Here is a 72089-nt window from a genome sequence, read left to right on the forward strand (position 1 = left end):
AGAAAATCAAATAACCCCATTAAAAAATGGGGCTCAGAGCTAAAAAAAGAATTCTGACCTGAGGAATACCGAATGGCCGAGAAGCACCTGAAAAAGTGTTCAGCATCCTTAATCATCAGAGAAATGCAAATCAAAACAACCCTGAGATTCCATCTCACACCAGTCAGAATGGCTAAGATCATAAATTCAGGTGACAGCAGATGCTGGCAAGGATGTGGAGAAAGAGGAACACTCATCCATTGTTGGTGGGATTGCAAGCTTTTACAACCACTCTGGAAATCAGTCTGGTGGTTCCACATAAAATTGCACATAATACTACCGGAGAATCCTGCAATACCTCTTCTGGGCATATATCCAGAAAATGTTCCAACTGGTGAGAAGGACACATGCTCCCCTATGTTCATAGCAGGATTATTTATAATAGCCAGAAGCTGGAAAGAACCCAGATGTCCCTTAACAGAGGAATGGATACAAAAAATTTGGTACATTTACTTAATGGTGTACTACTAAGCTATTAAAAGGAATGAATTTATGAAATTGCTAGGCAAATGTTTGGACCTGGAGGGCATTATCCTGAGTGAGGTAACACAATCACAAAAGAACTCACATGATATGTACTCACTGATAAGTGGATATTAGCCCAGAAACTTAGTATACCCGAGATGTGAGATACAATTTGCAAAACACATGAAACTGTAGAAGAATGAAGACCAAAGTGTGGACACTTTGCCCCTTCTTAGCATTGAGAATAAACGCCCATGAAAGGAGTTACAGAGACAAAGTTTGGAGCAGAGACGAAAGGATGGACCATCTAGAGACTGCCATATCCAGGGATTCACCCCATAATCAGCCTCCAAACGATGACACCAATGCATACACTAGCAAGCGTTTGCTGAAAGGAACTTGATATAGCTGTCTCTTGTGAGACTAGGCTGCGGCCTAGAAAACACAGAAGTGGATGCTGACAGTCAGCTATTGGATGGATCACAGGGCCCCCAATGGAGGAGCTAGAGAAAGTATTCAAGGTGCTATAGAGATCTGCAACTCTGTAGATGCAACAACATTATGAACTAAGTAGTTCCCTGTAGCTCTTGACTCTAGCTGCATATGTATCAAAAGATGGCCTAGTCGGCCATCACTGGAAAGAAAGTCCCATTGGATATGCAAACTTTATATTCCCTAGTACAGGGGAACGCCAGGGCCAAAAACTGGGAATGGGTGAGTAGGGGAGTGGGGGGAGGGTATGGAGAACTTTTGGGATAGCATTGGAAATGTAATTGAGGAAAATACTTAATAAAAAAATGAAAAAAAAAAGAAAGATACTGGTGAAAAAGGATGATAAACCTTATCCACGTTTCTTCAGACACTTTGGTTTACTGATCTTAACATGGGTCCCAGTGGCAGCAGGGATCACTGACAACAATGTTGCCAAAAGAAGTATGGACTATGGGCAATATATACCATGGTGTCTATTGACAGGTATATACATGTGACATCAGCATAAATTTGGTGAAAACAAATTTATGGGCATAAACTTCTTCTCCAGTGGCAGGATTGGTAGTAGACATCACTACTAATTCTAGGGGCAGTGGCGATTTTATATACTACATGATCAACAGGAGGAAGTACATGCATGCATCAGGAACATCAATTGAATTTCCTGTTAAAGATAGGATGTGACATCAATCTGATCTCCATTGCCAGCTAAGAACACTTACCTCAGTATGCCTTCAGCATTAATTAGTAGGGACCTTGGAATTTTTCAGATTCTCAAGTAGCAACACAGATCATAGTCATCACCAGGATCTCCCTCACCAATAGGAATAATGGACTTCTGCACAGTTGTTGTCCAGAGAATGCACCACTGACATCAGCAAGGCTTCTTGTTACACGTATAATCATAGGCATCAAAATAAATTATATGTTTGACTTTGGTGACTATATGCATGGATAAGGAACATCAACAGAATTCCCTTTGACACTTTGGATCTCCAGTGCCAATTCTTAATACTTACCTCAATATGACCTCTTGTGTCAGTACAGACCTTGGAATTCAGCATGTTATCCAAAATCAAGATAAATCATAGCCTTTACCAGGGTCTCCATCACTAATAAGAACAGTGACTCCATCATGATTGCTGATCACAGCTCCAGCACTTACATAAGAATAGCTTCATGTTTTAGGTAGGGTCACAGGCATCAAATTCCTCTCCAGTAGCAGCACATAGCACTTACATCATTGTGATTTAGGCAGCACTACTGATCATGAATTACAGAAAAGACTCCTCTGGTTCAAAGATCTCACATATCAAGGAGCTCTTCCAGGACAACACTGACTTTGGTTCTTTACATGGGGACCAGTGGCCTCACTGATGAGTGACACCAATATATTTCCCTTAGCAGTTGGGATGTGGTCCAAAGTGGCAGTAAGGTCCAAAGTGGCAGTAAGGGTAACTCATGACCTTGGTGCCTATGGCAGCATTTATCTGGGTATACCATCTTATCTTTGCCAGGAAATATCATGCACATTCAGACATTTTCAGATACCTAGTAGGACCTTGTAGAGAAACCTCTTCTCTAGTGGTAGGATGCATCATGACATCAAAATGGTTAGGCTGGGTGTACTCTTCATCTAAAATTGACAGGAACATGGATAACTGATGTAAGTAAATTTCCATTGATATTCAGAGACACTCATATTATTATGGTTCCACATGGGAGCAGGGATAACTGACATCATACCTGCTGGAAACCCTAAGTCTAATGGATATACAATGGTGATAGTTGCCACTATATATGTTACTCAAAATAACATCTCAGACCCCAAAAAAAAAATATTCTGAGAAAACTGTATTGTTAAATTCTCTGTGGACGTTGCTGGCCTCAGGGATCCTTGACATTAACAATCTCCCCAGAATCATCATGTACTATGGGTTTAAACGGGGTTTCTGGATGATGATTGACATCAACATAGTTTCTGTAGGCACTTTGGATTACTGTTATTAAAATGGCTCTCAGTAGCACAGTGATCACTGACAAAGTGGTTGCCAATGACATCGTGTCATGGTATCTGTTGCCAGGTATACAACACTATGTTTAATATCGATTAAGAGTGCAGAAGATATTATGGCCATGCACATCCAGTGGCAGGATAGTTTTTTTTTTTGTTTGTTTTTTGTTTTTTGTTTTGTTTTGTTTTGTTTTGTTTTGTTTTTGTTTTTATTTTGTTTTGTTTTATTTCTTTTTTGACATCTCTGTCTCTTTTGGTAGTAGTATAGATCTTATAAATTACATGGTTAACTATGGGCCAACATGAATGTAGTAGAGTCTTCAACAGAATTTCCTGTGGAATGCTTGATCTCAAACATCAATTGGATTGCAAGTGCTAGCTCAGAGTTACTTACCTCAATATCAACTTGAGAATCAGGATGGACTGTCAAATTCACCAGATCGCACCAACACAGATCACCACCATAAATTAGGTCTCCATCATCAATAGGAATAGATTCCATCATTATTGCCATTCCTATCATGCCACTCTGACATTAATATAGCTTCATGTTTCAGGTAGTAACATAGACATCACAGTACATTTCATTTTTAACATCTGGGGCTATATCCATTCATCAGTAAACATAAAGAGAATTTCCTGTATCAGGTATTATCTCAGACATCAGTCTGATCTTCAGTGCCATCTAGGAAAATTTACCTCAATATGAATTCAAGCATCAGTAAGGACTTTGGAATTTATCAGATTCTCAAGCAGCAACACAGATCATAGCCATCATCAGCATCTCCATCAGCAATAGATATAATGGACTCCTGCCCAATTTCTGTTCACAAAATGCATCACTGACATCAGTATAGCTGCTTCTCACAGGTAGGACCACAACATCAAAATACATTGTTTGCTTGAAATTTAGGGTGAAATTGATAAATCAAGAACATCAACAGGATTCCTTATGATATGTAGAATCTCAGCCACTGATCTGTTATCCAGTGCCAGCTCAGAATACTTACCTCATAATGATCTTGTGTATCAGTATGGACCATGGAATTCAGCAGTTTCTCCAGAAGCAGTACAGATCATAGTCATCACCATGATCTCCATCAGAAATATTAAAAAATAGACTCTATCTTGTTACTGGTGACAGCATCCAGCTGGTATGACCATGACTGAAACCTCTTATCTAGTGACAGAATGAAAATGGACATAAAAAAGTTTATAAATGGCAGAACACTTATCATGAATGTGGCAGAATTATACATAATTGACATCAGTAATTATTCTAATTCAGTACAAGACTGTCATATTAATTTGGTCCAATAATGCTGCAGGGATCACTGACATGATTGCTGCTAAAGGCCTAAAGTATCATGGCCATACATTGTCTCTTGCCAGTATATATGTGACCTCAACAAAACATATCTCAGAACATTTAACTCAACATGACCTGAGGGAACAGTACTGACTGTGAAGTTCACTGTAAATTCTGATGGTTTCTGGGATCCTTGACATTAACAATATCTTCAGAAGCAACATGAAATGTGGGTTTCAATATGCTACTGATGGCAGCATGGATAATTGTGATTGTCATAATTTCTGGAGACACTTTGGAGAGTCAGGTTCTAATGAGAAAGATTAATGTAGAAGGAATAGGGAAGAAGGTAAGATAAACTAAGAATATCTGCAAAAGTCATAAAAATCTCACTACTAACTTCATAAAATCCTATACCTCACATAAGCTATAAGTAAATGAGCATGCACAGTTTAATTAGAACTTTACAGTTTCAATTTACTTATTAAACCAATGTATGCAATTGTTTATGTATCTTTTATTTCAAATTATATAACATTTTCTATTTATATATGTTTTGCTTCAAATAATAAAATTAGGTTCATATTACTGCTAAATATTACCCAAATATGCACGATGCTTTTGATGTGGGGATTTATTGATACTGTATACATATAGCTAAAAATAATAACAGTAGGTTCTCCCCTATGTCCTATCACACCCTGAGCTATTGCTTTTTGGTCAATTTTGCATTAATGAGCATGGTTCCTCTCCTGTGTAGTGAGTCTTGAATCTAATAAGAAGCTTAATATCTATTGACTAAAGTTACTTAATTTTCTTATTCTGAGGTCAAGGGTGTTTAGGTTCCACTCCCTGTTTTATCCTTACTATTCCTTCCATATCCCTGTAGGAGTAAATGTCTCCTTCATATTTCATGTGTTCTTTCTGTTAAACCCAATATTAGTTCCTTTCCAGCTGCTATGATAAAATAACATGACCAAGGCACCTTACAGAAGGAATAGTTTTTGACCATAAACTTTCAGATAGAAAAGACTTCATGATGGTAGGATTGTATGTCAGCAAGTGTCAGGAATAGAATGAGGAGGAAACACTGAGCCCTCTTCTTTAACAAGCACAAAGAAGGGTACTAAATTGGAAATCCAGCAGTGTTAAGTATTCTCAATGCCTGCCTCCAGTTACACACTTCTTCAGCTTCTTCAGGCATCACCATAAATAACTGCACATCCGCAAATACCAGAAACAAAGTAGGATGAAGTATTCAAATGCCTAAGCCTATAGGAGACATTTCTCATTTAACCCACCATATTGAGGTTCTGCTGTCATTAGGTGCATGCTTCATATCCTGAAAAAAAAAAAAAAGCTAACTTCCATCTCCCAATAGTGACCAGAAAAATAAAAAGTGGTTAAAATTCCTTAGCTAGCAGTGGGATGTTCTAAAGATCTCACCCCTAAATGCTGGGCTTTGTCTGGCTTGATATTGAATTTGTCTTCTACATATAATTATAGTCACTATCATTTCACATGTACAAATGCCTTATTGTTTCTGGAAAACAGACTTTCTTTGTAGTCATTCACTACCTTTGGTTCTTGCAATCTTTCAACTATCTTCTCCATGGTGACCTCTGAACCTTGAGAGAAGAAGGTAGTGTTGTGATTTAAGTAAGAAATATTTCCCATAATCTTTAGAATTTATACAATTGGTCCCAAATGGTTAATGTTGCTTGCAGGTTTAGAATAGGGGTTTGGAAGGAGTATATTATTGCAGGCTGAATATCAGGGCAATTATCATCTCACTACCACGAATTAATTCTCTCTGCTTTCTGCTTTCAGTTCATGATGTGAGCTCTCACTATCCTGATATAACGTGTATAAGCAAATGAACCTAAGAAGCAACTTGGTTTATCCATTCTAATATCAAAGAGAGAGAGAGAGAGAGAGAGAGAGAGAGAGAGAGAGAGAGAGAGAGATATTTCAAACCAAAATAAAATAATGCAAACACAAAAAGATACTTCATATTCATCAAAAAAAAGTTTCACCAAGGTAATCTTTTAATTTTTAGCATCTGTGCCATAAATTCAAGGGTACTGGCATTTGTAAACAAAATGAACAGCATTAAAGCTTAAATTATACAAATTCTTATCAGACTGCTAAAGGACTGATAATGCCAATACTACTGGAATCCATTCACAAAATATAAACAGACAGAATATTTCCAAGTTCATTTTATGAGGCAACATTTATCCTGACACCTAAACCACACAAATATTTAACAAAGAAAGTATATCACAGAACAATTTCCCTCCTGAACATTAATGCAAAAATACTCATAATAAAATACTCACAAAACAAAAAGACATTATGTCACGCATCATGATAAGGTACATCTCCTCCCAAAGATGCAGAGGTGATTCAACATACAACAATCAGAAATGTAATCCATCATATAAAATACTGAAACTGTCATGGTTCCCTGTGAAGCAGAAAAGATTCTGTAAGGCAGAGAAAAACACCGAGTGGCAAAACAGTAACCCACAGAATGGGAAAATATTTTCATCAAGCCCAAATCTGACTGAGAGCTAATGTATAAGAAACTCAAGGAACCAGATATTAAGAAACCTATTAATACAATTAAAAATGGGTTACCTTACCTAAAATGAGAATTCTCAAGAGGATATCAAGTGGCCAAGAAACACTTAAAAATTCTCAATGTCTATAGCCGTCAGGAAAATGCAATTTAGAACTACTTTGTGATTCCATCTTACACCTATCAGAATGCCTAAGTTCAAACCACAAGGAATAGCAGATGGTGGCAATCAGTTGGAACAAGGGGAATATGTCTCTATTGCTGATGGAAGAGCAAACTAGCACAGTCACTATGAAAATCAACATAATGGTTCTTCAGACTGTTGGAAATTGTTTTGTCTCAAGATCCAGATATACCTATCTTGAGCATACACCCATAATACTCTCCATATTACCACAAGGACACTTCCTTAATCATCTTCATTGCAGCTATACTCATAGTGGCCAGAAATTGTAAACAACCTAGATGTCCCTCAACTGAATAGTAAATAAAGAAAAAGTGGTGAATATACACAATGGAACACTATTCTGTGAGGAAAAAAAAAAAAGATACCATCCTTAAATTTGAAAACAAATGGATGGAACTAGAAAAAAATTATACTGAATGAGGTAACCCAGACACAGGAAAACACACATGGAATGTACTCATTTATATTTGAACATTCGTTTTTCTTTAAAGGAAAATAATACTACAATCCTCAGATACAGCGAGCCTAAGCAAAACATTAAGAGCTCAAGGAGGGAGAACTTATTGATCTCCTTAGGAAGGGAAACAAATTTTGTAGGTAGATTTGAGTCAGGTGCGGATGAAAACAGGAGGAATGAGTGAGTGCATGAGAAAGATGGAGGAACAGAGTACCAGGAGAGAAACTGATAAAAATACAAGAAAAATGAACACCATTGAAATCATTTGACAGTAATGAAAAATGAAATGTCATTAAGGTACTTTGAAAACCAAAGGATACTTAATACTACTCTTACACTAATAAGCACTGATGGGAAAACAATTGAAGTAATATTTATCTAAATTTAATTTTTTAATAAAGATTTGTATCTTAAGGTAGCAGGTTCCACGAATAAATAATAAAGCTTATATTGATAAAACCAAACCAACATTGCATATATTATTATATTCAACATGTACATTAAAACCACGAAAAGAACTTCATTGGTAAATAAAATATAAAAGTTTATATAATAAAGGAGTGGGGGTAGGGGAAGAATTGGCACAGTTACACAAAAATGGGCAATTTAAACATCAGAGAGTAACTATAAAGGGAGGGTGTTTATCTTGGTGGGCAGGACATCTGGCTAAGCTCAAACCATATCAGCAGGTGGTCCACTACTCATCTTGAGCTTGTCTGGGGGATTATCCTTGCATGCCTTTCTTACCTCAAAGGCTTGTTGGTTCCTGGGATGACTTTACATCCTTTGTTCTTTGCTCTAAGCCCAAAAAGCCCTCCTAACTAGCAAGCTGCATGAGACATGGACCTTGAATAAACTTTCTGGGTAGGGCTTTAAAGTCTTGAATTTAGTTTTCTTTGTTTCAATAGGAACCAAATTTGAGATATTAACATAGTCTTTCCTTTTATGGTTACATTATAATTGGCTATAAAGGAGTCTCCATTCTTCTGCACAAACTTGATAAAACATTTTACCATGAACAAATGTAACAATTTTTTTTTTAAATTACAATTATAAAAGAAGCAAGAAATATATATATATATATATATATATATATATATATATATGTTTGTTTGGGGTGACCACAACATAAGGAACAGTATTAAAGGATTGCCAGCATTTGGAAGGTTGAGGACAACTGCTATAAATGGTACAAATAAGCTACCAGATGCAAGGTAATAACAAGTGAGTTTATAGTAATAGTCCTCTGAAAATACTACAGGCCTTTATACAATGGTCAAAATATGATTACATATTTCCTAATAAACAGACTAGTTTTATCTAGTTGAAGTAAGACTACACACACTAACATTTTCTGTACCTTGCTTTTTGTCTTGTTGACAGTGTCCTTTGCCTTACAGAAGTTTTGCAGTTCCATGAGGTCCCATTTATGGATTGTTGGTCTTAGAGTCTCAGCTATTGGTGTGTTATATTCAGGAAATGTCTCACTATGCCATTATATTCGAGTTTATTTTCCACTTTCTCTTCTATTAAATTCAGTGTATCTGGTTTCATGTTGAGGTCCTTGATCCACTTGAATGTAAGCTTTGTGCATGGTGATAAATATGAATCAGTTTACATTCTTCTACAGGCAGACTGCCAGTTAGACAAGCACCATTTGTTGATGCCTTATTTTTTTCCACTGTATGGTTTTAGCTTTTTTATCAAAGATCAAGTGTCCATAGGTGTATGTGTTTATTCCAGGGTTTTAGTTTTTTATCTCATTGATCAACCTGTCTGTCTCTGTACCAACTCCATGTGGGTTATTATTATTATTATTATTATTACTTTTTCTTAAGTGATTCTTCTAGATATTCTTTTATTGTTCAGAATTGTTTTGGCTATCCTGGTTTTTTGTTTTCCCATATGAAGTTGAAAATTGTTCTTTCCAAGTCTGTGAGGAATTATATTGGAATAGTGATGGAAATTGTATTGAGTCTATACATTTTCAACCTAACATTGTTCTTATGTAAAAGAAATGCAGGGGGAAATGGAGTAATAACTAAAGGAATGGCAGACCAGTGACCAGCCCAACTTGGGATCTATCCCATGGGCAGGTACCAAACCCTGACAGTATTACTGATGCTCTGTTGTACTTTCAGAGAGGAACCTAGCAAGGATGTCCTCTGAGATGCTATACCAACAACTGAATGAGACAGATGTAGATGCATATATCCAACTACGAGACTGAGGTCAGAGACATGTATGGAAGATTTAGGGGGAGGAATGAAGGAACTGAAGGGGTTGGCAACATGGAAGACCAACAGTGTCAACTAATGTGTACCACTGGGAGCTCCCAAAGACTAGTTCACCAATCAAAGAGCAAATAAGTCTGGTCTGAGGCCACCAATATATATGTAGCATTGGACTGCCTTGACTGGCCTTAGTGGGAGAGGTTCTGCCTAATCCTGTAAAGAGTTGCTGACCCAGGGAAGGGGGATGCCCATGGTGATACCCATCTCAGAGGCAAAGTGAGAGGGAATAAGGTTAAGAACTGTGCAAGGGGGTGCAGGAGCAGGACAATATTTGAGATGTAAATAAAACAATGATAATGGTAATAATAATAATAATATGCTCTTTAAATAAAGATGAAAAATAACATTTTTCTGACTTCACTGGATCTCAGAACAAAGGAAAAAAAGGACCAATGAAAAAAGAATAAGAAAATATTATGGAAACATAGAAAGACAGACTATGTGTGAAAGAGAACTTGGTTGGCACAGCTGGAGACATTGAAGTCTCAGTATATTTCTACTGTGTCATATTTGATCGTTTCTGGGGGAATCTAATCTTCACCTTTATCCAACAGAGTCCTTTGAAAATATAAAAATTATGCCTTTTTTAATAATAATAATCACATAACATATATGCACAGTATGTGAATAAATAGAACCAATTGATATGAAATAATGATTATTAATTTTTAGGCGGATAAGGTAACAAAAGACCAAACAGTTAAAATAGTGTGTTCCTGGAGACATTAAAGCCTGAGTACCCTTGGCCTTAGGAGGATTGCATCATAATACATTGTGACTGGTGCAAAAGCTAGAAGGGAAATTGGGGTTGGTATAAAATAAAAATAGATGATAAAAAGATAGTAGGGGATAAAGAGGGAGTATCCAAATACCACTCATGCATTTTGCTTACTGAGAGATTAGACCATGATTGATAGAGATTACACAGGGATTGTCAATCTTCTCCAATTGTTAAAAAGCACCACAGAAAGACATAGGAATCATTGATAACTTGTGAGTTTGGAGATTTGAAGGAATTCACTTTGGGAGTTGAAAGTGTAGTGTGTACATGCTAAGTGTATAGTTCCATGAGAGAGATAAACAAATAATGCAAGAATAAAGCCAAAGCTCCTGAACAACAAACTATATTAACTATTCTGCTTCTAAGTAACTAACAAAATACACAGGCTTGATCTAGGCCTCTCAGCTTAAAGGTAGTAGATGTACAGCTTGGTCGTCATGCGGGTCCTGAGGAACTAGAGTGGGGGTTATCTCAAAAGAAACAACAATTTGAAAATTCATTGGGAATAACAAAAAACCTAGCATAGTGAAAACTATTCTCAACAATAAAAGAACTTCTGGTGGAACCACATTCCCTAACCTCAAGTTGTATTACAGAGCAATTGTAATTAAAAAAAAAAAAACTGCATGGTATTGGTACAGAGACAGGCATGTAGACCAGTGGAATGGGATTGAAGAACTAGAAATGAATCAACACACATATGGTCACATATTCTTTGACAAGGGATCTAAAAATAATCCAGTAGAAAAAAGACAGCATTTTCAACAGATGGTGCTGTTTCAAGTAGAAGTTAGCTTGTAGAAAAATGCAAATTGATCCATTTTTGCCTCCTCGTACAAAGCTCAATTCCAAACGGATCAAGGACCTCCTCATAAAACCAGATACATTGAAACTAATAGAAAAGTAAGTGGGGAAGAGTCTTGGGCACATGGGCACAGGGGAAAATTTCCTGAACAACAAGAGTTAACAAATGGGACCTCATAAAATTGCAAAGCTTCTGTAAGGCAAAGGACACTGTCAATAGGACAAAATGGAAACCAACAGAATGGGAAAAAAATTTTAACAATCCTACATCAAATAGAAACCTAAAATCCAGTATATACAAAGAACTCAAGAAGTTAGATGCCAGAGAAAAAATGACCCTATTAAAAATGGGGTACAGAGCTAAACAAAGAATTCTCACCTAGGGAATATCTAGTGGCTGAGAAGCACCTAAAGAAATGTTCAACATCCTTAGTCATCAAGGAAATGGAAATCAAAACAACCCTGATATTCCACCTCACACCATTCAGAATGTCTAAGATCAAAAACTCAGGTGACAGCAGATGCTGGCAAGGATGTGGAGAAAGAGGAATACTCCTCCATTGCTGGTGGGGCTGCAAGCTGGTACAACCACTCTGGGAATCATTTTGGTGGTTCCTCAGAAAATTGGACACAGTACTACCTAAGGACCCAGCTATACCACTCCTAGGCATGAACCCAGAAGATGTTCCAATTTGTAATAAGGTCACATGCTCCACTATGTTCATAGCTGTCTTATTTATAATAGCCAGAAACTGGAAAGAACCCAGATGTCCTTCAACAGAGGAGTGGATAAAGAAAATGTGGTATATTTATACAATAGAGTACTACTCAACTATTAAAAATTAATTTATTAAATTCTTAAGCAAATGGATGTCTCTGGAGGATAACATCTTGTGGGAAGTAACCCAATCACAAAACACATGATATGCACTCACTGATGAGTAGACATTAGCCCAGAAGTTCTGAATACCCATGAAAAAATTCACAGACCACATAGGTGTAGATGAGAATGAAGAATTTCAACTTAAAGATCCAGGAAATATCATCAAAAAATATATAAGAAAACTTCCCATACCTTAAGAAAGAGATGGCCATGACCATACAAGAAGCATACAAAACTCCACATAGACTACACCAGAAAAGAAATTCCTCCTGACACATAATAATCAGAACAACAAATGCACTAAATGAAGAAAAAATATCAAAAGCAGTAAGGGGAAATGCTCAAGTAACATATACAGGCAGAACTATTAGAATTACTCCAGACTTCTCACCAGAGACTGTGAGAGCCAGAAGATCATGGACAGATGCTATACAGACACTAAGAGAACACCAATGTTAGCGTAGGCTACTGTACCCAGCAAAACTATCAATTACCATAGATGGATAAACCAAAGTATTACACGACAAAAACAAATTCACACAATATCTTTCCACGAATCTAGTCCTTCACAGGATAATAATGGGAAAACACCAACACAAAGATGGAAACTACACCCTAGACAAAGCAAGAAAGTAATCCTTCAACAAACCTAAAAGAAGACAGCCACAAGAACAAAATCGCAACTTTAACAACAATAATAACAGGAAGCAACAATTACTTTTCTTTAATTTCTCTTAGCATCAATGGACTCACTTCCCCAATAAAAGACATAGACTAATAGACTGGCTACAAAAACAGGACCCAACATTTTGCTGCTTGCAGTAAACCCACCTCAGGGACAAAGACAGACAGTAATTCAGAGTAAAAGGCTGGAAAACAATTTTCTAAGCAAATGGTCCCAAAAACAAGATGGAGTAGCCATTCTAATATGGAATAAAACTGACTTCCAACTCAAAGTTATCAAAAAAGACAAGGGGGTGGGAATCATACTCATAAAAGATAGAATCTACCAAGATGAAATCTCAATTCTAAACATCTATGCTCCAAATGCAAAGGCATCCACATTCATAAAAGATATTTTAGTAAAGCTCAAAACACACATTGCACTGCACACTATAATAGACTCCAACAACCCTCTCTCATCAATGGGCAGATTCTGGAAACAAAACCTAAACAGACACACAATAAAAGTAACAGAAATTATGAAACAAATGGATTTAGTTGATGTCTATAGAACATTGTATCCTAAACCAAAAGGATATCCCTTCTTCTCAGCACCTCATGATGCCTTCTCCAAAATTGACCATATTATCAATCACAAAACATACATCAACAGATATAAAAATATTGAAATAATCCCATGTATCTTATCAGATCACCACAGACTAAGGCTGATCTTCAATAAAAATACAAATAATAGAAAACTCACATACACGTGGAAGGTGAACAACAATCTACTCTATGATAACTCTGTCAAGTAAGAAATAAAGAAAGAAATTAAAGACATTTTAGAGTTTAATGAAAATGAAGCTACAACATACCCAAACTTATGGGAAACAATGAAAGCAGTCCTAAGAGGAGAACTCATAGCTTTGAATGCCTCTAAAAAGAAACTGGAGAGAGGATACAGGAGCAGCTTGACAGCACAACTAAAAGTTCTAGAACAAAAGGAAGCAAATTCTCCCAAGAGGAATAGAAGGCAGGAAACAATCAAACTCAGGACTGAAATCAACCAAGTGGAAACAAAAAGAACTATACAAAGAATCAACCAAACCAGGAGCTGGTTGTTTGAGAAAATCAACATGATAGACAAACCCTTAGCTAGACTAACTACAGGGCACAGGGACAGTATCCAAATTATCAAAACCAGAAATGAAAAGGGAGACATACCAAAAGAAACTTAGGAAATCCAAAAAAATCATCAGATACTACTACAAAAGCCTATACTCAACAAAACTGGAAAATCTGGATGAACTGTACAATTATCTAGACAGAAATCAGGTACCAAATTAAAACCAGGATCAGATAAACCATGGAAATACTCCCATAACCCCTAAAGAGATAGAAGCAGTCATCAATAGTCTCCCAAACAACAACAACAAAAAAAGCCCAGGATCTGATGGGTTTAGTATAAAATTCTATGAGATCTTCAAGAAGACCTAATACCAATACTATTCAAAATATTATGCAAAATCAAAAGAGAAGGAACATTATTCAATTTGTTCTATGAAGCCAGAATTACATTTATACTCTAAGCATGCAAAGACCCAATGAAGAAAGGAAACTTCAGACCAATTTCCCTTATGAATATCAATGCAAAAATACTCAATAAAATTCTTGCAAACTGAATCCAAGAATACATCATGATCAAGTAGTAGTCTTCATCCCTGCGATGCGGGGATAGTTAAGTATACAGAAATCCACCACCTTAATCTACTAGAGAAACAAACTGAAAGACAAAAACCACATGATCATCTCATTAGATGCTGAGAAAGCATTTGACAAAATACTACACCATTTATAGTAAAAGTTGAGGAAAGATCTGGAATTCAAGGCCCATACCTAAACATAATAAGAGCAAGAGACAGCAAACCAGTAGCCAACATCAAACTAAATGGTGAGAAACTTGAAGCAATCCTACTAAAATCAGGGACTAGACAAGGTTGCCCACTTTCTCCCTACTTATTCAACATAGTACTTGAAGTCCTAGCCAGAACAAATCAACAACAAAAGGAAAACAAATGAATACAAATTGGGAAGATGGCAAAATATCACTATTTCCATAAGATATGATAGCATGTATCAGTGACCCCAAAAATTACACTAGATAAATCCTAAACCTGATACACAACTTCAGTGCAGTAGCTGAATATAAAATTAACTCAAACATGTCAGTGGCCTTTCCCTACACAAAGAATAAAGAGGATGAGAAAGAAATTAGGGATACAACACAATTCACAACAGTCAAAAAATATAAAATACGTTGGTGTGACTGTAATTAAGGAAGTGAAAAGTCTGTATGACAAGAACTTCAAGTCTCTGAAGAAAGAAATTGAAGAACTCAGAAGGTAAAATGATCTCCCATACTCATGGATTGGCAGGGTTAATATAGTAAAAATGTCTATTTGCCGAACAAAATCTACATATTCAATGCAATATTCATCAAAATTATAACTCAATTCTTCACTGAGTTAGAAAAGGCAATTTGCAAATTCATCTGGAATAACAAAAACAAAAACAAAAAACAGACAAAAAAAACAAAAACAAAAAACTAGGATAGCAAAAACTATTTTCAATAATAAAAGAACTTCTGGGGGAAACACCATGGCTGACCTCAAGCTGTACCACAGAACAATTGTGATAAAAACTGCATGGTACTGGTACCGCAACAGACAGGTAGATCAATGGAATAGAATTGAAGACACAGAAATGAATCCACCCTGAGATTCTACCTCCCACCAGTCAGAATGGCTAAGATCAAAAATTCAGGTAACAGCAGATGCTGGCCAGGATGTGGAGAAAGAGGAACACTCCACCATTGTTGGGTTTGCAAGCTTGTACAACTCTGGAAATCAGTCTGGCAGTTCCTCAGAAAATTCGACATAGTACTACCAGAGGATCATGCAATTCCTCTCCTGGGCATATATCCAGAAGATGTTCCAACCAATAAGAAGGATACATGCTCCACTATGTTCATAGAAGCTTTATTTATAATAACCAGAAGCTGGAATGAACCCAGATGACCTTCAACAGAGGAATGGATACAGAAAATGTGGCACATTTACAAAATGGAGTACTAATCAGCTATTAAAAAGAATGAATTTATGAAATTCCTAGGCAAATGGATAGACCTGGAGGGCATCACCATGAGTGAGGTAACCTAATCACAAAAGAACTCACACAATATGTACTCACTGATAAGTGGATATTAGCCCAGAAACTTAGAATACCCAAAATATAAGATACAATTTGGGAAACACATGAAACTCAAGAAGAATGAAGACCGAAGTGTGGACACTTTGCCCCTTCTTAGAATTGGGAACAAAACACCCATGGAAGGAGTTACAGACACAAAGTTTGGAGCTGAGATGAAAGGATGGACCATCTAGAGACTGACATACCCGGGTATCCATCCCATAATCAGCCTCCAAACACTGACACCATTGCCTATACCAGCAAGATTTTGCTGAAAGGACCCTGATATAGCTGTCTCTTCAGAGACTATCCCGGGGCCTAGCAAACACATAAGTGGATGCTCACAGTCAACTATTGGATGGATCACAGGGCCCCCAATGGAGGAGCTAGAGAAAGTACCCAAGGATCTGGGGGTATCTGCAACCCTATAAGTGGAACAACAATATGAACTAACCAGTAACCCCCGGAGTTCATGTCTGTAGCTACATATGTATCAGAAGATGGCCTATTCAGCCATCAGTGGAAAGAGAGCCCATTGGTCGTGCAAACTTTATATGCCCCAGTACAGGGTAACATCAGGGCCAAGAAGTGGGAGTGGGGGAGGGGAGTGGGGGGGGAGTGGGTTGGGGAGCGTTGTGGGCGACTGTTGGGATAGCATTGGAAATGTAAATGAAATAAATACCTAATAAAACTTAAAAAAAAAAAGAAATGAACCTACACAACTATGGTCACTTGATCTTTGACAAGGGAGCTAAAACCATCCAGTGGAAAAAAGACAGCATTTTCAACAAATGGTGCTGGCACAGCAGGTGGTTATCATATAGAAGAATGAGAACTGATCCATTCTTATCTCATTGTACAAAGCTTAAGTCAAGTGGATCAAAGGCCTCCACATAAAATCAGAGACACTGAATTTTATAGAGGAGAAAGTGGGGAAAAGCCTCGAAGATATGAGCATAGTGGAAAAATTCCTGAACAGAACGGCAATGGCTTGTGCTGTAAGATCAAGTATCAACAAATGGGACTTGATAAAATTGCAAAGATTCTGTAAGGTAAAAGACACTGTCAATAGGACAAAAAGGCCACCAACAGATTGGGAAAAGGATTTTTACCAATCCTAAATCTGATAGGGGATTAATATCCAATATATACAAATATCTCAAGAAGCTGGACTCCAGAAATTCAAATAACACAAAAAAATTGGGTACAGAGCTAAAAAAAAAAATTCTCAACTGAGGAATACCGAAGGTTTGAGATGCACTTGAAAAAATGTTCAGCATCTTTAACCATCAGGGAAATGGAAATAAAAACAACCCTGAGATTCTACCTCACACCAGTCAGAATGGCTAAGATCAAAAATTCGGGTGACCGTAGATGCTGGCGAGGATGTGGAGAAAGAGGAGCACTCCTCCTTTGCTCGTGGGATTGCAAGCTTTTACAACCACTCTGTAAATCAGTCTGGCAGTTTCTCAAAAAATTTAACATAGTAATATCTGAAGATTCAGTAATTCCTTTCCTGGGCATATACCCAGAAAATGACACCTGCAGTAGTATGTTCATGGCAGCCTTTTTTATAATGGCCAGAAGCTGGAAAGAATCCAGATGTCCCTGTACAGAGGAATGGATACAGAAAATGTGGTACATTTACACAATGGAGTACTACTCAGCTATTAAAACAGTGGATTTATGAAATTCCTAAGCAAATGGATGGACCTGGAGGACATCATCCTGAGTGAGGTAACCCAATCACAAAGAAGTCACTTGAAATGCACTCACTGATAAGTGGATATTAGCTCAGAAACTTACAATACCCAATATACAATTTGCAAAAAAAAAAAAAAAAAAAAAAAAACACAAGAAAATCAAGGAGGAAAACAACGCATGGACACTTCATACTTCCTAGAATAGGAAACAAAATACCCATGGAAGGAGTTACAGAGACAAAGTTTGGAGCTAAGTCAAAAGGATGGACCATCCAGAGACTACCCCACCCGGGCTTCCATTCCATAATTAGCCACCAAATGCAGACACTATTGCGCATGCCAGTAAGATGTTGCTGAACAGACTCTGATATAGCTGTCTTGTGTGAGGATATGCCAGTGCCTGGCAAATACAGAAGTGGATTTTCACTGTCATCTATTGGATGGAACACAGGGTCCTAATGGAGGAGCTAGAGAAAGTATTCAAGGAGCAGAAGGGGTCTGCAACCCTATAGGTGGAACAACAATATGAACTAACCAGTATCCCCAGAGCTTGTTTCTCTAGTTTCATATGTAGCAGAAGATGGCCTAGTCAGTCATCACTGGGAAGAGAGGCCCGTTGGTCTTGCCAACTTTATATGCTGCAGTATAGGGGAGTGCCAGAGCCAAGAAATATGAGTGGATGGGTAAGGGAGCAGGACAGGGAGGGGAAGGGTATAGCGGACTTTCAGGATAGCATTTGAAATGTAAATGAAAAAAAATATCTAGTAAAAAAATTGAAAACAAACAAAAAACAAAGAAAAGGAATACACCTCACAAGGAAGTTGTACAAGTCGTGAAATAGGACAAAAGGAGTTATAGAGAAATATGCAAATTAAAAAATATCAGTGGGTTTTGTGTGTGTGTGTGTGTGTGTGTGTGTGTTAGGTCAACATAAATTTAAACACACCAGATGCATGCCTGGTACCTGAAGAGGCCATAGGAGTGCAAATAAGTGCACAAAACAGTGGTTGTGAAAGACCCCCGAAGGGAGACCCTCACTCAAGCCTCGGGACAGTGCTCTTCTTTCCACTCAAAAGGAAGCCCTTCTTTAGTCAAAGGATATAGAGGTGCCGCTAGGGTTGCAAAGCCTGGAATCCAGAGTCTACAAAAGCCAGCAGTCCCCAGAAACTCATGTACTTGCCGTGGGGTGGTTGGCGATGGGATCATCATAACAGTCTTCTTCCGGGCTTCTGTGAGCCATCTTTTACCCCCTCGGAGGGTATACCCCAGGTAGGTTACCTCAGTTTGACAAATTTGTGCCTTTTTAGCCGAAACTCGATACCCCAAGTCACTCAGTTCTGTGAGGAGCCTCTCAGTTCCCTGGTGACACAGCTCCTTCGAGGCCGCTGCGACCAAGAGATCATCCACATACTGTAGTAGGGTAAGCTGAGGGTTTCGAGCGCGAAAAGGCGCGAGATCCCGATGGAGGGCCTCGTCAAACAGGGTGGGGGAATTTTTGAACCCCTGTGGTAGCCTAGTCCAGGTTAGTTGACCAGTCTTTCTGCCCTCTGGGTCCCTCCATTCAAAGGCAAACAGGAGCTGACTCTTAGGGTGCAAGCGCAGGCAAAAGAAGGCATCTTTTAAGTCCAGGACTGTATACCATGTTCTCTCGGGTGGGAGAGAGCTTAATAAATTGTACGGGTTCGGGACTGTGGGGTGAATGTCCAGGACCCTTTTGTTAACTTCCCGGAGGTCTTGCACCGGGCGATAGTCATTGGTCCCTGGTTTTCGAACTGGCAGAAGTGGTGTATTCCAGGGGGACTGACAGGCCACTAAAACTCCTTGGTCTAGCAACCTCTGGATATGAGGCCGGATGCCCTCCCTAGCTTCCTTGCTCATGGGGTATTGTCTTACCGAGATGGGGGTGGCATCAGCTTTAAGTTCTACCACAACCGGAGGCACTTGTTTAGCCAACCCCATTCCTGCTTGTTCTGCCCAGACATTGGGGAACGCAGTTAGCCAGCCTGAAGAGACTGCATTTTTGGGTTGCTCTTCATGCAACCGGTACTCTTCCTCTGTGTTGAGGACAAGGCAGGCAACGGGGGCTTTTCCCCAGCTTACTTGTGGGCCTTCTGAAGTAAATTGGACTTGAGCCTTTAGTTTGGTTAGCAAATCGCGCCCCAAGAGGGGAGCAAGACACTCAGGTATCACCAGGAAGGAGTGGGTCACTATGTTCTTGTTTATCTGTAGGGCTCATTCGGTCGTCCAGGGGTAAAATTTACTACCAGTGGCTCCAATCACCATGGTCTTTTTAGAGCCTAGCTTGCCTCGGGGGCTAGTGAGTACTGAATGCTCTGCTCCGGTGTCTATCAGGAAGTTGACGGGGGTCCCCTCCACGGACAAAGTTACCCTAGGCTCAGGGAGGGGGTCTGAGCCCCGACTTCCCTAATCATCTTCTAGGGTCAGGACCTTGGATTGCTCCCGGTTTTTAGGGCAGTCTCTAGCCCAGTGTCCTTTCTCTTTGCAATAGGCGCATTGGTCTTTTTCCAGTGGTATCTTTCTGCCACCTGGCGGTTTCACTGCCCTGTTGCCCAGGAGCCCTGTTTTACCTTTTCCTGACTGTCTATCATTTACAACTGCGGCCAAAATTTTACTCAAATTTCTCTCCTGACGGCGATCCCGTCTATTTTCCCTCTCCTCCATTTCTTTCTTCTCTCTCTCCTGCCTCTCTTCTTCTGTTTCCCTCTTATGATAGACTTTCTCTGCTTCTTTTACTAAATCTTGGAGCGTATGATCTTGGAGCCCCTCCAGCCTTTGCAGCTTTTTCTTAATGTCGGGAGCGGACTGACCAATGAAGGCCATGGCTACAGCGGCTTTCTGCCCCTCTGACGAGGGGTCAAAAGGGGTGTACCTCCTATATGCCTCCATGAGACGCTCAAGGAAGACTGAGGGTGGTTCAGTCTGCCCCTGCAAGACCTCTCTTACCTTAGCCAAATTGGTGGGCCGTCTAGCGGCCCCTCTGAGACCTGCCACTAGAGTCCGGCGATAGACAAGGAGGCGTCCCCTACCTTCCGCGGTGTTGTAGTCCCAGTTGGGGCGGTTCAAGGGGAAAGCCTCGTCCACGAGATTAGGGAGGGCAGTGGGTGTGCCGTCCTCTCCTAGAACATTTTTTCTCGCCTCCATCAGGATTCTTTCTCTTTCTTCTGTGGTGAAAAGAACCTGCAAAAGCTGCTGACAATCATCCCAAGTGGGTTGATGGGAGAACATAAGTGACTCAAGGAGCCCAGTAAGCCCAGAGGGGTTCTCAGATAAGGGAGGGTGGTTAGTTTTCCAATTATATAAATCAGAAGAGGAAAAAGGCCAGTATTGTAAAGGAATGAGATCATTAGGTCCTGACGCTGGCCCTCCCACATGTGCTCTAAGTGGCAAGGCAACTGTTGAATCCGGCCCCCCTTCCTCCCCGGGGCTTCGGCCTCGGCGGCTGCGAGTGCCTCCCGCCGGTCCCTGAGCCCCTCTCGCTATTGGTCCCTGTGGTGGGGCGGCTGCAGGTGGCTGCTGGGGCAGGGGGTAAGGGGGAGGTTGGGAGTCCATCCAGAGGAGGTCGTCAATCTCTGGATAAATCTTGGGGGGTGCTGACGGGCCGGACTTTCCAGCTGCATCAGACTGGGCAACCACGACCGTCAGTTTCAAAGAATTTGGGGTCCAAGGCTTGACCCATGGAGGTGGGAATTGGACGAGATTCTGCCAGGTCACAATGTAGGGGATCTGATCAGGGTGACCCCCTTCCTCCTGAAAAACAATTCGCCTGACGGCGGCGATTAGTGACAAGTCAAAAGCACCTTCTGGTGGCCAGCCCACTCCAAAGGTCGGCCACTCGGAGGCGCTAAAGTTCTGCCACGGACCCTTTCTGACCTCCACCGACTGGTTGAGGGCTCTGACCTGCACCTCCTTCCAATGCTCCAGAGTTAGAGAAAGGGGAGTGGACACAGATTGTCCCATTTCTAGAATAATAGTAGACACAACAAGAGCGAACACAAGACTAAGACAAAAAAGAAACCAAAAACGGCGGCGACTTCGCGTCAACCACAAGCAACTCAAAGAATCAGATGGCCTTTCTAAGGCCGGCCGATTGAGACCCTCTGCGCGAGGTGGGACTCGAACCCACGATCTCGCAACAAAACACGAGGTGGGACTCGAACCCACGGTCTCGCAACAAGGCGCGAGGTGGGACTCGAACCCACGATCTCGCAACCCCAGATGGTCTCTTGGCCTCCAAAGGGGTCCACCAGGCGTCACTGGTCCTACCCTGTTCCTCCTGGGACGTCTCCCAGGGCAAACGGACGGTGGACACCTGGACACGACTATCCTTATCCACCCCGCGTTCCCTCTCGGAGCGCGGTCTCACTGAGCGTCCGCAAAACCGAAACTGTGATCGCACCAAACTTAGAAACAGAACACAGACACCAGACCAAGGCAGGTCAAAGAATCTTACCTTAAAGTGGGTCTATGACCTCTGGGTGGTCGCGCTAATCCCGGACGAGCCCCCAAATAAAAGACCCCCGAAGGGAGACCCTCACTCAAGCCTCGGGACAGCCGCGGACCCAAGAAGACACTGAGACCGAACTCAAATTGTAGTGGGCAAGATTTAATAAAGTAACAGCAAGAAAGCACATAGACCAGAGCTCTGGGGTCGAAACTCATACACCTAGTATGGTATAGAGGAGAATCGACCTCGAGCCAAATTTTTCACAGGCTTATATAGGAAAAACTCAAGGGGGGAGAGCGGGGCAGGGAAAGTACAAGTTTGCATAACTAAGGGGTTCTGCCAAGGGACAAGGGGTTCTGCCAAGGGAATTCTACGTAACTAAGGGGTCATGTCCTATTATTTGGCAATGTACCCGGTTCATTCTGAGGTTGTTCCAGGAGGCCCTTATCTCAAAAATGTTCTTGGAACAGTCCTTAGTTGGGAGGGTTCGAACTCTAGGGTGAGGAGTTCAGGAATGCATTCTGGGGTGAAGAGTTCAGGAGTGTTCTGGGAACAATCTCTAGATGGGAGGGGTCGGGCTCTGGGGTGAGGAAGAGTTCAGTAATTTTTTTATCTTTATTCTTCAGTTGGAAAAATGACTCATCTGTTAAAAGCACCTGTTCTATGCAGATGACCGGGCACAAAACACCCACATCGTGGCTCACAATTTATGCACAGCTAAAGTTTCAGAGAATCAGTGCACACTTCCAGCCTCTGTAGGCAACAGAGGCATAAGTGCGAGAGAAGGCCAGAAGGGTCTAGCACGTTCTTGTAATCAAGGTCAGTACTAGGAAGGTGGAGACAGGAGGGTACCAGGGGATATAGGGGATCTGGATGCTCCCTTCTGATCTCTTAGGACAGAATAAACTCTTGTGGTGTGCGTATGTACATTCAGAAAGATTCCACACACATTCAATGTTACGCACATGAATAAATACAAACCAAAATGGCATGCAAGAGACTCTACAGTTGAAATAAAGTACTGCCGTTTGCAGTGTTTCATGTTTCACGTTTGTTCAAGTTTTTCAAGTATGTAAGGGCTTATGAACCTAGAATTTGTCTTAAAGCCAGTAGTAGCTCATTCCCACCTCCTGAAAACTCCCTTTGAAGCGATGGTGCCTGGTACTCCATGTACGCATGAGCAGGATATATTCAGCCAATCAGCACAGACCTGATTTCTCCAGCTTGCATCACAAAGGGTCCTAAGAATCCTCAGTCCAGGCATCTCTGCTGACAAAGGTTTTTATACCATTGAGGAGTTGAGCACGGAAGGGTGCAGTTGTGAAGGTGTTCACCTTTGAGATAACCAGTAAGTGATAATCGGCTCTGCTCAGGGTTGTTGGACAGTTAATCAAGGTATGACAGGGTGGGGCATATCAGGCCCAGGTTGCCACTAGGTGAGAAAATGCCTCATGATCGCCATTTCCTATGGCTTCTGATTGTTAAGTGAAGGTGGAGGACCATATTCATGGCAGAGGATTGAACAGGTCAGGGCCTTAGAAGATTGTGAACCCTTGGAGGACACAATCATGGGGCCTTGGAATAGGATCAGAGAGCTGGCTGCAGGATTGAGGGTCGGGGGAGCATGGGGCTGTGAGTGAGGATCCTTGGCGCTTGTCCTGTGTGCTGTAAGGAGCCTTAGGGTCCAACTTGGCGCTTGTCCTGTGTGCTGTCCGGGACCCATTAGAAACACACTGAGGATTCCTCCCTCTTCATTGTCTTCTCTATGGTGTGTTCCTTTGGTATAGACTGTATGGACATTGCAGAGAGGGGAGTGGCGTAGGAAGAATGAATGAAAAGAAGAAGAGGAGACATTACAAGAGATTAATAAGTAATCTGGGAAGGATTCTGAACAGGGATCCTCCTGTCTAATCGCCCATGTATTGGGATTAAAGACTTGGACCACCAAGTTCAGCTTTTTCTCTCAGTTTTAGTTCTGTAGGATGGGATCTTCCTTTGTAGCTCAGGCTGTTCTGGCTTGGGCTGGCCTTTAACTTACAATCTTCAGATGTTTGAAATCCTCGGCTTCCCCCAATCCCAAATTTCTCCAATATAAGGATTTTCTGTGTGGGTAATGGTGGTGAGTGTTTGTTGTAGACTGAGCATTGGGTATTCTTGACATGAATATATAGTTACCATGTTCATCATCTTTCTGGATAGTACCATGAATTTACTTTAAAACAGAGATATACTGAAAATTGGAATTGCTGATGTTTTGTTTAAAAAGAATCTTTGGGAGATAGTACCAAAATTCAGATGCCTCAAAGTTTAAATGCAAACACATTTTGCTCATCATTTTTGGTGAGAAAAGGAGGACTCACGTATTAAAGGCTGACCTGTTTTTGCCTTTTTTAAACTGAGAAATGACAGATTGTTAACTTGGGTTCTAAAGAAGGATTTAAAATAAGTAAGTTAAAGAAGATTTTAAAACAAAGTTGGGAGGGAGAGGGACATGATAAATGGGATACATGAAGGAAATTGTAAGGGGAAGCATATATATATATATGTGTGTGTGTGTGTGTATGTATATATATACATATACATATACATATACATATACACATACACATACACATACATATACACATACACACACATACACATATACACGTGTAACCATATTGAATATGTATGCAAAACTCTCTGATAAAGACAAATTATTAAAAATATAAGTGTTAAAAAACAAAAGAAACAATCTTTCAATGAGCTAAAATAATTATTTGACTTTTTGACATTTTTAACTATTTAAATGATACCTTTGGATTTAGATAACTACTTTTTTTTCTTTTTTCCTTTTTATTTATATTTTTTAACTAAGAAGACAACTGAGCGCTTAAGAGAAAAATGTCTATTAAGAAACTGCGGGTGATACCAAAGGAAGGTTACTTATTACTTGTTGACTTTGATTCAGATGAAGAAGAAGAGCAGGCTCATTCTGAAGGTATCCAGTCTTCAGTATTGATTGTGTCCTGCAGTTCATTAGACTTTTCCCAACTCACCTGCAATGGAAGAAGTCTTTTCTAAGTTTTCATGTACTTCATTTCTAATTTTACCTATATCTATATATTCCTATACCCGAGTTTTAGCAGTGCATATACCTACTCTTGGCACTTTAGACATAATATGTTGAGAAACAATAACTTGCTATGATTTTACCCCAGAAAAAGATCTGAACGGTGTTCCTATATGTTAGCAAAACATGAATTTATCTCATAAAACCTGCAAATAAATTATTTCATTCCTTTTTTCTATTATATATTTTCTTTATTTACATTTCAAATATTATCACCTTTTCTATTTCCCCTCTGCAAATCCCCTCTCCTCTCACCTCTCCCCCTGCCCCCAACACACCCACCCCCAATTCCTGGCCCAGGCATTCCTTAATACTGGGGCATAGGACCTTTACAGTACCAAGGGTCTCTCCTCCCGTTGATGACATACTAGGCCATCCTCTCCTACATATGCAGCTGGAGCCATAAGTCCCACCATCTGTTTTATTTGATTGGTGCTTTAGTCCCAGGGAACTCTGGGGGTACTGGTTAGTTCATATTGTTTATCCTCCTATGGGGCTGCAAACCCCTTATGCTCCTTGGGTACTTTCTCTAGCTCCATCATTGGGGACCCTGTGCTCAGTACAATGGATGTCTGTGAGCATTCACTTCTGTATTTGTCAGGCACTGACAGATCCTCTCAGGAGACAGCTATATCAGTCTCCTGTCCCCAAGCTCTTGTTGGCATCTGCCATAGTGTCTGGGTTTGTTGGTTATTTATTGGATTGATCCCTGAGTGAGGCAGTCTCTGGATTCATTCAGTCTCAGCTGCAAACTTTGTCTCTTTAACTCCTTCCATGGGCATTTTGTTTCCCATTCTAAGAAGGAATGACGTATCCACACTTTGGTCTTCCTTCTTCTTGAGTTTCATGGGTTTTGCAGGTTGTGTCTTGGTTATTGTGAGCTTCTGGCATAATATCCACTTATCAGTGAATGCATATCCTGTGTGTTCTTTTGTGATTGGGTTATCTCCCTTAGGAAGATATCATCAAGATCCATCCATTTGTCTAAGAATTTCAAGAATTCATTGTTTTTAATAGCTGTGTAGTATTTCATTATGTAAATGTACCACATTTTCTGTATCCATTCCACTGGGGAGGGACATCTGGGTTGTTTTCAGCTTCTTGCTATTATAAATAAAGATGCTATGAACATAGTGAAGCATGTCAGTATTACAAGTTAGAATATCTTCTGAGAATATGCCCAGGAGGAGTATTGCTGGATCTTCCAGTAAAACTATGTCCAATTTTCTGAGGAAACACCAGACTGACTTCCAGAGTGGTTTTACCAGCTTGCAATCTCACCAGCAATGGAGGAGTGTTCCTATTTCACCACATTCTCGCCAGCATCTGCTGTCATCTGAGTTTTAGATCTGAGCCATTCTGACTGGTATGAGGTGGAATCTCAGGTTTATTTTGACATGCACTTCCCTGATAATTAAGGATGATGAACATTTTTTAGGTGCTTCTCTGCCATTCGGTTTTCCTTAGTTGTGAATTCTTTGTTTATCTCTGTCCCCATTTTTTAATGGGGTTATTTGATTTTCTGGAGTCCAGATTCTTGAGCTCTTTATATATATTGGATATTAGTCCCCATCTGATTTAGGATTGGTAAAGATTTTTTCCCATCTATTGGTTGCTGTTTTGTCCTATTGACAGTGTCCTTTGACTTATAGAAGCTTTGCAATTTTATAAGGTCACATTTGTCTATTCTTAATCTTACAGCACAAGCCATTGCTGTTCTGTTCAGGAATTTTTCCCTTGTGCCCATGTCTTCGAAGCTCTTCCCCACTTCCTCCTCTATAAGTTTCAGTGTCTCTGGTTTTATGTGGAGTTCCTTGATCTACCTAGACTTGAGCATTGTGCAATGAGATGAAAATAGATCAATTTGCATTCTTCTACATGCTAACTGCCAATTGAGCCAGCACCATTTGTTGAAAATGTTGTCTTTTTTTCCACTGGATGGTTTTTGCTACTTTGTCAATGATCAAGTGACAATAGGTGTGTGGGTTCATTTCTGTGTCTTCAGTTCTATTCCATTTATCTACCTGTCTATCAGTATACCTGTACCATGCAGTTTTTATCACAATTGCTCTATAGTACAGCTTGAGGTCAGGCACGGTGATTCCAGGAGAGATTCTTTTATTTTTGAGAAGAGTTTTTGTATCCTAGGTTTTGTTCTTATTCCAGATGAATTTGCAAATAGCTCTTTCTAACTCAGTTAAGAATTGTGTTGGAATTTTCATGGGGATTGCATTAAATCTGTAGACTGCTTTCGGCAAGATAGCCATTTTTACTACATTAATCCTGCCAATCCATGAGCATGGGAGATCTTTCCATCTTCTGAGATTTTCTTTGATTTTTTCTTCAGAGACTTGACATTTTTATCATACAGATCCTTCTTTCACTTACTCAGTTAGAGTCACACCAACGTATTTTATATTATTTGTGACTATTCTGAAGGGTGTTGTTTCCCTAATTTCTTTTTCATCCTGTTTATTCTTTTTGTAGAGAAATGCCATTGATATGTTTGAGTTAATTTTGTATTCAGCTACTGCACTGAAGCTGTGTATCAGATTTAGGATTTCTCTGGTGTAATTTTTGGGGTCACTTATATATATTATCATATCTTCTGGAAATAGTGAGATTTTGTCTTCTTCCTTTCCAATTTGTATTCATTTGTTCTCTTTTTGTTGTCTAATTGCTCTGACTAGGACTTCAAGTACTATGTTGAATAGGTAGGGAGAAAGTGGGCAGCATTGTTTAGTCCCAGATTTTAGCGGGATTGCCTCCAGTTTCTCACCATTTAGTTTGATGTTGGCTACTGGTTTGCTATCTATTGCTTTTATTATGTTTAGGTATAGGCTTTGAATTCCTGATCTATCCTGGACTTTTACTATGAATGGGTGCTGTATTTTGTCAAATGTTTTCTCAGCATCTAATGAAATGATCATGTGATTTTTGTCTTTGAGTTTGTTTCTATAGTGGATTAAGTTGATGGATTTCTGTATATTAAACCATCCCTCATCACAGGGATCAAGTGTACTTGATCATGATGGATGATCATTTTTATGTATTCTTGGATTCAGTTTGCAAGGCTTTTATTGAATATTTTTGCATCAATTTTCATAAGGGAAATTGGTCTGAAGTTTCCTTTCTTCATTGGGTCTTTGTATGGTTTGAGTATAATTGTAATTCTGGCTTCATAGAACAAATTGAATAATGTCCCTTCTCTTTAGATTTTGCATAATGGTTTGAAGAGTATTGGTATTAGGTCTTCATGAAGATCTGATAGAATTCTGTACTAAACCCATCAGATCCTGGTCTTTTTTGTTTGGGAGACTATTAATGACTGCTTCTATTTCTTTAGGGGTTATGGGAGTATTTCTAGGGTTTATCTGATCCTGAATTATATTTGGTACCTGATATCTGGCTAGAAAAGTGTCCATTTCATCCAGATTTTCCAGTTTTGTTGAGTATAGGTTTTTGTAGTAGGATCTTATGATTTTTTGGATTTCCTAAGTTTCTGTTGTTATGTCTCCCTTTTCATTTCTGGTTTTGTTAATTAGGATGATGTCCCTGTGCCCTTTAGTGAGTCTGGCTAAGGGTTTACCTATCATGTTGATTTTCTCAAACAACCAGCTCCTGGTTTGGTTGATTCTTTGTATAGTTCCTTTGTTTCCACTTGGTTGATTTCAGTCCTGAGTTTGATTGTTTCCTGCCTTCTATTCCTCTTGGGAGAATTTGCTTCCTTTTGTTCTAGAGCTTTTAGTTGTGCTGTCAAGCTGCTCCTGTATCCTCTATCCAGTTTCTTTTTAGAGGCATTCAGGGCTGTGAAGTTTTCTCTTATTACTGTTTTCATTGTGTACCATATGTTTGGTTATGTTGTAGCTTCATTTTCATTAAACTCTAAAAAGTCTTTAATTTCCTTCTTTATTCCTTCCTTGACCAAGTTATCATTGAGTAGGTTGTTGTTCACATTCCACATATATGTGGATTTTCTATTACTTATATTATTATTGAAGATCAGCATTAGTCTGTGGTGATCTGATAGGATGCATGGGATTATTTCAATATTTTTATATCTGTTGAGGCATGTTTTGTGACTGATTATATGGTCAATTTTGGAGAAGGCCTCATGAGGTACAGAGAAGAAGGGATATCCTTTCGATTTAGGATAAAGTTTTCAACTAAATCCATTTGTTTCATAACTCCTGTTGGTTTCACTGTGTCTGTTTTTAGTTTTTGTTTCCAGGATGTGCCCATTGATGAGAGAGGGGTGTTGAAGTCTTCCACTATTATAGTGTGCAGTGCAATGTGTATTTTGAGGTTTACTAAAGTTTCTTTTATGAATGTGGCTGCCCTTGCATTTGGAGCATAGATGTTCAGAATTGGGAGTTCCTCTTGGTAAATTTAATTTTGATGAATATGAAGTGTTCCTCCTTGTCTTTTTTGATAACTTTGGGTTGAAAGTCAATTTTTTTTGATATTCTAATGCCTACTCCAGCCTGTTTCTTGTGACCATCTGCTTGGAAAATTGTTTTCTAGCCTTTTACTATGAGGTAATATTTGTCTTTGTCTGTGAGATTTGTTTCTTGTATGAAACAAAATGCTGGGTCATGCTTACACATTAAGTCTATTAGTCTATGTCTTTTTATTGTGGATTTGAGTCCACTGATATTAAGAGATATTAAGAAATAGTCGTTGTTGGTTCCTGTTATATTTGTTTTTAGAGATGGAATTTTGTTCATGTGGCCATCTTCTTTTAGGTTTGCTGCAAGATTACTTTCTTGCTTTTTCTAGAATGTAATTTCCCTCCTTGTTTTGGTGTTTTCCCTTCATTATACTTTGAAGGGCATGATTTTTTGGAAGATATTGTGTAATTTTGCTTTTGTCATAGAATACCTTGGTTTCGCCATCTATGGTAAAAGAGTTTTACTGTGTATAGTAGCCTTGGTTGGCATTTGTGCTCTCTTAGGGTCTGTATGTCAACTGTCCTGGATCGTCTGGCTTTCATAGTCTCTGGGGAGAAGTTAGGTGAAATTCTGATAGGTCTGCCTTTATATGTTACTTGAACTGTTTTCCCTTACTGCTTTTAATATTCTCTTTGTTGTGTGCATTTGGTGTTTTGATTATTATGTGATGGCAGGAATGTCTTTTCTGGTCTAAAGTATTTGGGGATCTGTAGGCTTCTTTTATGTTCATGGGCATCTCTTTCTTTAGGTTAGGGAAGTTTTCTTCTATAATTTTGTTGAAGATATTCACTGGCCCTTTAAGTTGGAAATCTTACTTCTCATCTATACCTATTATCCTTAAGTTTTGTTTTCTCCTTGTATCCTCAATTTCCTTGATGTAATTATTTCATTTATAAAAGCTGTTTCAAAAACTCACGTGGGCAGTTTTTCCAGAGAAATGCAAATTGAAAATACTTTATTAACTATTACTTATATAGCATACTTTCAAATGTTTCCATTTTCTATTGTCAATATAGTAAAAAGGCCAGCATTTGGCAAACATGAGAATATGCCGCCTCACGTAGAAGCAGATGAAGATATAAGGTAATATTTTCAATTTTTCCCAGTTCAATAGAGTACTTCAAAAGTAGTGTTTGTGATCCCTTCACTGGAGGAGTAGATTCAGGAAAATCAACAATTCATGGTCAGATGCAACTATATATTGAGTTCAAGCCCTGCTTGGGGTCCTTAAGTCCTTGTCATCACAAACACATAGCAACTTGGACAATATAGCCACCTGCATGGGATCTTCCCAGATATAAACACAAACAAAAGGAGAAACATCATAAAAATAAGAGGGGGACCATCTGGGAAGAAGAAGGGTCTCAGCAAGTGTGGGAGAGTTATGAATAAACTACTGTGGGGTATAAATGTATGAATTGTTAAAAGTAAATAATTCAGGTTCACTTTGGTTGTCTACCATGTATTTTATATGAATATGACATTTGTTCCAAACCACACATTATATATCTATTCTAAATAATTAAAAGAAGTTCCTGTGTAAAGTTTTTTTTTGTGTGTGTGCTAGGCAAATGCTCTACCAGTCCACTATATTTCTAGCTTTAAAATTTTATTGTCCTTTCTTCACAGAGATGAACAAGACAGTATGTTGGATAAATCTGGAGGTAGGTGTTTTTGGAGATATTTGCCTGTTGTTTGAAGAGGACAGAAGATGGCATCAGATCTCTATAAACCCTATAGCATAGGAGGATAATTTTAGGTTTCACAATAATTGTAGTTTTCTTTAAAACACATACAGATGACTACTCACCCAACATTCAGAAACAAAGATTAGCTGAAGGTGTACCTCAGTGGTACAGCACCATGTAAAAGCTATGAGTTTCATCTTCAGTGGTGAAAAAAAAAACCCAACCAACACACGAAATTAACAAAACACCTACCAAACAAACAAAAAACAACAATAAGCCTCACAAATGAAATGTTAGTTTTTCCAGTTTGCCCAATTAACTGTAAAGTGAGCAAGAAATGCAATTGGCTATTGTAAGGAAACAAACAAAACCAGCATTAAGCATTTTAGGAACTTAAATTTAGGCATGATTAGAGAAATATGCACCCCCCCCAAAAAAAAAAAAAAGACAGTGGCTACAGCAACATAACAAACCCTGCAGAGGGGCTAGAATTATGGCTCATTTGGTAAAGTGCTTTCCTTGAAAATATATGGACTTAAGGTGGGGGCCTAGAATCCACTTTAAAAATGCAGGCTGCAGTCCAGTGCTGAGTAGGTAGAGATAGCTAGCTGGCTAGCCAGGCTAGTGACGTCGGTGAGCTGCAGATTCAGAGAGACCCTGTCTCTGAAGATTTAAGTTGGATCAGGCAGTGGTGGCGCATGCCTTTAATCCCAGCATTTGGGAGGCAGAAGCAGGGGGATTTCTGTGTTTGAGGCAACCCTGGTCTACAGGGTGAGTTCCAGGACAACCAGGGCTATACAGAGAAACCCTGTCTGGAAAAACAAACAAACAAAAAATGTAAGTTGGAATATGATTGAGAATACAGTCTTCTTCTGCACACATATACTGAAATGTATACACATCATTTTTGCTGAATCTCTTTTTATGATTTACAGAATCCTTTAAAATTATGTTTTTTTTCTTTTTCTGGAAATAGACAATATGAGGAAAGTGTCATATTTCTATAATCTCCACTGTATATTAAAAATAAACATCTATCGAGAGAAATGATCCAGCATACCTTAAAACACACACAGGGCAGGGATGGAAAGATAGCTTTCAAATTAAGACCACTTGTTGCTCTTGGGGAAAACCAAGGTTTAGTTCCTAGGACCCATATAATGGCTCACAACCATTTGTAATTCTAGATCCCGGGGATTTGGCATCCTATTCTAGTTTCTATGAGCACCAGACATGCATGTTGAACAAATACAAACATGCAAAAGCACGTTAGTTAAATAAATAAAACAAATCCGAAATACACATAACAGCCCCTTCAACTGAAACAAAGTAGGAGAGTCTTCTTTGGGGTTCATTTTATTTTAACTTTCAAGTTAGTATTGCAAACTTGGAAAATGGAAAACTTCTGGGTAGTAGTGGCAGCTAAAATACTATCTCTTATTTGCTGCTTGGATGACAGATGACTGATAGAGCCTCTCTCACTTTAGTAAGCATGTGCAAACACGGCCAATCAGCAAGGGGCTTGGCTGAGATTGTTTTCCAGCTGCCCAATCCCTGTTACCCAGTATGCTTTGTGGTGGCCACGAAGCTGAGTTCTTGAGGAAGGGAAGTTTCTTGAGGAAGCATGGTAGGGGGAAGTCTCTGTGGAGGTAGTCAGTGACCTGTTAAAAGATGGTTAATAATGGTTCAGGTGGGGGTCCGGATGGGGTGAAGGTGGAGGGGAGGAGGTGTTACTTCCAGAGTAAGGAGAGGAGATGACCCTCCCTGGACTCCGGATAGCACTGCTGCTGGGTTCACAATCGACTTTACCCACTTAGACCTCTGCGGTGAAAAACGGAGAACTTCACTAAGGGCAGGAGTTTGAACAGTCTAGTATCTAGCAGAAAGCAGGAAGGCCATGGAATTGGAGACCCTGAAAGTCTTCCTTGGGCCTGGGGATGTGAAGTGTGAGTAAACTGGAGGTCAGTTAGTGGCAGAAACAGACTAGAACCTTTTCTGTGCTGCTGCTACCCGACAGAAATTTATTAAAAACAAACTGAAGACGAGTCTTCATTTTCTTCTACCTGGTGTTGAAAGGCCAGATTGCCGAAACTTGTATATATAGGATCCAAACGGCCTCAAAATCCCGAGGCTCCTCTCAGCCTCTGAAGTGCTGGAACTTCAGACATACTTCAGGCCAGGCTGTGTTTATTTATGTGTTGTTTTGGTTTAGGGAAGTAAGCTCTAACTCTGTATCTCAGGAGTGTCTGAAACCTCATGTGCAGCTTGAACTGGCCTTGAAACTGAAGTCCTCAGCCTTACAAATGTACTGGGACCTGAGGAAACATGCTTGTTTTATTTTTACTTTTAAAATTTGTGGGGGTTTTTCATAGTTGAAGATTGAACCCAGAGCTTCTTGCTGTAGCAGTGAAATATATGTCCAGCCAGACAGAACTTTATAATTTAGATTTGTATTTCGATGAAAAAGATTGAGGAGCTTGGTTGTGATAATAGCAACTATGATTTTATTTGGAGATTGAGATGCAGACACATTTTCTCTAACTTATCAAAAACCTTGCAGGAATGGGACCAACATGCAGATCCTCTTATGTTTAGATATAAACCCACATGAAGTCACAGTTAAAGCCATCATAGTGTGTGTGTGTGTGTGTGTGTGTGTGTGTGTGTGTGTGTGTGTGTGTCTGTGTGTGTGTGTGTGTAAGAGAGAAAGAGAGAGAGAGAGAGAGAGAGAGAGAGAGAGAGAGAGAGAGAGAGAGAGAGTTTTAAAGTAAAAAATAACACACCTCTATTCTTTTATAGTAAGGAAGACCAAGATACTTTATTCAACTTAAATAATTCTTTTTAAAAATGTGTACATATTAAAGTTAAGGTTATTAATGGCTATCTTTGAAGCCAACTATTGTGTTCCATGTTTAAATACTAAAGTCTTTAGTATTAAATCAGAGGGTAATAGAAATATGGTTTTATCTTTAAACCCTTTTTGCAATTATGAAGTGCTGTTTTTGTAAAAATCATTCCTTAATGTTATTTTATATTTCAATTTTATTAGTTTAAGTGATTTTTTTTAATTCAAATGGCTTGAGAAAATTTCTTTTTATTTTAAATCAGAAAACGTAAGTTTCTCAGAGGAATGGCAGCGTTTTGCACGTTCTGTAGAGACACCAATGGAAAACTGGAATTTGTTAAGTGGTGAACAGCAAGTTAGGAATGCTTCAGAATTGGACCTTATGGAAGGTACCAAATATTTAATGATGGGCATTGATGTTACACTTCCTTTTTTCTCAGTTGTTCTTCTTAGGCTTGTAAAGGAGATCAAAAATCTCATATTGTATCTCTTGTCTTTAATCACAACATATAAATAAACAGCTTAAAACATATTTTTAGATGACAATTAGACATTACTTGATTTTGTTTAACTTCTAGGCAAATAATAGATCTGCTTTAAAACCTAATGTTGGCACTATGCCTGAATGATCACAAAGTATTTCATTAAAATTTGCAAAATAACATAATTGTTTTAATATCTTGTTTTATTACGAACCCAGTACAGAATCCAGTAACTCATGATGATGGGAATGCAAATCCTGAAGAAGTAGTTGGAGATACATGGTAATGTGTTCAAACTTATTATTTCCTTCTTAGTGTAAGTACTTCCAGAAAAATTTAATTGATTGTATAGCAAGTAATGTATATTAATAATTGGAATATGATATATACTATAAACAATATTTCTATAAGATTAATCCTTAATTTTAATGGTTTTCTTGGAGGGTGTAATGTTGTGGGTCAAACTCTCATCGTCCTGCTTGTAGGACAAAAGCTGAGCAATCAAACAGTATCCCCAGCATCCTTACTTTGTAAAGCTTTAATTACTTCACAGATCTCCAGTACAAAATATACTGGGAAATTTTGAAGGTACATTTTTGGATATATAATTTGTTTAAACTATATAGTATTAACATAATTTATATATTAGGAAGTATTGATTAATATACTATATGACATCTTAATGACTTATTTATATGTAGTATTTTGTGAATATTTTTTTTAATTTAATTTATTTATTATGTGATATTATCTTTATTTACATTTCAAATAATAGCCCTTTCCTGGTTTCACCCCAGAAACTCCCTATTCCATTACCCCTCCCTGTGCTTCTATGAGGGTGTTTGCCCACCCACCCACTCCCACTTCCCCACCCTCGCATGTGGGTACACTGGGGCATTGAACCTTCACAGGACCAAGGACCTCTCCTCCCACTGATGTCTGACAAGGCCATCTTCTGCTATATATGCACTGGAGCCATGGGACCCCCTCTTTTGTTGATGGCTTAGTCCCTGGGTGCTCTGGGAGGTCTGGTTCGTTCATATTGTTGTTCTTCCTATAAGGTTGCAAACCCCTTCAAATCCTTCAGTCCTTCCTCTAACTCCTCCACTGGGAATCCTATGATCAATCTGATGGTTGGCTGTGAGCATCAGCCTCTGTTCTTGCCAAGCTCTGTCAGAGCCTCTCAGGAGAAAGTCATATTAGGCTCCTGTCAGCAAGCACTTGTTGGCATCCACAATCGTGACTGGGTTTGGTGTCTGTATATGGGATGGATACACAGTTTGGGCAGACTCTAGATGGTCATTCCTTCAGTCTCCGCTCTGTACTTTGTCTCCATGTTTCCTCCCAGGAGTATTTTGTTCCCCATTCTAAGAAGGACTGAAACACCCACACTTTTGTCTTCCTTCTTCTTGAGCTTCTTGTGGTCTGTGAATTACATTTTGGGTATTCTGAGCTTTTAGACTAATATCCACTTATCAGTGAGTGCATACCATGTTTGTACTTTTGGGATTGGGTTACCTCACACAGGATTATATATTTTAGATCCATCCATTTGCCTGTGAATTTCATGAAGTAATTGTATCTGTACCATTACCATACATTTTTATCATTATTTCTCTATAATACAGCTTGAGGTCGGGAATGATTCCCCCTGAAGTTCTTTTATTGTTGAGAATAGTTTTTTGATATACTGGATTTCTGTTATTCCAAATGATTTTTCAAATTGCTCTTTCTATCTCTATGAAGAATTGAGTTTGAATTTTGATGGAGATTGCATTGAATCTGTTGATTGCTTTTGGCAAGATGGCCATTTTTACTAAATTAATTGTGCCAATCTATGAGCATGGGAGATCTTTCCATCTTTTGAGATTTTCAATTTCTTTCTTCAGAGACTTGAAGTTCTTATCATACAGATCTTTCGCTTGCTTGGTTCGAGTCACACCAAGGTATTATAATTTGTGACTATTGTGAAGGGTGTTGTATCCATAATTTCTTTTTCAGCCTGTTTATCCTTTGAGTAGAGGAAAGCTACTGATTTGCTTGAGTTAATTTTATATCCAACCACTTTGCTGAATTTGTTTATCAGGTTTAGGGGTTCTCTGTTGGAATTTTGGGGGTCACTTACATATACTATCATATCATCTGCAAATAGTGATATTTTGAATTCTTCCTTTCCAATTTTTATCCCTTTGACCTCTTTTTGTTATATAGTTGCTATGGATATAACTTCTAGTACTATAAAATACTACTATATTATATACTACTGTGAATAGGTAGGAAGAGAGTGATCTTGTCTTGTCTGATATTAGTGGGATTGCATCAAGTTTCTCTCCATTTATTTTGATGTTGGATACTGGTTTGCTCTATATTGCTTTTACTATGTTTAGGTATGGGCCTTGGCTTCTTGATCTTTCCAAGAATTTTATCATGAAGAGTTGTTGAATTTTTGCAAATGATTTCTCAGCATCTAATGAGATAATACTGTGTTTTTTTTCCTCAAGATTGTTTACATAGTGGATTACGCTGATGGATTTCCATATATTGAACCATCCCTGTATCCCTGGGATGAAGAACATTTGATCATGAAGGATGATCATTTTAACGTGTTCTTTGTTTGGGTTTACCAGAATTTTATTGAGTATTTTTGCATCAATATTCATAAGTGAAACTGGTCTCAAGTTTCCTTTCTTCATTTGGGTCTTTGTATGTTTTGGGTATAAGTGTAATTGTGGCTTCATAGAAAATTGAATAGTGTTCCTTCTCTTTTGATTTTGCATAAAAGTTTGAAGAGTATTGGTATTAGGTCTTCTTTGAAGGTCTGATAGAATTCTGTACTAAACCCATCCGATCCTGGGGTTTTATTTTTGGTGAGGGGGTGGGAGCCTATTAAAGACTGCTTCTATTTCTTTAGGGGTTATACGAGTGTTTACAGGGTCTATTTGATCCTGATTTAAATTGGTACCTGATATCTGTCTAGACAGTTGTCCATTTCATCCAAATTTTCCAGGTTTGTTAAGTATAGGCTCTTATAGTAGGATCTGATAATTTTTTTTGGGGGGGGTTCCTAAGTTTCTGTTTTTGTGTCTCTCTTTTCATTTCTGGTTTTGTTAATTTGGACTCTGTGCCCTCTCTTTAGTCTACCTAAGGGTTTATCTATTTTGTTGATTTTCTCAAAGAACCAGCTCCTGGTTTGGTTGATTCTTTGTATAGTTCTTTTTGTTTCCACTTGTTTCATTTCAGCCCTGAGTTTGATTATTTCCTGCCTTCTACTCCTCTTGGGTGAATTTGCTTCCTTTTGTTCTAGAGCTTTTAACTGTGCTGCCAGGCTGCTAGTGTATGTTCTCTCCAGTTTCTTTTTTGGAGGCACTCAGAGCTATTAGTTTTTCTCTTAGAATGCTTTCATTGTGTCCCATAAGTTTGGATATGTTGTAGCTTCATTTTCATTAAACTCTAAAAGTCTTTAATTTCTTCCATGACCGAGTTATCGTTGATTAGACTGTTGTTCAACTACCACGTGTATATATATATATATATATATATATATATATATATATATATATATATATTTATATATATATATATATGGGTTTTGTATAATTTATATCATTATTGTTGTTGTTGTTGTTGTTGTTATTATTATTATTATTATTATTATTATTATTTGGGGGGTTAAGACAGGGTTTTTCTGTGTATCCCTGGCTGTCCTGGAACTCACTTTGTAGACCAGGCTGGCCTTGAACTCAGTAATCCACATGCCTCAGTGTCCCAAGTGCTGGGATTAAAGGCATGTGCCCCCATGCCTGGCTTATTTATATTATTATTGAAGATAAGCCTTAGTCCGTGGTGACTTGATAGGATGCATGGGATTATTTAAATATTTTATATCTGTTGAAGCCTGTTTTGTGACCCATTATATGGACAGTATTGGAGAAGGCATCATGAGGTGTTGAGAAGAAGGCACATTCTTTTGTTTTATGATAAAATGTTCTATGTTATCTATAGATATAGATATCTGTTAAAACAATTTGTTTCATAACTTCTGTTAGTTTCACAGTGTCTCTCTTTTGTTACTGTTTCCAGGATCTGTTCATTGCTGAGAGTGGGGTGTTGAAGTTTCCCACTATTATTATGTAGGGTACAATATATACTTTGAGCTTTAGTAAAGTTTCATTTATGAATTTGGTTGCCCTTGCATTTGGAGCATGGATGTTCAGAATTGTGAGTTCATCTTTGTTGATTCACCCTTTGACAAGTATAGTGACAGTCCTTATCTTTAAAAAACAAAAACAAAAGAAAAACAATAAAAAAAACAAAAAAAAAAAAACAATAACAAAAACCTTTTGGTTGTAAGTTGATTTTATTCCATAGTAGAATGGCTATTCCATCTTGTTTCCTGGAAATATTTGCTTGGAAATTTTTTTCCAGACTTTTCCTCTGAGGTAGTGTCTGTCTTTGTCACTAAGGAGGGTTTCCTGTATGCAGCAAAATCCTGGGTTCTGTTTATGTATCCAGTCTATTACTCTATGTCTTTTATTGGGGAATTGAATCCATTTCTATGAAGAAATATTAAAGACCAGTGACTGTTGGTTGTTTCCTGTTACTTTTGTTGTTTGAGGTGGAATTATGTTTATATTGCTATCTTCTTTGGGGTTTGTTGAAAGAAGATTTCTTTCTTGATTTTTGTATGGTGTAGTGTTTCCCTCCTTGTGTTGTAGTTTTCCATCTATTTTTTTGAAGGTTTCGATTCGTGGAAAGATATTGTGTGAATTTGGTTTTATCATGGAATACTTTGGTTTCTCCATCTACGGTAATTGATAGTTTTGCTGGGTATAGTAGCCTGGGCTGGCATTTGTGTTCTCTCAGGGTCTATATAACATCTGTCCAGAATCTTCTGGCTTTTATAGTCTCTGGTGAGAAGTCTGGTGTATTTCTAACAGGTCTGCCTTTTTATGATATTTGACTTTTTTCCCTTACTGCTTTTAATATTTTATCTTTAGTGCATTTGTTGTTCTGATTATTATGTGTCGGCAGGAATTTCTTTTCTGGTCCAGTTTATTTGGAGTTCTGTAGGCTTCTTGCATGTTCATGTGCATCTTTCTTTAGGTTTGGGAAGTTTTCTTCTATAATTTTGTTGAAGATATTTGCTGGCCCTTTGACTTGGGAATCTTCTCTCTCTTCTATACCTATTTTCCTTAGGTTTTGTCTTCTCATTGTGTCCTGGATTTCCTGGATGTTTAGGGTTAGGAGATTTTTGCATTTTGCATTTTCTTTCACTGTTGTGTCAATGTTTTCTATGGTATCTTCTGTACCTGAGATTCTCTATTCTATCTCTTGTATTCTGTTGGAGATGCTTGCATCTATGTCTCCTAGGTTTTCTTTCTCCAGGTTCATCTCTCTTTGTGAGTTTTTATTCTGTATTTCCATTTTTAGATCTAGATGGTATTTGTTCAATTCCATCACCTGTTTGATTGTGTTTTCTTTAACTTTTTAAGGGATTTTTGTGTTTCCTCTTTAAGGGCTTCTAGCTGTTTTCCTGTATTTCTTTAATGGAACTATTTTTGTTCTTAAAGACCTCTATCATCATCATGAGATGTGATTTTGAATCTGAATCTTTCTTTTCCAATGTGTTGGGGTATTCAAGACTTGCTCTGTTGGCCAAACTGGTTTCTGATGACACCGACTAGTCTTGGTTGCTATTGCTTATATTCTTGCACTTACCTCGTGCCATCTCATTTTCTTTGGTGCTACCTTCCCTTGCTGTCTCTGTCTGGAGCCTGTCCCTCCTGTAATCCTAGTTGTGTCAGAACTCATAGGAGTCCAGCTATCTCTGAGATCTTGGGATCCTGGGATCCTGATATTTTGGGTGTGTCTGAGCTCCTGGAAGTCATGCTGCCTCTTGGATCTTGAAATCCTGGTGTGACCAATCTCCTGAGATCCTGCTGTGTCAGAGCTCCTGGGGGTTAAGCTTTTTCTTGGTGTTGCAAGATTTGGTGAGGTGCCAGAGCCCTAGGTTTTCTCTAGACACAGTTGCATACTGCAAGGAACCTGTGCCTCTGGCCGGGAGGATGATTTTGTTTCCCTGGTTCTTGTGGGGGTCCCAGATACACAGGGTGTTGGGAAAGATATTGTGCCCTCAGCTCTGCTCTTCTGTCAGAACTCCAGTGTTCCTGGGTGTGTCTGATCTCCTGGGAGTCGAGCTTCCTCTGTGATCCTGTGATCTTTAGCATTTCAGAATACCTGAGAGTCGTGCTCCCTCTGGGTGTTTTAAGAGTGGGTGCAAAGCCAGTACCCCAGGTCTGATCCAGGTACAGTTTCAGAACAGATGGAATCCATGCAACTGGAAAGGCAGGAGTTCCTGTGTCCCTGGATCCTTAGGGACTCAGTTACTCCTGATGTTGGGGCCATTCCTGTGATCCTGGGAGTGTTAGAGCACCTGGGATTTGAGCTTACTCTGGGTATTGTGGGACTAGGTCAGCACCCAAGAACTACTCATGACATGGACTCTTGCAAATATTTTTGATTTAGCATCATGGACTTATTTTTGCCTGTGGTACAGAAGTGAAAATGGTGCTTTTTCAACAGGTGTGACATTAATTAAACTTAATTTTATTTTTTTCATATATTTCTGTCTGTGGTGCATATATACACATGTGGAGGGCAGAGGAGGATGTTGGGTTTTGCTCTATTTCTTTCCACCTTATTCCCGTAAGACCTGCTCTTTCACTGAACATGTAGCTAGATAAGCAGCCAGCAAGTCCTAGCAATTCTCACTCTGCCTACCACAGTGCTGCTATTGTAGAAGCAAACATCCATGGTTAGTTTTCTAAATGGGTACTAGAATCAAACTTGCGAACGTCCTCATTTCACAGTAAACCCTATTTATTACTGAGGCATTTTCATAACTGCATTGAAGGGATTTTTAGAGGAAAAAAATGATGTAAACTTTTCTACATTCCATGTATTCAAAGCTAAGTGATATGTATACAAAATTCTGTACATGCAACAGTATTTCGTTGACCCAGTATTAATTTTATATTAAGTCAGTTTCTTTTCTTAAACTCCTCTGTGCTTTTCTTTATATGACACAATGGAAAAATGAATTCTTTAATATAACCCTTATTACTTATTTTTTTAAATTTTATTTTATGGGTATGTTTGTTTTGCTTGATTGTGTGTATGTACACATCTTGTATGTCTTGTACCTGAGGAGGCCAGATGAAGGCATTGAATTCCCTGGAACTGGAGTTATAGGTTGTGAGCAACCTTGTGGATGCTGGGAATCCATTCTCAGATCTCTGGAAGGGAACCAGTGCTCTTAACTGATGAATCATCTCACCAATCCCCTCACTGATTTTTATAAAATGAATTATGTAACTGAAAGTGAAAGACAAATTTACTAACCAGTGAGGGAATGAAACTCAGATCCCAAAGAATCTATTTTAAATTATATGTAATTGAATGTTGCATGAGCTTTCTTAGAGGATAATAATTTGTCTTTGATATATAGTCTCACTATGTATGTCAGGCTGGCTTGAATTTTCCTAAGTAACCTATGTTGTCCTTTACACTGGAAATCTCCTGCTAAGCTTCCTAGACTAGGATCATAGACCCAAAACGTCTTACATGGCTTAAGAAACAATGCTCTTAATACCTATTTTTCAGACATATTTGTGTATTAGTGTTTTGCTTACAGGTATATATGCGCACCACATATGTGCCTGTTGCCCATACATATAAGATGATTATTTCAGACGCCTTGGACTGGAGTCACATAAAGAGAAAACACATGGAAACTTATATCAAAGATTCTTTCAAAAAAATGCAACCAGAAATTAAAATGACTTTGGCAAACGAACAAATGTGAGAGGTAGAGTTGTTAGTTTTGTAGGGTCACATTTGTATCATTTTAAAAATTATATGTGGCTGAAGTTGAAAAAAAAACATTACTGAGCTTTTAGTAAAAATGTGTGTCTTTGATTTTGTCTAAGCAGTTAACCATATAACTTCATGCCTTCAAGTAAACTAAATCTAATTCTTAGAAATCTGTGAAAATTTTTATTTTCTACTTTAAGTACCTGTTAATGAGATTTTAAAATTTGATTTACATTAATTGTGGAAACACAGAAGTCTTACACAAAATCTTAGAAATGTAATTTGTTGTTTATTATGTTTAACAATATGGAAAAAAATCAATTACATATGCAGACAATTTGTATATTTTAATTGACTTATGTTTTGCACTAAGTCTTAACTGAATCAATATAGGAAAATAAATTAGACATTATATTTGATAGAAAATAATGAAAAAATACTTTGAAATACAATTAATATTCTAAAATAAGATATATATGTATTAAAACTTCTTTAATTTTTGAAAAGCTAAAACATAAAAGAAGACTTCTCTGATAATCTTTCAGGGAAAAAAAACTATAATGATTTCCCATTAGATAATTTTTTACTGCTGTTTTTCTTTTTATAGTATGAAATGGTCAATTTAATTTGTTTTGAGTGGTCTTTTTCATATCGGTATGAAATGTGACTGCTTTTATTACTGTGCTTTACAGAAAGAAGATCAACAACAAATTGTGTGAGCAGAAGTTTGATATGGATATACAGAAATTCAATGAAGAACAAGATAAATCAGTGGTTGGTATCATAACTAACTTCATAATTAACCTAGAATAACTAAGTATCAAGTAGGAATGGAGAAACTAGCCTTGTGTTGGGCACATGAAACGAAGTTAAGTTTCATTATCTATCTATCCTTGGTTCTGTTCTAGTCCTACTGAATTGTAAAGCAGAGAAGTATGATCACATACTATATCAATGAAAACCACTAGGTATTTTCTTGTAGACCAGATTATAAATTTTCAAGAGGCAGACTTTTGCTGAAAGATGAAGAGAGGATTACCAGTTTCTACAAAAGTAAGCACACTATGTCAGCCTCAGGTACAGTTGAAAGGAGAGAGAAAGCTTACTTACTGGTGTCATCTGGACTCTGTTGTTAATATTCGAAAGCCATCTCAAACTGGCAAATCAGTTCTTAGAATCCTAAACTTAGTACAAATTTAGTAACAGTGGATAGAAACAACCTTTCTCAACAGCCCTGGCAGAATATTCCTGTGGAAGAATATCACCAAACTATTTTAGATCATCTCTCCATTACTGTACCAATGACTGTAGTCATCACATAGTTTCCAAGTAAGATCTGAGATGATGACCATATTAACTATTTTTTATTTGATTGGTTAACAGTTTGAGAAGTATTCAATTTGAAATGAACAGGAGATCCATTCCTGCCTGGGAAGGCATTGAGGAAGCCGCCATTATGAGTCAGTTCTGGAAAGAGATAGGGACTAAAGATAAAAAGTAAATAAATACTCCAATTGAAGGCAATTTTTAAACCTTGAACCCTGGATGAAATTTCAAGGGGGAGTAATCATCTATGTATATGAGGAGTCTAAAGACAGACTCCCAGAGTACTTCAATATTTGTAATTCTGCATGAGGTGGGGGTGAGGGGGTGAGAGTGAACCAGAAAGGGAAGAGAACAATTGGTACAAATAAAACTACCATGAGTGAAGGAAAACATTTAAGGAAGAAAAGTTCACTAACTTTGTCATATGCTGCTAATGGGTCAAATAAAATAGATTTGCAGGGCTTGAAGATGGTTTATTTGGTAATCTTTCTCACTGTAGGCATGGAGACTCGAGTTTATATTCCCTGAGTAAGCATGCACGCACACACCTCCACCACCACCACTACCACCAACACCACCAACAACAAAACAAACAAGCAAAACTAAAAACAAACCACCACAACAATAAAAGTTGGTGTGGTGGTGAGCATTTTAGAACCACCAAACTCAGATTTAGTTCAGAGATAAGAAGATTCCCAGAGCTTCCTAGCCACCAGTTGTAGCCTAATGGATGAATTCTAGGTTCATTGAGACCCTGTCTCCCAAACAGTGGGATGCAACCAAAGAAGACACCCAATATTAATCCTTTGTCTCCATATGTATGCACGTGTACATTTTTTAAAGAGAAACTTCACAAAGTGGAGGTCATTGTACTTAATCAGGATGATTTGAGTGGAAATGTGAGGTACAAAACTGATCACTGTGAATAAAGGACAAAATAGGAATGTAGTAGCAGAAGGAGAAAAGGTGTAAACAGCCTGTCTTAATTTTTTAAATGCAAATTACCATGGTTGTCTGCCAACATAAAGAATACAAAGAGAAATTTATATTACTACTTCCATTGTTACTTGAGATTGGAACCTAGATAAAACAAATCTACCACTAAACTTTGTCCCCAGACATCTTTTTACACTTTATTTTGAGGCAGGGTATCTTTAAGTGATCAAAACTATTCATGATCTTGTGATCATTCTAACTCAAACTTTATAAAAGTTAGTTTTATAGGCATTACACTGACGACCAGCTAAAGTCATAAATTTAAAATAACAGTTACAGTTGGTGAAACTCTTGACAATAGTTGAGAAAAGTGAAGATGTTTGACTTAGTAAAGAATAAGTATAAGGCATCCTTAAGAAAGGAAAAGAAAGTAGAAGACATGGCACATACACCTTAGGTGGGGGCTAGATACAGAGATGAGGTAGTGAACCACCTCCTGGGATTACTTCTGCTGGTTAGAAAAAGGAGGCCACCATATGGTAAAAGCATTAACACTAGCTAGAGTTAAGCTTCCAGGGCTAGGATTTTACCAAGTTCATGTTTACATGGTGCATGCCTATAAACTTAAGTACTTGAGAGGCTAAGGCCAGTCTCTGCAGCATGGCAAACACTTTCTCATAAAAAAAAGTTTTATTAACCCACAATTGGTAGTATAATTGTATTTCATGTTACTTAAAAATATAAGTATATTTAGTCATAATAGTTGTTAAAATGTTAAATCACTTGGAAAACTATTCCTTTTACATTTCATATGGAATTATTTTTGCTCACGTAAATATTTTAGTATTGGAAATACATTAAGTGGTTGGTTGTTAGCCTAGCATTCATGCTGCATGGCAGTAAAAACAAAAATGAACAGAATTGTTACAGTAATGTTTTCCTTTTACATTTGTAGAACAATTATCAAAAAGAACAACAAGCATTAAAACTGTCCGAATGTAGTCAGAATCTGACCCTGGAAGCAATTGAAGACATGCATGAGAAGTCCATGGAGGTATGTTGCACATGGTCCATAAAATGTCCTTAGGAAACGAAATATGTTTTAGGAATCAAAAAGTTTAACTACTTGATATTTTGAATTATTTCTTACTGAAGTGACTGATATTATCTGTAAAATCCTAATGACTTTGTAGGAATTATTCAAGACATGAAATGATAAATTGGGAATTTGACCTCAGATGTACCTCATAGTTTATTAACACTATAATTATCCTGCTTAACTAAACATAGCACATCTATACATCATTTGCAGAGAATCTTTCATATTTGTATCCTTTGGAGTTTCTTTAGTAAGAAGTGCTTTTCTGTTTTAGGGTTTGATGAACATGGAGACCAACAACTACGATATGCTTTTTGATGTAGATGGTGAAGAGACATTATGAAGCATACTCTGAAGTACTCTTCTCCTTTCCCATCTTCAGACTAATGAAGCATACATATTTCTCACTTGCTGGTACATTTGTAACCAAATAAAAAATTCACTAACATTTTTGTCTCCTATGAAACAGAGTTTGAAAGGCTCTTTAATCCTTGTAATTCTGATGATTCTAAGAAGGAAGTTAACCCCCGTGAAGTGATTACAAAGTTAACTAGGAGGTATACCTTTAGAGTCAAAATAGAACTCCTTTATTTTTAAACATCTTTAATCATTTTCTTGTTTAAGTGTAAGAGCCTCTTTATATTAACTTCCAAACAAAATCTAAATGAATAAGTGAGTGGCAAATAGTCCTTTGTACCGAACTTCCACACACTAATGTAGTGAATTATTTAAAATTTATTCCTTAATCTTTTTTTAAAGTCTAGACTTTATCCCCCTCCTTGTCCACCCTCTGATTGTTCCACATCCCATACCTCCTGGCCTCATGCTCCCACACCCCAACTCCCCATCTCTAAGAGGATGTCCCCACCATCCTACCCCCACCCCACCAGACCTCCCTACTCCCTGTGGCCTCAAGTCTGTATATGTGTTGGGTCTTCATATCAGCTGGTGTATGCTGCCTGGTTGGTGGCTCAGTGTCTGAGAGATCCTGGGAGGTCCAGGTTATTTGAGACTGTTGGTCCTCCTCCTTCAACTCCTCTTCCTCAGCTTCTTCTAGCTTTTCCCTAATTCAACCACAGGGGTTCCCAGCTTCTGTCCATTGGTTGCATGTAAATTTCTGCATCTGACTCTTTCACCTGATGGTTGGGTCTTTAAGAGGGCAGTCATGATAGGCCCATTTTTGTGAGCACACCATAGCATCAGTAATAGTGTCAGGCCTTGATGCCTCTCCTTGAGCTGGATCCCAATTTGGGCCTGTCATTGGATCTCCTTTTCCTTAGGCTTTTCTCCATTTTTTTTCCAGTAGTTCTTTCAGACAGAAACAATTCTGGGTTAGAGCTTTTGACTGTGGGATGGCAACCCCATCTTTCCACTTGATGTCCTGTCTCTCCACTGGAGGAAGACTCTACAAGTTCCCTCTCCCCACTGCAGGGCATTTCATCTAAGGTCCCTCCCTTTGAGTCCTGAGAGTCTCTCACCTCCCAGGTCTGTGGTATATTCTAGAGGGTTTTCTAACCTCCTACATATCAAAGATGCCTGTTTCCATTCTTTTTGCTAGTCCTCAGCGCTTCAGTCCTTTTTCCCACCCCCACAATACCTGATCATGTTCCTCTCCTCTTCTCCTTGTCTGCTTTCCCACCCAGGACCCCTCCCCCTCCCTGTAGTGATTTTTTAACCTTCTTAACATTTCTAATTATTTTTATTCATAAGGATAATTGAAATTTATTTTTGATTCATTATCTTATTAGTTCCCGAAGGTACAAGTTACAAATATAGAAGGCACATTGGTTTGGTTTTATTTCATTTATTTTATTTTTGAGACAGGCACTTAGTATTTTTTGTATGTCTAGTAAGGTCTAGAATGTTTTGGTTCAGCATTCCATGTAGGTGCTATACAGGAATGTGACAACATACCTGGCTTACACTGTTCTTAAGAAAATAGTCCCAAAAAATCTCCTATAAACACTATAAAATTAACACTGTCAGCTCTGAGAGATGAAAATATTTCCTGTTCACTTACAGAATTCATTGACAGAAAGTATATTTGTTTCTTGAAACAAACTAGACTGCTAACTGTGAGGCAGGATAAAAGAACTGATTAGCCCCATCTCACTGTTCCAGGCCCAGCCCCTTCTCTCTGTTCCCATTGTTCTTGTTTCTGAGCTCTCTGTCTCTGTCTTTGTTCTCAGCTTCCCCTCTATCTGTTCTCTGCCCTACTTTTTCTGACCGAATGACTTTGCTTCTTCTGTCTGTCTGCCTCTATCCCTTCCCCAGTTCCTCACTCTTCTCCCCTCCCCCAATAAATCCATTTTATACCAGGTCTGTTGCATGGTATAATTTCTCAGGGGCACACCTTGCATGAGCCCACCAAAGGTACTCCCTTGCCATGTTATATTTCATAACACTAACACATTAAATGCAACTGACAAAATCTATAAATATTAGTTTGAGACATGGATTTTTTTATTCTCATAAAGGCATCAAAACATCATTTCATTGTGCTTGGCCTTCAGATAAATGACACCTAACCTTACCTAATGCTTAAGAATGCTTCACATATGTCTTCAAACATAAGTAATCAAGAATGCCTTCTATTTTCATGTTTAGCAAACATATAGAAGTTTGATTTTTAGATTCATTTTTTTTTTAGTATTAGTATTTTATTTATTCATGCAGATTCAACATCTTGCAAACTTTATATGTTTCAGTATGGGGGAACAACAGGGCCAAGAAGTGGGAGTAGGTGGGTAGGGGAGTAGGGGGAGGGTCTAGGGGGTTTGGGGGATAGCATTTGAAATGTAAATGAAGAAAATACCTAATTTTAAAAAAGAAATAATTCTGATAGGCCTGAATTTATGTGTTACTTGACCTTTCTCTGTTACTGCTTTTAATATTCTATCTTTATTTAGTGCATTTGTATTTCTGATTATTATGTGTCGGAAAGAATTTCTTTTCTGTCTATTTGGAGTTCTGTAGGCTTCTTGTATGATCATGGGCATCTCTTTCTATAGGTTTGGGAAGTTTTCTTCTATGATTTTGTTAAAGATATTTGCTGGCCCTTTCAGTTGAAAATCTTCGTTCTCATCAACTCCTATTATCCATAGGTTTGGTCTTCTCATTTTGTCCTGTATTTCCTGGATGTTTTGAGTTAGGATCTTTTGCATTTTTTATTTTCTTTGATTGTTGTGCCGATGTTCTCTAAGGAATCTTCTGCACCTGAGTTTCTCTCTTCCATCTCTTGTATTCTGTTGCTGATGCTCACATCTATGGTTTTAGATTTCTTTCCTATGGTTTCTATCTCCAATGTTGCCTCACTTTGGGTTTTCTTTATTGTGTCTACCTCCCGTTTTAGGTCTAGTATGGTTTTGTTCATTTCCATCACCTTTTTGGATGTGTTTTCCTGTTTTTCTATAAGGACTTCTACCTGTTTGTGTTTTCCTGTTTTTCTTTGAGGACTTGTAACTCTTTAGCAGTGCTCTCCTGTATTTCTTTAAGTGAGTTATTAAAGTCCTTCTTGATGTCCTCTACCATCGTCATGAGATATGCTTTTAAATCTCGGTCTAGCTTTTCGGTTGTGTTTGGGTGCCCAGGACCAGATGGGGTGGGAGTGCTGCATTCTGATGATGGTGAGTGGTCTTGATTTCTGTTAGTAGGATTCTTTTTATTTAATTAGGTATTTTCCTCATTTACATTTTCAATGCTATCCCAAAGGTCCCCCATTCCCACCCCCCCAATCCCCTACCCACCCACTGCCCCTTTTTGGCCCTGGTGTTCCCCTGTACGGGGGCATATAAAGTTTGCAAGTCCAATGGGCCTCTCTTTGCAGTGATGGCCGACTAGGCCATCTTTTGATACATATGCAGCTAAAGACAAGAGCTCCCGGGTACTGGTTAGTTCATATTGTTGTTCCACCTATAGGGGTGCAGTTCCCTTTAGCTCCTTGGGTAATTTTTCTAGCTCTTCCATTAGGGGCCGTGTGACCCATCCAATAGCTGACTGTGATCATCCACTTCTGTGTTTGCTAGGCCCTGGCATAATGTCACAAGAGAGAGCTATACCTGGGTCCTTTCAGCGAAATCTTGCTAGTGTATGCAATGATGTCATTATTTGGAAGCTGATTATGGGATGGATCCTTGCATATGGTAATCACTAGATGGTCCATCCTTTTGTCACAGCTCCAAATTTTGTCTCTGTAACTCCTTCTATGGGTGTTTTGTTCACATTTCTAAGAAAGGGTAAAGAGTCCACACTTTGGTCTTCATTCTTCTTGAAATTCATGCGTTTGGCAAGTTGTATATTATATCTTGGGTATCCTAAGTTTCTGGGCTAATATCCACTTATCAGTGAGTACATATTGTGCTAGTTCCTTTGTGATTGGCTTACTTCACTCAGGATGATACCCTCCAGGTCCATCCATTTGCCTAGGAATTTCATAAATTCATTTTTTTAATAGCTGAGTAGTATTCCATTGTGTAAATGTAGCACATTTTCTGTATCCATTCCTCTGTTGAGGGGCATCTGGGTTCTTTCCTGCTTCTGGCTATTATAAACAAGGCTGCTATCAACATAGTGGAGCATGTGTTCTCCTTACCAGTTGGGAAATCTTCTGGACATATGCCCAGGAGAGGTATTGCGGGATCCTCCTGTAGCACTATGTCCAATTTTCTGAGGAACCGCCGGACTGATTTCCAGAGTGGTTGTACAAGCTTGCAATCCCACCAGCAATGGAGGAGTGTTCCCCTTTCTCCACATTCTCGCCAGCACCTGCTGTCACCTGAGTTTTTGATCTTAGCCATTCTGACTGGAGTGAAGTGGAATCTCAGTGTTGTTTTGATTTGCATTTCCCAGATGATTAAGGATGTTGAACATTTTTTCAGGTGCTTCTCTGCCATTCGGTATTCCTCAGGTGAGAATTCTTTGTTCAGCTCTGAGCCCCATTTTTAAATGGGGTTATTTGATTTTATGGAATCCACCTTCTTGAGTTCTTTATATATATTGGATATTAGTCCCCTATCCAATTTGGGATAGGTAAAGATCCTTTCCCAATCTGTTGGTGGTCTTTTTGTCTTATTGACGGTGTCTTTTGCCTTGCAGAAGCTCTGCGATTTTATGAGGTCCCATTTATCGATTCTCGATCTTACAGCACAAGCCATTGTTGTTCTATTCAGGAATTTTCCCCTGTACCCATATCTTCGAGGCTTTTCCCTACTTTCTCCTCTATAAGTTTCAGTGTCTCTGGTTTTATGTGGAGTTCCTTAATCCACTTAGATTTGACCTTAGTTAAAGGAGATAGAAATGGGTCAATTCACATTCTTCTACATGATAACTGCCAGTTGTGCCAGCACCATTTGTTGAAAATGCTGTCTTTTTTCCACTGGATGGTTTTATCTGTCTTTTCAAAGATCAAGTGCCCATAGGTGTGTGGGTTCATCTCTGAGTCTTCAATTCTGTTCCATTGGTCTGTCACTATACCAGTACAATGAGGTGTTTATTACAGTTGCTCTGTAGTACAGCTTTAGGTTGGGCATGGTGATTCCACCAGATGTTCTTTTATCCTTGAGAAGAGTTTTTGCTATCCTAGGTTTTTTGTTATTCCAGATGAATCTTCTGATTGCCCTTTCAAATTCGTTGAATAATTGAGTTGGGAGTTTGATGGTGATTGCATTGAATCTGTAGATTGCTTTTGGCAAGATATCCATTTTTACTATATTGATCCTGCCAGTCCATGAGCATGGGAGATCTTTCCATCTTCTGAGATCTTCTTTAATTTCTTTCTTCAGAGACATGAAGTTCTTATCATACAGATCTTTCACTTCCTTAGTTAGAGTCACGACAAGGTATTTTATATTATTTGTGACTGTTCAGATGGGTATTGTTTCCCTAATTTCTTTCTTAGCCTGTTTATCCTTTGTGTACAGAAATGCCATTGACTTTTTTGAGTTAATTTTATATCCAGCTACTTCACTGAAGCTGTTTATCAGGCTTAGGAGTTCTCTGGTGAAATTTTTAGGGTCACTTATATATACTATCATATCATCTGCAAAAAGTGATTTTTGACTTCATCTTTTCCAATTTGTATCCCCTTGTTCTCCCTTTGTTGTCTAATTGCTCTGGCTAGGACTTCAAGTACTATGTTGAATAGGTAGGGAGAGAGTGGTCAGCGTTGTCTAGTCCCTGATTTTATTGGGATTGCTTCCAGCTTCTCACCATTTACTTTGATGTTGGCTACTGGTTTCCTGTAGATTGCTTTTATCGTGTTTAGGTATGGGCCCGAATTCCTGATATTTCCAAGTCTTTTATCATGAATGGGTGTTTGATTTTGTCAAATGCTTTCTCCACGTCTAACAAGATGATCATGTGTTCTTGTCTCTCCGTTTGTTTATATAGTGGATTACATTGACGGATTTCTGTATATTAAACCATCCCTGCATCACTGGAATGAAACCTACTTGGAATGAATGAATGATTGTATTGATGTGTTCTTATATTTGGTTAGGAGAATTTTATTGGGTACATTTGCATCAATATCCATAACGGAATTTGGTCTCAAGGTCTCTTTGCTGGGTCTTTCTGTGATTTAGGTATCAGAGTAATTGTGGCTTCATAGAATGAATTGGGTAGAGTACCTTCTGCTTCTATTTTTTGGTATAGTTTGTGAAGAACTGAAATTAGATCTTCTTTGAAGGTCTGATGGAACTCTGCACTAAACCCATCTGGTCCTGGGCTTTTTTTTTGGTTTGGAGACTTCTAATGACTGCTTCTATTTCTTTCTTTTTTAAAGATGTATTTATTTATTTTATGTAAGTAGCTGTCTTCAGACACTCCAGAAGGGCACCACATCTCATTACAGATGGTTGTGAGCCACCATGTTGTTGCTGGATTTGAAAACAGGACCTCCGAAAGAGCAGTCAGTGCTCTTAAGCACTGAGCCATCTCTCCAGAACTGCTTCTATTTCTTTAGGGGATATAGGACTGTTTAGATCATTAACCTGATCCTGATTTAAGTTTGGTACCTGGTACCTGTCTAAAAATTTGTCCATTTCATCAAGGTTTTCAAGTTTTGTTGAGTATAGCCTTTTGTAGAAGGATCTGATGGTGTTTTGGATTACTTCAGGATCTGTTGTTATGTCTCCCTTTTCATTTCTGATTTTGTTAATTAGGATGCTGTCCCTTTGCCCACTAGTGAGTCTGGACAAGGGTTTATCTATCTTGTTGATTTTCTCAAAGAACCTGCTCCTCCTTTGGTTGATTCTTTCAATAGTTCTTGTTTCTAGTTGGTTGATTATTTGCCCCTGAGTTTGATTGTTTCCTGCTGTCTATTCCTCTTAAGTGAAGTTGCTTCCTTTTGTTCTAGAGCTGCTAGGTATGTTGTCAAGCTGCTAGTGTTTGCTCTCCCCAGTTTCTTTTTGGAGACACTCAGCGCTATGAATTTTCCTCTTAAATATGTTTTCATTGTGTCCCATGAGTCTGGCTAAGGGTATGTCTATCTTGTTGATTTTCTCAAAAAACAACCTCCTCATTTGGTTGATTATTTGAATAGTTCTTCTTGTTTCCACTTGGTTGATTTCGCCCCTGAGTTTGATTATTTTCTGCCGTCTACTCCTCATGGGTGAATTTGCGTCCTTTTTTCTAGAGCTTTTAGAAGTGTTGTCAAGCTGCTAGTATGTGCTCTCTCCCGTTTGTTCTTGGAGGCACTCAGAGCTATGAGTTTCCCTCTTAGAAATGCTTTCATTGTGTGCCATAGGTTTGGGTATGTTGTGCCTTCATTTTCATTAAACTCTAAAAAGTCTTTAATTTCTTTCTTTATTCCTTCCTTGACCAAGGTATCATTGAGAAGAGTGTTGTTCAGTTTCCACGTGAATGTTGGCTTTCCATTATTTATGTTGTTATTGAAGATCAGCCTTAGTCCATTGTGGTCTGATAGGATACATGGGACAATTTCAATATTTTTGTATCTGTTGAGGCCTGTTTTGTGACCAATTATATGGTCAGTTTTGGAGAAGGTACCAGACGATCTGAAAAGAAGATATATCCTTTTGTTTTAGGATAAAATGTTCTTTAGAGATCTGTTAAATTCATTTGTTTCATAACTTCTGTTAGTTTCACTGTGTCCGTATTTAGTTTCTGTTTCCATGATCTGTCCATTGATGAAAGTGGTATGTTGAAATCTCCCACTATTATTGTGTGAGGTGCAATGTGTGCTTTGAGCTTTACTAAAGTTTCTTTAATGAATGTGGCTGCCCTTGTATTTGTAGCATACATATTCAAAATTTGAAGTTCCTCTTGGAAGATTTACCTTTTATGAGTATGAAGTGTCCCTCCTTGTCTTTTTTGATAACTTTGGGTTGGAAGTCGATTTTATTTGATATTAGAATGGCTACTCCAGCTTGTTTCTTCATACCATTTGCTTGGAAATTTGTTTTCCAGCCTTTCATTCTGAGGTAGTGTCTGTCTTTTTCCCTAAGATGGGTTTTCTGTAAGCAGCAAAATGTTGCGTCCTGTTTGGGTAGCCTGTCTGTTAGTCTAATTCTTCTTATTGGGGAATTGAGTCCATTGATATTAAAAGATATTGAAGAAAAATAATTGTTGCTTCCAATTATTTTTGTCGTTATAGTTGGGATTCTGTTCTTGTGGCTGTCTTCTTTTAGGTTTGTTGAGAGATTACCTTCTTGCTTTTTCTTGGACGTGGTTTCCCTCCTTGTGTTGGTGTTTTTTTCTTTATTATACTTTGAAGGGCTGGATTTGTGGAAAGATATTGTGTGAATTTGGATTTGTCATGGAATACTTTGGTTTCTCCATCTATGGTAATTTTATGTTTGGCTGGGTATAGTAGCCTGGGCTGGCATTTGTGTTCTCTTAGAGTCTGTATAATAACTGTCCAGGCTTTCATAGTGTCTGGTGAAAAGTCTGATATAATTCTGATAGGCTTGCCTTTATATGTTACTTGATATTTTTCCCTTACTGCTTTTAATATTCTATCTTTATTTAGTGCATTTGTTGTTCTGATTATTATGTGTCTGGAGGAATTTCTTTTCTTGTCCAGTCTATTTGGACTTCTGTTGGCTTCTTGTGTGTTCATGGGCATCTCTTTCTTTAGGTTTGGGAAGTTTTCTTCTATTATTTTGTTGAAGATATTTGCTGGCCCTTTAATTTGAAAATATTCCTTCTCATCTACCACTATTATCAGTAGGTTTAGTCTTCTCATTAAGTCCGTTTTTTCCTGGATGTTTTGAGTTAGGATCGTTTTGCATTTTGCATTTTCTTTGATTGTTGTGCCCATGTTCTCTATGGAATCTTTTGTATTTGAGATTTTCTCTTCCATCTCTTGTATTCTGTTTCTGATGCTCCCATCTATGGTTCCAGATTACTTTCCAAGGTTTTCTATCTCCACCATTGCCTCACTTTGTGTTTTCTTTATTGTGTCTACTTCCCTTTTTAGGTCTAATATGGTTTTGTTCATTTCTATCACCTGTTGGATGTGTCTTCCTGTTTTTCTTTAAGGACTTCTACCTGTTTGTGTTTTCCTGTTTTTTCTTTAAGGACTTGTAACTCCTTAACAGTTTTCTCCTGTATTTCTTTAAGTGAGTTATTAAAGTCCTACTTGATGTCCTCTACCATCATCATGAGATATGCTTTTAAATCCCGGTCTAGGTTTTCAGGTGTGTTGGGGTGCCCAGAACTAAGTGAGGTGGGAGTGCTGCATTCTGATAATGGTGAGTGGTCTTGGTGTCTGTTAGTAACGTCCTTACGTTTGCCTGATCATCTTTGGAGTTAGTTGTTATAGTTATCTCTGGTTAGACCTTGGTCCTCTCATGATTCTGTTAGCCTCTATCAGCAGACCCTGGAGATTAGCTCTCTCCTGATTTTCAGTGTGTAGAGTCCTCTCTGCAGGCAAGATCTCCTCCTTTAGGGAAGGTGCACAGATATCTGCCATTCAGTCCTGCTTCCTGACAGAAGATGAAGGCCTGAAACAGGGCCTCTCCCAGAAGCTGTTAGCTTCTGTAGTCCACACTCTCATCTGGGCAGACTAGTCTCAGATGGATTCAGGAACCAATATGACTCCCCCAGGTGCTCTGGCAAAGCCCTGCCAGAAGGGGGGGGACACCTCTCGTCTGTCAGGTAAGGTACCCTGATGTCTGGAGCCTGAAGTGGGGTTTTCCTCAGAAGCTATGTGGCTTCTGCCTGTCCCAGAAGCTATTAGCTTCTGTAGTCCACACTCTCATTTGTGCAGAATAGTCTTAGAGGTTTCCAGGAACCAAGATGGCTCCTCCAGGTCCTCAGGCAAGGCCCTCCCGGGAGGGAGGTACACCTCTCCTCTAGCAGGGAAGGTGTCCTGATGTCTGTAGCCTGAAATGGGGTCTGCCTCAGAAGCTGTCCGCTTGGGACCTTGGGAGTATCCGCTGACTTCATGCCCACGGTGACCAGGTACTGGAACCAACTGGAAGGGACTTGTGACTGCCTTCTGCTTCCATAATGCTGTCTTATGTCCCACGTGATTGGATTGGAACAGAAGTTGTGTTTCACTCACCAGAGGTCCTAAGATCGAATTGAATATCCCCTAGGGACCTTGGGGGTGTCTGCTGACTCTGCGCCAAGGTGACTCATTGCTGGCACTGACGGGAAGCGCTGGAGCAGCCATTCTAATATCGAGTAAAATTGACTTCCAACCCAAAGTTATCAAAAAAGACAAGGAGGACCACTTGATAGTCATTAAAGGTAAAAATCTATGAAGATGAACTCTCAATTTTGAATATCTATGCTCCAAATGCAAGGGCAGCCACATTCATTAAAGAAAGTTTAGTAAAGATCAAAGCACACATTGCACCTCACACAATAATAGTGGAAGACTTCAAAACCCTGCTCTCACCAATTGACAGATCCTGAAAACAGAAACTAAACAGAGACAATAGAAACTAACAAAAGCTATGAAAGAAATGGTTTTAATATATATCAACAGATTGTTTTATTCTAAAACAAAAGGATATACATTATTTTCAGCATCTCATGGTACCTCCTCCAAAATTGACCATATAAATGGTCACAAAACAGTCCTCAACAGATAAAAAAGATATTGAAATTATCCCATGAATTCTATCTAATCACCATGGACTAAGGGTCATCTTCAATAACAGCAAAAATAATGGAATGCTAATATTCAGAGGGAAACTGAACAACACTCTACTCAATGATACCTTGGCCAATGATGAAATAAAGAAAGAAATTAAAGACTTTTTAGAGTTTAATGAAAATGAATCCATAACATACCCAAAATTATGGGACACAATGAAGACAGTACTAAGAGGAAAACTCATAGTGCTGAGTGCCTCCAAAAAGAAACTAGAGAGAGCATATATTAGCAGCCTGACAGCACACCTAGAAACTCTAGAACTAAAGGAAGTAAATTCACCCAAGAGGAGTAGACAAGAGGAAATAGTCAAACACCAGGCTGAAATCATCCAAGGGGAAACAAACAAACAAAGAAACAAACAAAACCTATTCATCGAATCAACCAAATAAGGAGCTGGCTCTTTGAGAAAATCAACAACATATATAAACCCTTAGCCAGACTAACTAGAGGGCACAGGGACAGTATCCCAATTAACAAAACCAGAAATGAAAACGGAGACATAACAACCGAACCAAAGGATATCCAAAACATCATCAGATCCTATGACAAAAGGCTTTACTCAACAAAACTAAAAAATTTGGATGAAATGGACAACTTCCTAGACAGATACCTGGTGCCAAAGTTAAATCAGGATCAGATTAATGATCTAAACAGTCCCATTTCTCCAAAGAAATAGAAGTAGCCATCAATAGTATCCCAACCAAAAAAAGCACATGACAAAATGGGTTTAATGCAGAGTTCCATCACACCTTCAAAGAAGATCTAATTCCAACTCTCCTTAAACTATTCCACAAAACAGAAATGGAAGGTACTCTACCCAATTCATTCTATGAAGCCACAATTACTCTGATACCTAAACCACAGAAAGATCCAACAAAGAAAAAGAACTCCAGACCAATTTCCCTTTTGAATATTGATGCAAAAATACTCTATAAAATCCTGGCAAACCGAATCCAAGAACACATCAAAATGACCATCCATCATGACCAAGTAGGATTCCTCCAAGGAACACAGGGATGGTTTGAATCTGGAAATCTATCAACATTATCCTCTATATAAACAAAGTCAAAGAAAAAAAAGCACACTATCATCTCGTTAGAGGCTTAGAAAGCATTTGACAAAATGCAACATCCATTCATGATAAAAGTCATGGAAAGATCAGGAATTCAATGCCCAAACCCAAAGATAATAAGAGCAATATACAGCAAACCAGTAGCCAACCTCAAACTAAATGGAGAGAAACTGGAAGCAATCCCACCAAAATAAGGGACTAGACAAAGCTGCCCACTTTCTCCCTTCCTAATCAATATAGTACTTGAAGTCCTAGCCAGAGCAATTCAACAACAAAAGGAGATCAAGGGGATACAAATTGGTAAGGAAGAAGTCAAAATATCACTATTTGCAGATGATATGATAGTATATATAAGTGACCCTAAAAATCCCACCAGAGAACCCCTAAACCTGATAAACAGTTTCAGTGCAGTAACTGGATAAAAATTAACTCCAACAAATCAGTGGCCTTTCTCTCCTCAAAGGATAAGCAAGCTGAGAAAGAATTTAGGTAAACAATACACTTCACAATAGTCACAAATAATCTAAAATATCTTGGTGTGACTTTAACTAAGGAAGTAAAAGATCTGTAGGTAAGAACTTGAAGTCTTTGAAGAAAGAAATAGAAGAAGATCTCAGAAGATCGAAAGCTCTCCCATGCTCATGGGTTGTCACGATTAATATAGTAAAAATGGCTATCCTGCCGAAAGCAATCTACAGATTCAATGCAATCCCCATCAAAATTCCAACTCAATTCTTCAATGAGTTAGAAAGGGCAATTTTCAAATTCATCTGGAATAACAAAAAACCTAGGATAGCAAAAACTATTCTCAATGATAAAAGAACCTCTGGTGAAATCACCATGCCTGACATCAAGCTGTACTACAGAGCAATTGTGATTAAAAACTGCATGTACTGATACAGTGACAGACAGGTGTACCAATGCCATAGAATTGAAGACCCAGAAATGAACCCACATGCTGATGGTCACTTGATCTTTGACAAGGGAGCCAAAACTATCCAGTGGAAGAAAGACAGCATTTTCAACAAATGGTGCTGGCACAACTGGTGGTTATCATGTAGAAGAATGCAAATTGATCCATTCTTATCTCATTGTACAAAGCTCAAGTCTAAGTGGATCGACATAAAACCAGAGACATTGAAATTTATAGAGAAGGAAGTAGGAAAAAGCCTTAAAAATTTGGGCACGGAGTGTGGTGGGGGTAGGATTCCTAAATAGAACAGCAATGGCTTATGCTGTAAGATCAAATATTGACAAATGGGACCTCGTAAATTTGCAAAGCTTCTTTAAGGCAAAAGACACTGTCAATAAGACAAAAAGACCACCAACAGATTCGGAAAGGATGTTTTCTAATCCTAAATATGATAGGGGAGTAATATCCAATACGTACAAAGAGCTCAAGAAGCTGGACTCCAGAAATTCAAATAACCCCATTAAAAATGGGGTACAGAGCTAAACAAAGTATTATCAACTAAGGAATACTGAAGGACTGAGAAGCACCTGGAAAAATGTTCAACATCCTTGATCATCAGGGAAATGCAAATCAAAACAACCCTATGACTCCACTTCACTCCAGACAGAATGACTAAGGTAAAAAGTTCATGTGAGAGCAGATGCTGGTGAGGATGTGGAGAAAGAGGAATAATCTTCCATTGCTGGTGGGATTTCAAGCTTGTACAACCACTCTGGAAATCAGTATGGAATTTCCTCAGATATTTGGACTTAGTACTACCACTAGATCCAGCAATTCCTCTTCTGGGCATATACCCAGAATATGTTCCAACTTGTAATAAGGACACATTCTGCACTATGTTCATAGCAGCCTTATTTATAATAGCCAGAAGCTGGAAAGAACCCAGATGTCCCTCAACAGAGGAATGGATACAGAAAATGTGGCACATTTACAAAATGGAGTACTACTCAGCTATTAAAAACAATGAATTTATGAAATTCTTAGGCAAATGGATGGAGTTGGAGGATATCATCCTGAGTTAGGTAACCCAATAACAATAGAAGTCACTTGACATGCACTCACTGATAAGTGGATATTAACCAAGAAACTTAGAATAGCCAAGATATAATTTGCAAAACACAAGAAAATCAAGAAGAAGGAAGACCAAAGTGTGGATACTTCATTCCTCCTTAGAATAAGGAACAAGTTACCCAATGACGGAGTTACAGAGGCAAAGTTTGGAGCTAAGATGTAAGGATGGACCATCCAGAGACTACCCCACCTGGGCATCCATCCTATAATCTGCCACCAAACTCAGACACTATTGCATAAGGCCCCTTGGTCTTATACACTTTATATGCCCCAGTACAGGGGAACACCAGGCCCAAGAAGAGGGAGTGGGTGGGTAGGGGAGCAGGGCAGGGGAGGTTATAGGGAACTTTCAGGATAGCATTTGAAATGTAAATAAAGAAAATATCTAAAAAGAAAAAAAAATCCTGTACTCTGCAAAATTGGAAAATCTTAACGAAAAAAGAGTTTTCTAGAAGATACCAATTATGAATGTTAAATCAATTACACATAAACACTTTAGACAGCCCAGTAACACTAAAGAAATAGAAGCAGGCATTAAAAATCTCCCAAACAAATAAGAAAATAAAAAGTCAATGGTCAATTCAATTTAACACAGAATTCTACTAGAGTTTCAAAGAACTAACTCAATGTATGTTGAATTCTTTCAGAAAATGGAAAGATAAGGAACACTGCCAAACTCATTTTCTGATTCGACAGCGACCCTGTAGTGTCATAGTTCTACCACAGTTCATAGCAACACCTAAATCATATAAAGACTCAACAGAGAAATAGAACTTCAGACTTATTTCTCTTATGAACATTGATGCAAAATTACTCAGGAAAATAATCAAACTGAATCCTGGAACATAACAAGATGCAACAAACCCAAACATATACTTTAATAACAAGACAGTATGTAGTAATCCACTAGTAGGAAAATGGTTCCACAAACAGTCAAAAGAGTTTTAGACAACCCCATTCCCACTGGTAGGAAGACAACACAAACCCCTTGCTTCACAACTATATCATGAATGTAGAGGGCCTAGTACAGACCCACAGGGGCTCTGTGGTTGTTGCTTCTATATTAATGAACACCTAAAAGCCTTGATGAGTTGACTCTGTAGACTGTGATTTCCTGGTATCCTGACCCCTCTTATTCCTATAATCATTTCTCCACATATCCCAAGGAATTCCCTGATCTCCACCTAATGCTTGACAGTGGATCTCTGCACCCATCAGATGCTATGGGAAGCTTCTCTAATGATTAGGCAATTTAGTGATCTAAATATCATCTTCTGGTGTCCTCTTTGATTTATTTCTATAAACATTTAAAATGTTTTGTCATACTCTACTTTTATTTTTGTGGGTACTTACCCAAGATGTTTTCTGTGGTTTGTGGCTGTTGTGGATGGTGTTATTTACCTGCTTCATTGGCTGGGCCATACCCCACAATAAATTTACCACATCTTTGTATGTTTTCTTGGAGAATAGACAAACACTATCCCAATAGCAATATCCTATCCACATTGCCAGTGATGTCTAACTGCCATTAAAAGCAACTTTTATCTGACTCCACACCCAGTTTGCATCAAGATTTATTAATTCTTCTGCTATATTTATAATATATTGTCCTTCTATATATTAAGATATACAATTCTACATACTAAATTCGGCTATGTCTTCCATAGAGATACATGGGGACTCTTAGATAAAATATAAAAATAAAAATATACTCAGTAACATTGAGGGGATGTGGTGGGGAGAAGTATTAGATTTCAATAGACCAGGAGATCATAATGGATGATGAGCAATCCCAAGGAGATCCCTATGGGTCAGTATGCAGAGCCCAACAGGCAGGAAGAACCAGAGATGCAGCATTTTTCTTATGAAATATTTTTCTCTCAAGATAGGGATCATGCATAACCTCTTATTTCACCATATATTTTGGGTGGGGTATTCCCTGATGAGCCATGAGCAAGCTGCAAAAGATGGCATTAAACTGACACTAATCCATGCCTAGGGTACCTGATGGAATAGACTGTGGTCTTTGGACAATATGATGAAAGAGATTTGACAATAAATGTCCTTCTCATAAGAATCTGAACTCCTATCTGAGAAACACAAGACCTCAGAGGTAAAGACAATGGGGTAAGTTTTCCCCTGTCTCTGCCTGAGACCTGCCTTCACCAAGGTTTGAAGCATTTTCTCACACCATCCCTTATACAATGAAGGTGTCTGTCTCTGCATGTATGACTTTTCCCTTGTCCAGTGATCTCTAATACCTTGGTTGTGTAGTGTAACCATGGTGTACCATAATGCTGGTAAGACTGCCTTGGGGTTTTTCTTATACCCTGGGGTCAACCTGATAGCTGAGGGTCCTGGGCCAATGTCCATTTCAGGATATTGTAATTTCCTAACAAAGCATAATGGAACTATACACCTGGTTTCCGTGTCCGTGGTTTTGTTTCTGAGGCTTTTGTGCAGGATGATCCATGTGTCCACAGGAGACCTGCCTTCAGCAAGTTTTGAAGCCACTTCTTGCCCTAAGCCCTGGTTGATGAAGGTACTTATATATGCAGTGGCACCTTCCCAACTTCATCTATATGCAGTGGTCTCTAAAAGCTTGGTTATAGTTCCACAGTGTCAGCACAGCACTGATGAGATATGTGAGTCTACCTTGCTACTGTCAAGATTACAGCTGAGGATGCTACACCAAGTCAGGATATTGCTGTAGCACAGTGAGAGGACCTGGGCCCAGTATTCATGGTTTGGTGTCTGAGGATTCTGTCTTCTATTTAAACTAAGAGTGGTGTTACTTTTGTCTTATATGTGTATAATCTCTACGCCTTGATGGTGTAATACCCATGACTAGATTGTCTCAGTCCAGTGGAAATGAGAGCCCTGTGTGGTCTTCGACTTAAAGGCCATTTCCATGACTCACTCTGGGAAATCCACCTATAGCCTGAAATGCCTAAGATGCTAGGTTGCCACCTAGATGCCTGGTGGCAGTTCACTTTTTAGGGTGTTTTTTCTGAGCAATGGTCCAAGTAACTAGATAAAGGATAGTTTAGCATTCTAGACAAAATACTATCATGAAACCTAATTATCTTGCTGAGGCCCCCAGTGCTTTGCTTTGCTTTGCTTGGCATGTTTTGAGAGTGGCAGAGAGGCAGGGCAAAATATTCTTTCAGTATTTCAAGTCCAGGGAGAAAGAAGGGTCTAGTGATTCTGGCAGCCAGAGTCAGTGCAGGCTCCTCAAACAGACAGGGCTCCAGATCTCTTGACCTACTAGATACAGAAGGCATAGCATACCACTTCCCTTTGAGGCCATGTCCATCAGAGATGGCAAACAATAGCAGCCCAGCAGTTTACACATATCCTCAGAGATATAGGAATATTGCCCTGGCATCCTCTAAGTCTTTCTGATAGAAAACATAGTGCCCAAGCACACACATTTTACTACAGGATCCCTAGCTACTTTCTCTTCCCCTACTTGCAGCAAAGTTCATTTCTTTTTTTTTTTTCCATTTTTTATTAGGTATTTAGCTCATTTACATTTCCAATGCTTTACCAAAAGTCCCCCATAGCCACCCACCCCCACTCCCCTACCCACCCACTCCCCTTTTTTGGCCCTGGCGTTCCCCTGTACTGGGACATATAAAGTTTGCGTGTCCAATGGGCCTCTCTTTCCAGTGATGGCCGCCTAGGCCATCTTTTGATACATATGCAGCTAGAGTCAAGAGCTCCGGGGTACTGGTTAGTTCATAATGTTGTTCCACCTATAGGGTTGCAGATCCCTTTACCTTCTTGGGTACTTTCTCTAGCTCCTTCATTGGGGGCCATGTGATCCATCCAATAGCCGACTGTGAGGATCCACTTCTATGTTTGCTAGGCCCAGGCATACTCTGACAAGAGACAGCTATATCAGGGTCCTTTCAGCATAATCTTGCTAGTGTATGCAATGGTGTCAGCATTTGGAAGCTGATTATGGGATGGATCCCCGGATATGGCAGTCTCTACATGGTCCATCTTTTTATCTCAGCTCCAAACTTTGTCTCTGTACCTCCTTCCAAGGGTGTTTTGTTCCCACTTCTAAGGAGGGGCATAGTGTCCACACTTCAGTCTTCATTTTTCTTGAGTTTCATGTGTTTAGGAAACTGTATCTTATATTTTGGATATCCTAGGTTTTGGGCTAATATCCACTTATTAGTGAGTACATATTGTCTGAGTTCCTTTGTGAATGTGTTACCTCACTCAGGATGATGCCCTCCAGGTCCATCCATTTGGCTAGGAATTTCATAAATTCATTCATTTTAATAGCTGAGTAGTACTCCATTGTGTAGATGTACCACATTTTCTGTATCCATTCCTCTGTTGAGGGGCATCTGGGTTCATTCCAGCTTCTGGCTATTATAAATAAGGCTGCTACGAACATAGTGGAGCATGTGTCCTTCTTACCAGTTGGGGCATCTTCTGGATATATGCCCAGGAGAGGTAGTGCTGGATCCTCCGGTAGTACTATATCCAGTTTTCTGAGGAATCGCCAGACTGATTTCCAGAGTGGTTGTACAAGCCTGCAATCCCACCAACAATGGAGGAGTGTTCATCATTCTCCACATCCACGCCAGCATCTGCTGTCACCTGAATTTTTGATCTTAGCCATTCTGACTGGTGTGAGGTGGAATCTCAGGGTTGTTTTGATTTGCATTTCCCTGATGATTAAGGATGTTGAACATTTTTTCAGGTGCTTCTCTGCCATTCGGTATTCCTCAGGTGAGAATTCTTTGTTCAGTTCTGAGCCCCATTTTTTAATGGGGTTATTTGATTTTCTGAAGTCCACTTTCTTGAGTTCTTTATATATGTTGGATATTAGTCCCCTATCTGATTTATGATAGGTAAAGATCCTTTCCCAATCTGTTGGTGGTCTTTTTGTCTTATTGACGGTGTCTTTTGCCTTGCAGAAACTTTGGAGTTTCATTAGGTCCCATTTGTCAATTCTCGATCTTACAGCACAAGCCATTGCTGTTCTGTTCAGGAATTTTTCCCCTGTGCCCATATCTTCAAGGCTTTTCCCCACTTTCTCCTCTATAAGTTTCAGTGTCTCTGGTTTTATGTGAAGTTCCTTGATCCACTTAGATTTGACCTTAGTACAAGGAGATAAGTATGGATCAATTCGCATTCTTCTACCCGATAACAACCAGTTGTGCCAGCACCAATTGTTGAAAATGCTGTCTTTCTTCCACTGGATGGTTTTAGCTCCCTTGTCAAAGATCACGTGACCATAGGTGTGTGGGTTCATTTCTGGGTCTTCAATTCTATTCCATTGGTCTACTTGTCTGTCTCTATACCAGTACCATGCAGTTTTTTATCACAATTGCTCTGTAGTAAAGCTTTAGGTCAGGCATGGTGATTCCACCAGAGGTTCTTTTATCCTTGAGAAGAGTTTTTGCTATCCTAGGCTTTTTGTTATTCCAGATGAATTTGCAAATTGCTCCTTCTAATTCGTTGAAGAATTGTGTTGGAATTTTGATGGGGATTGCATTGAATCTGTAGATTGCTTTTGGCAAGATTGTTTGATTGTTTTGTTTTGTGTGTTTCAAGTTTTCTCTTATTTATAAGGTTTTTTTTTACATTTCAAATGTTATCCCCTTTTCTCATTTCCCCTCCAAAACCCCAATCCCACCCCCCTTCTTTTGATCTCCAACCCACCCACTCTCGCTTCCCTGTCCTGGCATTCCCCTACAGTAGGGCATCAAGCCTTCATAGGACCAAGAGCCTCTCCTCCGATTGATGTCCATCAAGACCATCCTCTACTGCATATTCTTCTGGAGCCCATGTGTCCTAGTTCCAGCTCACAGAAAAATCTTCCCCATTCCCTTTCCCTAGAATCCATCAAGTAATCCACTATATAAACAAACTCAAAGGAAAAAAATTATCATCTCACAAGACCGTGAAAAAGCCTAGGCCAAAAGCCAAAGCTCCTTCATGATAAAAGTCTTGTAGAGATCAGGAACTCCTGACACACAACTAATATAACATAATAAAATAAATATGAAGGAAACCAGCACCCAGTATCAAATTAAAAGAAGAGAAAGTTGAAGCAATCTTCCTAAAATAAGTTGCAATACAAGGCTGCCCACTCTCTCCCTATTTATTCAATGTAGTACTTGAAGTTGTCAGGAGTCATCATATGACAAGCTAATAAATAATATGTGATCTTCCTGAGATGGTCTGTCTTGGATTATAATCCACGAGAGATTTGCTCCAATAGGCATGTCGCAGGAGAAAATCATTTCAGGAACGATTCCTGCTAATGCTTTTCTTGTTAATATTGAACATATAAATTGAACATAACACTAGGAATTAGCCCACACTTCTGAGCAGATCTCTGCAAATCTACAAAAATATACTGGCTTGTAGTGATGCTATATATGAAAATACATGATCTCTTAAATCTTGAAAATGATCCTATCAGATTTCCTTAAGTTATATCAGTGTTTATTAAGCTCTTTTATAGTGGGTCTGCTACTAGATCCTTTTGTGATAGTCAAAACTGCAATGAGAACTCTGCCATTCTCCCATGTGTTACCAGTTAATTCCTCTACATAATAACCAGACTTTCTACTACTACTACTACTACTGCTACTACTGCTACTACTGCTACTACTACTACTACTACTACTACTACTATTACATTGTACTACTACAATGCACTACTACTACATTCCAAATGGTTGTAAAACAATTAACCAAAGGTCGTAAAAATATAACTAACAATTAATTAAAGGCTCTGGTATAGAAAATATAATATTGATTAGGTTTACTATACAAAACTTCACTAATAACTTACTTATGGTTTTTACCTTTCAGTGAACCTTCTTAGCTGTGACAGGTGATGAATATTTAGCCAGATAATTACTCCTAGTATATATGCATGTAAGCATTCTCTGTTGTAAATTTCTATTTCAATTTATGATTTTATGTGTGAACATTTGATGATCTTTTTAACATGTGGTCATGTATTCTGTAAGATGTGTAAGTGCTGAGGATAAAGAGAAGAGAGAAGAAATGAGCTGAGAAATTTTTAGATAGAACAGTTTATGGACATAACAGAGCTGAACAAGAACTTAGAAGTATAGGAATAGCATTGGAAGAGAAGATGTTGAGAGAAAGGGGGAAAGAGAAGAGAGCAAGATTAGAAAAAATGCAGAGTGGATTAAATTCTAAACTATATGTAACATTAAAAAAAATAAAAACTAATAGAGCAATGTGCAGAATGTGGAGAGAAAGAGGAAAAGGAACCTGCAGAGATAGCAGAAGTAGCAGGCAAGTTTCTCCTTACCATGGACAGAATAGGTCTTTTCTTACTAAGGCAAGCTTAGCCTTATTAAAGAACAAACCTTTTTTCTTATAATCTTGTGTTAAATTCATTCAGCATTAAAAGGGTAGAAACTTTTTTCTTCATAAAATAAAGGTTGGAGCACATTTTTCATCCAGAATGAGTTAGTTTCCTGCACCAGTGCTTGATCTTTGCATCATATGCATAGGTCTGTATGGATATGTGCGTGTAAGTATGTAATTGACACAATTCATGCAAGTTGAACCTAACTGGTTTGAATTGGAATGTATGAATTTGCATTTGTGTAACTCTATGTGAATTTATGTGTTTATGCATATTTTCTTATGCAAAATTTTTCCTTCTGTGAGCACTATTCTCTTCTTCTCATCCAATAGAAGTTTATTGTTCCATGCTTCCCCCTAGACTGAGAAGTAAGAGGCATCTGGACAAAAGAGAAAAGTCTCTAGCAATTAATTCTTTACTTAATCCCATGCTATTTTAGGATGAGGTGTTAAGTGCCAGAGGCCACAGTTTCAGGTCTCAGAGAAACACAGGAGGCAGGTCAGCTACAGCAGCAAAGTAACTTAGACTTAGATAAGTAAACTTTTTATTATTATACAGCAACTCTAGATATCTTGAAAGACAGTCTTACCCTGTATCTTGTAATATGAAGTCTTACACTCCACTGATGCTCTCCCCACTCTGCTGCCTCATCAAAACAAACAAAAGAGAAGAACCTGCCAGGGCTGGCCACCAGCAAAGTTCTAGCTAGAGCAATAAGACAACAAAAGGAGATCTTAGGATATACAAATTGGAAAGGAAGAAGTCATGGTATGACTATTCATGGGTGATATGATACATAAATGTCCCTCAAAACTCTACCAGAGAACTCCTATGATAGATAAACAACTTCAGCAATGTGGCTAGATATTACATTGACTCAAACAAATCAGTTTCCTTCCTTTATACAAATGATAAAGTAGATGAGAAAGAAATTAGGGAACAACACCATTCAAGTAGCCACACATAACATAGAATACCTCAGTGTAACTCACCAATCAAGTGAAAGGCATGTATGAAATGAACTTCAAATCCCTGGAGTAAGGAAGGGAAGACCTCAGAAGACAGAAAGATCTCCCTTACTCATGAATCAGTAGGATTAACAGTGAAAATGGCCATCTTACCAAAAGTAATCCACTGATTTAATGCAAATACCATCAAAATTCCAAGACAATTCTTCACAAAAATAGAAAGAGCAATTCTTAATTTCAAACAAACAAAAACAATATACCCAAAACATTATAAACAATAAAAGAACTTTTGGGAGAATCATTGTCACTGACATCAAAGTCTTTTCTAAAATTAAATATCTATATCAAGTGTTCCCTACTGCTTGTCCCCCCTTAGAGAGACCCTACCACTATCCTGTATCTCTTTCTCTGAGAGGGCAGTGGCCTCCTGTGGGTATCCACCCACCCTTGTACATCGAGTCTCTGTAGGGCTAGGCAGAATTTCTCCCACTGTAGCCAGACACGTCAAACTATGTTGAGGAACAGATATAACTGTCAGGATATAACTTTAGGGAAAGCCTCTGGTCCCCTAAAGGTTTTTTTTTCTTTGTTCTGCCTTTACTTTGCTGGTTTTTCTTTTCTTTTCTTCTTTTCATTCTAATGTTCAATCTTGAATCCCATGTATGGACTTGTGACATTCCATGAAGGAGAATCACAGCTAATAATATTTTTGAATTTTATTTTTTTATACTTTTTATAGACCAAAATATATTTTATTAGATATTTACCTTATTTACATGTCAAATGTTTTTCCCTTTCCTATATTCCTCTCCCAAAACCCCCTATCTCCTCCCCCTCCCCTTGCTCACCAACCTACCCACGCCTGTTTCCTGGCCTTGACATACCTCTACAGTAGGGCATAGAGCCGACATAGAGCCTTTCCTCCCACTGAGGAATGACTAGGACATCTTCTGCTACATATGCAGATAGAGCCATGATTCTCACAATGTGTACTCTTTGATAGGTGATATAGTCCCTGGGAACTCTGGGGGTACTGGTTAGTTCATAATGTTCCTCTTTTGGGGCTGCTAACCCCTTCAGCTCCTAATTTTCTTTATTTCTTTTTCTTTACTTCTTTTTTTTTTTTTTTTTTTTTTTAAGACGGGTTTCACTCTATAGCTTTGGCTTTCCTGGAACTCTTTCTGTACAACAGGCTAGCTTCCAACTCTGATCTGTGAATGTCTCTGCCTCCTGAATGCTGGGATTAAAGGTATGAGCCAGCACAACCAACTTCAAAGGTTTCTTCCATTTATTTATTTATTTATTTATTTATTTATTTATTCAATTTACATCCCTTCCCCACTACTCCCTCCCTGTTTTCTCAGAGTAGAGGAAGTCCCCTCAGGTCTCACCCTGCCCTGGAACAGGTAGTCCCAGCCAAACTAAGCACATCCCCTCCCACTGAGGACCAACCAGGAAGTCCAGCCAGAGGAAGGAAATTTCATTCAATTTTTGAGATTATGCTATAATTACATTGTTTATCGCTTATCTTTTCTCCCTTCAGGCCTTCCCATATATCCCTCCTTACTCTCTCTATACTAATCAGGACTCACCAGTATGATAGTTTAAACATGAGATGAAGATGGACAGGATATGTGGCAAAGTGGACATAGAACGCCCATGAGGCCTCAACCCTATACAAAAACTACTGCTAACTGTTGAATGTTGAGAGTGGGAGCAATATATGCCCTAGAGAAGAGCACACAGTTTGGTTAGTAATTACTATCATTATTTTTCTTTTGTTAAGGAAACAGAATAACCACAGCATTTCCCCCTTCCAGAGTAAGATGAAATATATCCTCTCCCATCCAGGTTTGAAGCTATTTAGGAGCCTAGTAACTAGTTGAGGTAGGTGATTGTGTCCCCCATGGCAGCGACCCACCTTTTTATACTGTATGTTCTCTAGGACTTTGGGTGTGGTATGGACCACAGCGATAGCAAATCCTTGGCAGGCATGACCACCCTGGGCATCACTCTGCATTTGAGGAGTCAAGATGATAACTAAGATCCTGTACCAACATCCAAGTGAGAGGGCCTGTGTTCAGCCCCTGGATCCAGTGTCCACGCTTTTGTATCTGAGGGTTCTGATCTCTTTTCCAGAAAGGGAGAAGGTTCCTTAAGGATAGTTATATCGTATGGTTCCTGTCCCTTGGGAGAATTTAATTCTCACAGTACAGTGGAAATGGTGACACAACGGGGTCTTTGTCTCCCAGGCTGAGTCATATGACTCATTCTTAGAGGCACATATCTAGCCAGAAGTAGCCAAGATACTGAGTAGCCAACGGTGAGTTTGGAAGGTAATGAGTTGGTGTGTTTTGCTCAGTAGAGGATCAGGTAGTGTGTGGCAATGCATTATTATGAAACAGTTGCTTACATCCCAGTTCTATGATACTAGGGTTGACTCAGCAGAAGGTAATATTGCTAAAGAAGCAGACACTGCATCAAGTGTAATAAGCACCTTGCCACTCAACTCCATCCCTAAATCCTAAAACAGTAAGAAATACGATTACTACCACTAAACAAAGTTCGTGATTAGGCTGGAATCTGTAATTTCAATCATAAAATTATACATAATTGAAATAATAAAGATTTCTGACAACTATGTTAACTCCTTCCACATATCCTTAATTTACTTGCCAAAATCAAAAACCTGATTCCACAGACAGATACTGAACTCAGTTGAATTTTTTAATAAACTTTATATTCGAGTTTCCATCAAACTTGTTCTCAAAAAAGACACTGTAGGCACAGTAGATGATGTTTCTATTTGGTATACCAATTCCCCAACTTTTGAAAGTCAAAGGATTCATGGCAAAGGTAATTCCCCCATCAAAGTACAGAATAAGTGTGTGCAAGGTTTCAAAGCAAAGCTCACATTTTCAACTCTATATTTCCCCCTTACCTTGCTCTCATTTTTTTTTTTTTTTTTTTTTTTTTGGTTTTTCGAGACAGGGTTTCTCTGTGTAGCCCTGGCTGTCCTGAAACTCACTCTGTAGACCAGACTGGCCTCGAACTCAGAAATCCGCCTGCCTCTGCCTCCCGAATGCTGGGATTAAAGGCGTGCGCCACCACGCCCGGCTCCTTGCTCTCTTTAGGGTAGAAGTTTCTGTCTCAATGGAGTTGTAAAACTCTGTCCCAGAACATTCTTTCTCAAGGAGCTACTGAAAAACTCCTATCCAATGTTCTTGAATGGAAGGGTTTCTTGTTTCAGCACACTAATGTGTAATTAAGGGGACAAACGTAAACATTTGTAT

General features: G+C 38.7%; 1 pseudogene; it reads left to right on the forward strand.

Moving 5' to 3' along the window:
- Positions 1-25275: 25275 nt before the first annotated feature.
- On the forward strand, positions 25276-46647 carry Gm7398 (annotated as a pseudogene).
- The last annotated feature ends 25442 nt before the right edge of the window (positions 46648-72089 follow it).

The sequence above is a fragment of the Mus musculus genome, chromosome X (genome assembly GCF_000001635.26).
Source record: "Mus musculus strain C57BL/6J chromosome X, GRCm38.p6 C57BL/6J".
NCBI lineage: Eukaryota > Metazoa > Chordata > Mammalia > Rodentia > Muridae > Mus > Mus musculus.